Below are 72089 nucleotides of genomic sequence, written 5' to 3'. Positions count from 1 at the left end.
AACGGCTAGAGACCACGTGTCCAATGCAAAAGCAACAAGCTGTATTCGGGCAGAGCTCTGGACCAATATGTACCTCACACAGGAGCAAGAGGGATTGGTCCCGAACCACAAAAGTACAGAGGATATATAGGGTTTTTGAGAAGGAGCGGGTAAAGAATGGCGGGGCTATACATGATTGGTCCCCGTGCTTATTCAAACTTAAGAGTTCTTGAGCAGGCAGAAGAGATATCTGGGATCCCACAGATGCTCTTTGTGGCTTTTCTCAGAACTCTGGATGCAGGGTGGAGGAGGTCGTTTTTTTCTCGGAACTCCCCCTAGAGGACAGCTATCTAATCTCATGGCTTCAGAGTTCCTGGAACAAACCTCCCGGTGCATGAGTTATGTCAGAATTAATTTGTACAGGCTAAAAGCTAGGTTCAGGCCTTGAGTAGGTGGGCAACAGGGCCGAGTTTTTTTAACAATATTTCAAACCTTACCCCTTTTGAGATCTTATATGGGACCTCAGCTGACCTCGGCTCCTCTGACTGTATTAGATGATGTTATTGAGCCATCATATCGTAGTAATAATGATTTGTATGCCAGGCTAAAAGACCTACAGGTGATAGAGAAAGAAGTCTGGTCACAGCTGGCAGCAGCCTATCCCTCGGGGACCCCTGAGACATTTCACCAGTTCCTGGTCAGAGACTCGGCTACATACAAAGACACAGAGCCCAGACACTGGAGCCTTGCTGGAGAGGACAGTACCTGGTGCTGCTGACCACCCTGACAGCCATCAGTGTCAGCCCCTCACCAGCTGCGCACTAGCTGTTGGGACTGGGAGGGGAGGCTGGGACGCAGAGGGACCCAGATTTTTAAAAGCCCCCTAGACTTGCACCTCAGATAAGTGGATACATCAGAGACATGACTAGGAGGCTACTGTAATGCTCACTTGAGGAGTGTGCTTTAGGGACAAAAATTTATGTTTCCCCTGGGTTCCATCGAGATAAGTCCCACAATTGTAAGTGTGGGGTAGGCTTGATTTCTATTGCAAATGATGTAACAACCCCTTATGAAGACATTACGTAAGTTAGTACTCCTACCACTTCTTGGGCCTGTGCCACAAGGATCACAATCTGTATAAGTTTAGAAGTTCTAAAAGGCAATCATGACTTTTGTGTGTTGGTTCAGATAGTGCCCAGATTGTTATACCATAGTTATGAGGATGTACTGAACTATTGAGATCCTGATGCTAGAGACTTAGTAAGGCACAAAAGAGTATTGTTTTTATACTGATCATTCAGGAGTAATTAGGGATTCTATGACTAAGCTCCAAGAGAGACTAGCTACCAGACAAAGAAAAAGGGAGTCACACCAAAGATGGTTTAAAAGCTGGTTTCTCGGTCTCCATGGCTTACCACCCTAATCTCTACCCTCATGGTACCATTACTTACTCTTTTACTGCTTTTGACATTTGGACCCTGCATATTATATAAACCAGTGACCTTTATTAGAGAAAGAGTGAGTGCTGTAAAGGTTTTGATGTTACGCCAGCAATATCATGTTTTACAAGGTCAAGAAAATCAATATTATGAAGATACTGAAACCTAGTTCTATGACTAGAACTAGGTACTAGAAGAAGTAGGGAGATGAAAGACCCCCCTAACAAACAGAGTAGAGAAAAATATGTAGGTGAGCCAATTTAGTGACTCTGTTCAAGGAACTGGCTGACCACAAAAGTTAGATTAAAATCTTTAGAACAATCTTGAGAAACAGGGAGTTTCACCTTGAGATTTTTCACTGGTATTCTCGACATTTTCCAATGACGCCTTCACTACTCCCTTGGGTTGTGGTTTCTTCCTTTAAATAGCCCTTCTCCCAGCTACTCGGTGTTGAACTCCTCTACCCCTGTGTGGGATATGAGTCTTGGCCCCAGCATGCTGGTTCCTGTCAATAAACCTTGTATGATTGCAGCAAGGACAGTCTCTGGTGAGTTCTTGGGGGGGATGCATCATCCTGAGACTTGAGTGAGGGTCTCCCCTTTTTGTGGGTCTTTCAAAACCACCAACCACTGGGTAAATATGGAAGGAACCCTGACTCTAGACACACATATATATTAGAGGATGATATTGTCCTGCATCAATAGGAAGAAAAGCCCTTGTACTTTAAAGGCTCATTTTCTCCAATGTAGGGGAATGCTGGAGTGCTGAGGTGGGAGTGGATGGGTTACCACTCTCATAGAAGCAGGGGAAGGGGATAGGGAGTATGGGAAAGGGGGAAAAAACTACATGTTTCTACATTTGAAATGTAGAAACATGAAATATGGAAGAAAAATAAAAGTTAAAAAAAAACCCTTAATTTCCTTGGGTAATTATCTATCAGTTGTCAAACGTTCTCTGTTAGGAGTGAGTCCTAACTCTGCTGGAATTTTGTCTCACGTTGGCTTACAGAAGTCTTGTGCACATTGTTAAACTGCCATGAACTTATATGTACAACTATGCTCATATCAAAACAACAACAACAACAACAACAACAAAATCAATCAATCAATCAATCCAACAAAAACAACAAAAAAATTCCTTAAAACTAACATCACTTCAATTCTTTGTACCTTGGTGGTAGCCCTGCAGCATCTACAAGGTATAACATATGAATGGTTTACCAATGGTATTCTGTGGCGAGGCCCACGGATACACCTTCTCATTTGGCAAGAGCCTGTGGTAAATTTGGTTATCTCTATACATATTACCTAGATAGTGTGAGCTACAAGTTTACTGTCTACAGTCACAGCAAAATTTAGTTCACTTTTTGCTCATGGGCATGATCAGGACCATGCAGGTTGAAAAGCACTGTGGATGATTTTAGGTTAAACTCTCTTCTCCTCTTCTTGCCTCTATGAGTCCTCCAGATGTACCATTAAGCCTGGGTATTTTGGGACATGTAATTTACATGTCCTGAGAGAAACAGCTACAGTCACATTGGGTAAGCATGTGGCAGTTGTGAAGGTGATGGGCCCAGCTTGCATAACTGTTCTGAGGAAGCTATCTCTGATGAACAGAGACTTATAAAATAGGGGAGTTATCTATGATCAATACAGAATTGAAAATGATTCTTAGAAAGATATTAGGAATTGATAGGTACATATCAGGAAAGGTGGCTTGGTACAATGAACACATCTCTGTCTGCAACTAAAAACATGCTATGTCTCGGGGTACTGTCTGGTGATTGGACTTGTTAGACTCGAAGTGCACCTTAACTACTGGGATACTGCCCAAGTGAGACACAAGAACACAGTTTGATGCAAATGCAAGAGGTTTATTTTCAGGAGCTTCAGGGTTGACCTTCAATCAGACCCCAATGGTGAGTGACTAGAAGGAGACACCGAATGGCTATAACAAGCAGTATTTTATACTTTTTAGGGGTATATTAGCAAGGTTACATTAGCAAGGTTATAGTTTAATCTTATTTAACTTATTTAAACTTATTAGCTAAGACCTTTGAATCAGAAGATTATGTCATGTATTCGAACTCTACCTGGGTCCAGAGGGTCAGGTGATTATCTTGGTCACTATATTCTGCAGTTTATCAAGAATGTTCCTGTTTCTCCCAAGGACTGTGGATAGGGAATGGAACATAGCCTAGAGTCAACCTAAAGTGATAAGGTACAACTTAACTTGCCCTAGTCTTGACTTGAAGTGGATGGGTGTAAGGCTGGCCAAAGTCTCTAGTGTCCTTCAGACTTAAACCCTCAAATATTTAATTCTGCTTCTTACCTTACATAACCACGTGACTGTGTTCGCTACCAGCTGGGTATGTACTGATGACTACAGGACATGCCTGATTAGACATTTATTTTAGGCTTTCTGAACTTGTACATTGTAAACAAAATAGATTAGGGGATTATTGACTCAAAAGGTGGGGGGAAGAGGGAAAAGAATTTATTGGGGGCTTTTTGCAATGTATTGCTGATTTTACAATCTCTTTTAATGAGATAATATATGATATCACTTTTGGAGGAAGCAGAATTGTAATTGGATAAATACAGACAGCATGAGCTATTCAGGGCTGCTTGTTTATGATTCATGGGATTGTATAGATGGTTTAACTGATGCTCATCTAAATTTGGTACCTGGTATTTATCGAGAAAATGGTCCATTTCCTCTAGATTTTCCAATTTTGTTGAATATAGGCTTTTGTAGTAGGATCTTATTTTTTTTTTAATTTCCTAAGATTTTGTTGTTTTGTCTCGCTTTTCATTTCTGATTTTGTAAATTTGGATACTCTCTCTGTGCCTCTGGCTAGTCTGGCTAAGGGTTTATCTATCTTGTTGATATTCTCAAAGAACCAGCTTTTAGTTCTGTTGATTCTTTGTATAGTCCTCTTTGTTTCAACTTGGTTGATTTCAGCCCCAAGTTTGACTATTTCTTGCCTTCTACTTCTCTTGGGTGCATTTTCTTCTTTTTGTTCTAGTGCTTTTAGGTGTGCTGTCAAGCTACTAATGTATGTATGCTCTTTCCTGTTTCTTTTTGGAGGCAGTCAGAGCTGTGAGTTTTCCTCTTAGCACGGCTTTAATTGTGTCCCATAAGTTTGGGTATGTTGTGCCTTCGTTTTCACTAAATTTTAAAACCACTTTAATATCTTTCTTTATTTCTTTCTTGACCAAGTTGTCATTGAGTAGAGCATTGTTCAAATTCCATGTATATGTGGGCTTTCTGTCCTTATTTTTGTTATTGAAGACCAGCTTTAGTTCTTGGTGATCTGATAGGATGCATGGGATTACTTCAATCTCCATGCACTTGTTGAGGCTTGTTTTGTGACTTATTCTATGCTCAATTTTGGAGAAGATACCATGAGGTGCTGAGAAGAAGGTATATTCTTTTGTTTTAGGATGAAATGTTCTATAAATATCTATTACGTCCATTTGGTTCATAACTTCTCTTATTTTCTCTATGTCTTTGTTTAATTTTGGTTTCCATGATCTGTCCGTTAATTAGAGTGGGTTGTTGAAATCTCCTACTATTATTGTGTGAGACACAATGTGTGCTTTGAGCTTTAGTAGGTTTCTTTTATGAATTTAGGTGCCTTTCATTTGGAGCATAGATATTAAAGATTGAGAGTTCATCTTGGTAGATTTTACCTTTGATGAATATAAAATGACCTTTTTTAAATCTTTTTTGGTAACTTTTGGTTAAAAGTCTATTTTATTCAATATTAGAATGGCTAGTCCAGCTTGTTTCTTCAGACCCTTTGCTTGGACATTTGTTTTCCAGTCCTTTACTCTAAGGTAGCATCTGTCTTTGTCTCTGAGGTGTGTTTCCTATATGCAACAAAATGCAGGCTCCTCTTTATGTATCCAGACTGTTAGTCTATGTTTTTTTTATTGGGGAATTAAGTCCATTGATGTTTAGAGACATTAGGAGTAGTGACTGTTGTTTCCTATTATTTTTGTTGTTAGAGGTGGAATTATGTTTGTGTGTTTCTCTTCTTTTGGTGTCATTACAAGGAGATTAATTTCTTGCTTTTTCTAGTGATGGAGTTTTCCATTTATTATTTTTTGTATGGCTGGATTTGTAGAAAGATATTGTGTTAATTTTGTTTTGTCATGGAATATCTTGGTATATTCATTTATGTTAGTTGAGAGTTTTGCTGGCTCTAGAAGCCTAGATAGGCATTTGTGTTCTCTTAGGGTATGACATCTACCAAGCATCTTTTGGCTTTCAAAGTCTCTGGTGAGATGGCTGGTATAATTCTGATAGGTCTGATTTTATATGTTACTTGACATTTTCCCTTACTGCTTTTAATATTCTTTCTTTGTTTTGTGTGTTTGGTGTTTGGACTATTATGTAGCAGGAATAATTTCTTTTCTGGTCCAATATATTTGGAGTTCTGAATGGTACTTGTATATTTATAGGGATCTCTTTCTTTAGGTTAGGGAAGTTTTCTTCTATAATTTTGTTGAAGATATTTACTGGCTTTTTAAGTTTGGAGTTTTCACTCTCTTCTATGCATATTATCCTTAGGTTTGATCTTTTCATTGTGTGTCCTGGATTTCCTGGACGTTTTGGGTTAGGACCTTTTTGCATTTTACCTGTCTTTGATGGTTGTGTTGATGATTTCTATGGTATCTTCTTCCCCTGAGATTCTCTTCGATATCTTGTATTCTGTTGGTGATGCTTGCATCTATGACTCCTGATCTATTTTTCTATCTCCAGGATTCTCTCCCTTTGTGCTTTCTTTACTGTTTCTATTTTTGTTTTTAAATCCTGGATGCTTTTGTTCAATTCCTTCTCTTGGTTTTTTTTGGTGGGGGAGGGGTTCCTGTAATTCTTTAAGAGATTTTTGTGTTTTCTCTTTAAGTGCTTCTTCTTGTTTTCTTGTGTTGTCCTGTATTTCTTTAAGGGAGTTATTTATGTCCTTCTTTAAGTCCTCTATTATCATAATGAGATGTGATATCAAATGCAAATCTTGCTTTTCCGATGTGTTTGGATATCCACTATTTGCTTTGGTGGGAGAACTGGGCTTTGATGATTCCAAGTAGTCTTGGTTTCTGTTGCTTAGATTCCTGAGCTTGCCTCTTACCATTAAGGTGTCTCTGGTGTTAACCTGTTTTGCTGTCTCTGATAGTGGCGTGACCCTCCTTTATACCTGTGTGTCTGCTCTCTTATTGACCAGTTCTCTTTCAGCTGGTTCTGGGAGCAGAAAACCACTCCTGGGTTTGTGTGACACAAAGCCTTCAAGCAGGTTGCTTGGTGCAGAAGAGTTCATTTTACCTCTGCTCACAGGTGTGTAGGTGCTCCTGGAGACTGTCTTTCAGTTCTTGGCTCAAGCAGAAACCGAAAGGTCCTGCCCCTGACTGCTCCTATATCCCTGTGCCCTGAGGGCACAGAGAACACTAGGCTCATTCCTCTTGTGACAATAATGTGAGCAGAAGTGTCAGTCTGCCCTGAGGTCTCAGGATTGTCTGCACTTCTGAAGGTCCAGCTTACTCGCCCATGGCATTTGGGTGTGGGAGCTGTGCTACTGGTTTAGTTCAGTACTGGGCACAGGCAGAGACCCTTGCATAAGAATTTCATGAAGTCATTGTTTTTAATGGCTGAGTAGCACTCTGTTGTTTAAATGTTACATATTTCTCGGATCTTTTCTTATTTTGCAGGACATTTGTGTTCTTTCCAGCTACTGCCTACTGTAAATAAGCTGCTGCGAATATAGTGGAGCGTGTGTCCTTATTATATGTTGGAGGAAATTTTGGGTATATACCAAAGACTTCTGTAGTTGGGTCCTCAGGAAGCAATATGTTCAAATTTCTGAGGAACTGAAATTTCCAGAATGATTTCCAGAGTAGTTGTACCAGCTTGAAATCCTACCAACAATGGAAGAGTGTTCCTTTTTCTCCACAGTTTTGCTAGCATCTGCTGTCACCTGAGTTTTTGAACTTAGCCTTTTTCACTAGTATGAGGTGGATTCTCAAGGTTATTTGGATTTGCACTTCCCTGATGACTAACGATAATGAACACTTCTTTAGGAGCTGATGTTCCTCAGTTAAGAATTCTGTTTTTTTTCCACTGTACCCATTTTTTTTAACAGGATTATTTGGTTCTCTGGAGTCTACCTTCTTGAGTTCTTTGTATATATTAGATATTAGCCCTTTATCTATAATATAGGATTGGTCAGGGCATTTTCCCAATCTGTTGGTTGTGGTTTAGTCCTACTGCAGTGTCCTTTGCCTTACAGAAGCTTTGTAATTTTATGAAGTTCCATTTGTAGCTACTTGATCTTAGAGAATAAACCATTGGTGTTCTGTTCAGGAAAATTTCCCCTGGCCTATAGGTTAGAGTCTCTTCTCCTCTGTCTATTCTATTAGTTTCAGTGTATCTTTTGTAGAGATCCTTGACACTTTTTTACTTGAGCTTTGTAAAAGGAGATAAGAATAGATCAATTTGCATTGTTCTAAATGCTGACCACCAGTTGAACCAGTACCATTTGTTGAAAATGCTGTTTTTATTCACTGGATGGTTTTAACAGAAACTGAGAAAATTAAAAAAAAATGTAGATCTTACTACAAAAACCTACATTCAACAAAACTGGAAAATTTGGATGAAATGAACAATTCTCTAGACAGGTACTGAGAACCAAAGTTAAATGAGGATCAAATAAATCTTCTAAATAGTCCCATCACTGCTAAAGTAATACTAACTGTAATTCAAAGTCTCTCAACCAAAAAAAAAAAAAAATTCAGGGCCAGATGTGTTTAGTGCAGAATTCTATTAGACTTTCAACGAAGACTTAATATCAATACTCTTCAGACTATTCCACAAAATACAAACAGAAGGAACACTACCCAATTCATTTTTAGAAACCACAATTATAACTTAACCACACAAAGACCCAACAATGAAAGAGAACTGCAGGTCAAACTACCTTATGAATATTGATGCAAAAATACTCAATAAAATTCTTACAAACCTAATCCAATAGCACATCAAAATGATCACAAACAATAATCAAGTAGGCTTCATCCCAGGGGATGCAGGTAAGGTTCAATGTATGATAATCCGTCAACATCATCCACTATATAAAATATCTCAAAGAAAAAAACCAAATGATCATCTCAATAGATACTAAGAAATCATTTGACAAGATTCAACACCTGTTCTTGGTAAAACTCTTTGAAAAAAACAGGAATTCAATCCCATAGCAAAACATAGTAAAAGCCATCTTCAGCAAATCAGTAGTCAAAATCAAACTAAATGGAGAGAAACTTGAAGCAATCCCACTAAAATCAGAGACTAGTCAAAGCTGTCCCCTCTCTACCAATGTATTCAATATAGTATTTTAAGTCCAAGTCACAGTAATTAAACAAAAAAAAGAGGTCAAAAGAATACAAATTTGAAAGGATGAAGTCAAAATTTCACTATTTGAAGATATGATAGTACACTTAAGTGACTCCAAAAGTTCTACAAAAGAACTCCTACAGCTGATAAACCACTTCAGCAATATGGCTATATACAAAATCAACTCAATCAAATCAGTAGATTTCCTATATTCAAAAGACAAACAGGTTGAGAAAGAAATTAGTGAAACAAGACCCTCACAATAGTCATAAATATTATTAAGTACCTTAGTGTGATTCTAACCAAGCAAGTGAAAGATCTGTATGACAAGAACTTCAAGTCTTTGAAGAAAGAAATTGAAGAAGATCTCAGAAGATGGAAAGACCTCTCATGCTCATGGATTGTCAGGATTAATATAGTAAAAATGGCCATTTTGCCAAAGGCAATCTACAGATTCAGTGCAATCCCCATCAAAATTCCAACTTAATTCTTCACAGAGTTAGAAAGAGCAATTTGCAAATTCATTTGGCATAACAAAAAACTCAAGATAGCCAAAACTATTCTCAAGAACAAAAGAACATTCACAGGAATCACCATCTCTCACCTCAAGTTGTATTACAGAGCAACGTGAGATAAAAACTATCTGGTATTGGTACAGAGACAGGCACATAGATCAATGAAATAGAAATGAAGACCCAGAAATGAACCCACAGACTTATGCTATGGCTCCTTATCTTTGACAAAGGTGCTAATCCAACAAATAATTTTATAGCTCTCTTTCTGACTTTGGTCAGAAAACTCATGAACTATCCCAGTAGATTTTATCCAGTTTTTACTAGCCACGAGAGCTCTCTCAACCAGAGAAAGTTTTTAGGACCGTAAGAAAAAAATGTATAGAACAGAGCAGAACAGAGAAAGACATAGTATCTCAGCAGGATCTAAGCTGTTAGCTTAGAATCAAGATTTGACATCAGGCAGTTTCTTTTCAGAGCTACCAAACACCCCTTCTGTCAGGAAGCTGGTCTGTGTCAGTAGTGGGTGTAGGTAGTGAAATCAATGTTAAATAATAGTTCAACAACTATTTTTAATTTCTGGTGTTCTATAACACATTAAGATGATAGCCACTCATGATACTTATATATTTCATGAAGGTTTTGAATTAAGGAACTATGAAGACTCTGAAACAAAAAATAAGGTATAAAACACTAATTATCATGACTCCATCCACTGATGCTATATATATATATATATATATATATATATATATATATATATATGTATGAAAATATCACACTAGGCTCTATTAAAATGCAGAATTTATATTTAACAAGTAAGAAAGAAATTCAAGAAAACATTTTCCTCATATTTACTTAGATAATTAATTTTAATTGTAATTCATTAGACAGTTATACAAAATTTTAGTTAACAGTTAAATTGAGAACTGCATCAGGTGGTTGCGTGTGTCTGAACTCTAGCAGTTCTTTATACATGTGCCTTCCATACCAGCTGTAATTGTGTGAAAACAATGTGAATCAGGCCTTTTTTGCAGTTATAATAAGATGGTATAAGGATAAAACATCTCGAAAACTAGTAGATTTTTGTAGAAGAAACATTGAAGACTAATATTTTCAATTTAATATTCATTCTAATTATAAGCGAGATCCTTTTTTTTGCATTCAGATGTTCATGTTTATAATATCTTATGCTCAATTTTCTTTTAACATTTTTGGGAGTCAATGAACTTTTCTTTTCTTTTTAATTAGATATATTTCTTTATTTACATTTCAAATGCTATTCCCTTTCCTAGTTTTCTGTCCATAAGACCCCATCCCTTTCCCCTTCCCTATATGGGTGTCCCCCCTCCCCATCTACTCCCACTTACCAACACCCCTCTGATATTCCCCTGCATGGGAGGGGGTGTCCAACCTTGGCAGGACCAAGGACTTCCCCTTCCATTAGTGCCCAAACAAGGCTATTCACTGCTACATGTGCAGTTGGAGCCCTGGGTCAGTCCATGAATAGTCTTTGGGTAGTGGAAGCTCTGGTTGGTTGGCATTGTTTTTTATGGGGTTGTAAGTTCCTTCAGCTCTTTCAATCCTTCCTCTAATTCCCCCAAAGGGCGTCCTGTTCTCAGTTCAGTGGTTTGCTGCTAGCATTCACCTCTGGATTTGACATGCTCCAATGTGTCTCTCAGGAGAGATCTTTACCCGGTCCCTTTCACCATACACTTTTTAGCTTCATCAATCTTATCTAGTTTTGGTGGCTGTATATACATGGCCTATATATGGGACAGGCTCTGAATAGCCGTTCCTTCGGTGAGATTCTTTGAGTTTCAAAAAATTATTCTGCTAATATATAACAAGAATTTTTTTAAAATATAGAATTTATTTCATTCTATTTTAAAAGCCCTATTTTATGATGAAAATATCACATTTAAGGTTTACATTTTAAAATTCATCATTGTGTTCAATCTTCTTTAACCCTCATGACAAATCAACAAAACAGGAAGTATCATCACTTATGATGAGAGTGAGTAACTAAGCTTAATTTTTCATATAATCTTCTAAAAGAAGAGTTAGAGTGGTTTGACCATTACTAGGATCTCTAACTACTGTTTAGAAAGTTGAGAAAATAACATCGTGTGTAGTTATGAAAGCTAAGAAAATAACATTGTGTGTAGTTATGAGAATTAAAGCCAGTACTCCATTCATCACAGAAAAGTGTTTTACAGCAGAGCCAGAGTATCATCCTAGACCATAGACTGATTATATTACACACCCACCTTAAACATAAAATAAGAGGAATTAACAATCATTACATCAACTCTTTAAATTTCTTGCATTTTTAGACTCTTTGAAAAATATTTTAAATGAATTAGCTTCTGATTTAAAATTATAAATTACTTCAGAACCTGTCTGCGACTGTACTGAGGGTAGATTCCTTGAAAGGCATATCAGTGGTGCTGGGCTTTGTCACAGATTAAAAAAAAAAAAAGATAAAACAAAATATCCTCTTAGTGTCTGGAACTCTATACCGAAACAATATTAGGTAATGCTTTTATTTTTCTATTTTTAGATTTTTTTTTTACTTGAAAACAATTTATATAGATAAACACCTTATTTTGAGTTAATATAAGTTAATCACAGATGCGATTTTTAATATGTCATTAGGCACAATGGACTACAAATTCCTAAAATACAAAGATAATTTATGGATGTTTCTGTTAATCATTGAAGTTTCACAATCACTCTAAAATTAGCCATCAGGTGGATATATTCTCAAATAATTCTAAATATAACATTTTACTTTATTGTTTTCAGTTTTCAATTAACAACGAATAACTTTGAAATTCAGCAGATTTTCTGACTCCCCTACCCCTACCACCACACACAGACTCTTACTCTATTTTCAAGTACTGATTTTTCTCCTTGCCTCTTTCTGATCTTTCATTGTACAGGTCCTATTTTCAGTTATTTTTGCCAGGACATGAGCATGTTTGTGTGTGTCTGGATGTATACTGATGTTTTATAACACTTTAAACAAACATGGACTTATATTTTCATTATTTATTATTTGCTTCCACCCCATGACAGGTATATCAAGTTTTGGCAACATGAAATAAATGAATGTAAAAACATCTTACACTGCTTTTTTAATTTGCTATTATGTCATTTTTTGTGGAAAACATTATTGGAATTAGAAACATATTTATATTGGTTAATGAGAAAGAAGAGTCAGATAAAAAAATCTGGCTTAATTCAGCTTGACTTGATGAAATTTAATACAACACATAAGCAATATTAAAAGTTCATTGCTAACAGAACTATGGTGCACAAAGTAATTTTCTATAAGTTTTGGTTATAGAGATTTTATTGGCAATTCTAGCCCAAATTCTTTATTGAAACAGAAGGAAAGGGGAATGTGTGCCACTTCCAGAGTAGTGGATTCTTTTCAACTTGATAAGAAGAAAAGGATGGTCGTTTATGAAGCCTGAGATGATTTCACTTCCTTTTCATCAAGTTTAGAATACCACAAGAATAGTATCTTGTTTGATGAAATTCTTTAAGGAGGAATGAGAGAAAGAATGGGGAATGCCCCCTTGACATCCTGGTTAGTCATTAACCCTGGTGACTGATTAGGAGGAACCCGAAGTCTTAATAGAAATGAACATGAAGAGAAGAAATAAATGGATACCTGTTTTATGGGAGTTTTACCAGATTTGATAAATATCATTCTTCTTATCAAATGGATATGTTTGTATGTGGTTATGGTATAATTTACAGGAAACATTGCCAAATTTAAACATTGAGGGGGAAAAAAGACCCAGTATAAAATTTGAGAAAAGGTACCAAGATATTACCAGAAAACAAATGGCTAAACCAAGCAACCAGAACCACCACTAACACTGCCACTACCTCCACCACCACCACCACCACCACCACCACCACCACCACCACCACCACCACCAACAACAACAACAACAACAACATCAACAACAGAACAGAAAAAACCTAATAGCTAAATTTTGTGAAAGAGTATGGCAACTTGTAAAAATTAGGGACTTACCAGCTTCGAAGGAATAATTTAATAGAAAGAATATTGTTTTATAAGTTTTATGAATTGACCTACACTATGTCTAGTAACGACACAAAAAACTATGCCTAGGAATTTTATAGGCATTGATCAGGAGTATATTTTAGTATATTTAATTATATCTTTTAATTGAGTAGATACTTAATGAGTTCTATTGTTTTGAATAAATACTCTTCCTATACAGCTAAATAAACCATGGATGAAAATCACAATTTGAATTTGAATACTTTTCTATTTTTCTAGCAATTGTTAATAATGCCTCCACGTATATTTTTGTGTTTTCTGGTTATCATGTACTAATCTTTTCAAATTGTCCCTTTCTTTTGTAGTGGCAGTGGTGCAGTATCTGTCAGATTATACTTAATTGATTTCAAGTTATTTGTTCATTCTCTATATAATTATTTCAATCCATATTTCTTAATTTATAATTGGGAAATTAAAGAGGAATTTAATTTTTGTCAATTTTTTTCCTTTTCAATCAGGAGTATTCGCAACTCAGAAAGCTTCATTTTTAATGTATATAGCTACAATATTCAGGTATGATCATATTTGGTATCTAGACTTATTCAGTAACAATTTTAAGGTGCCATAACTTTTTCATGGCATTTTTAACTTCTGCATTCCTTAATGTATATATAATTGGGTTAAGAAAGGGTGTTCCAATGGTATAAAATACTGCTACCATCTTGTCCATAGGAAAAGTAGTTGGTGGCCGTGCATATATAAATATGCAGGGCCCAAAAAATAAGATAACTACTATTATATGAGATGTGCAGGTAGAAAGTGCCTTTTTTCTCCCTTCTGCACTGTGGTTTCGTAGTGAGTGTAAGATCACAAAATATGAGATAATCAAAATTATAAAACTGCTCGAGCAAATTGCACCACTGTTAGACACTAACAACAGATTTATCATGTATGTGTCCATGCAGGCAAGTTTCAACAAGGGCTGTAAGTCACAGCAATAATGGTCAATCAGATTTGGCCCACAAAAGGGCAGTCTCAAAGCCAAAACAATCTGAGCAGTGGAATGTATAAAAGATCCTATCCAGGCAAGAATGATCAAGATAACACAGACCTGCCGGCTCATGATGACTGGGTAACGCAAAGGTTTACAGATGGCCACATAGCGGTCAACAGCCATGAGAATGAGGACAAAGATCTCCATGCACCCAAATAAATGGAGGGCAAAGACTTGTGTCATGCATTCATTGTAGGAAATGATGTTCTTTTTAGAGAGGGCATCGACAATGAGTCTTGGGGCTGTGGATGTTGAAAAGCAGGAATCAGCAAAGGACAAATAAAACAAGAAGAAGTACATGGGACTCCCAAGTGTCCGGCTGAACTTGATTGTCACAATAATAAGTGTATTCCCTACTACAGTCCCCATATAGAAAATTAAGAAGATTATGAACACCATTTTCTGTTTCAGGGGATCCTGTGTCAATCCTAGTAGTATAAACTCAGTGACAGTGCTATTCTGCTGCATTGTGTCAGTCCACGAGAGGAACTCACATGACAGAAAGAATCTGAAAAAGAGAAACAAAAGTATGGAATGAATGCTAAATTTGGAAGTTTAAGAAGATTGTCCCAGTAACTTATCACTTAGCATTCTTTTGGTTTAATTTATTCTGAAAATATCAGTTTAATGCTTACTAAATAGACTGAGCATTCAAATGATAAAAGAACCAATGATTTTGTGAAGTAATCATTACTTTTAGTAATGAAATTTGAGTAGGTAATTTTCTGAAAAAAGAATGTGCCTTGTTAGTATTATGAACGATCTGTTTATGTTTGATATGTTGACAACATTTAAAAATGTTTTCCATGTTTCCATGTTTTCATTGAGTTTGAATCACATACTGCACAAGAAGACACATGCTATATATTTTGAACACATGTAATGAGGATGAAAACTTAATACCTGCTAGTATTTAAGGTATTTTTTATCAGAAACACAGATGTGAACATTGAAGAAAAAAGAGAAAATATCTGAAATAAGTGAGAACTTATTTATTTTTCAGGCTTAAAGAGACATTGCTATTTCATTCCATTACTGAAATTTTGGTGACATTATAATATGCATTTTATGGAGTATTTTATACACTGGTAGCATAGTCAACACTAAATTTATCAAATAATAAATGTATTTTTAAAAATAAATATATACATATAAACTGATTTTAAAGAGAATTTTTGGGAATATATCTATGAACTATGAAATTAATTCTATTCAGTTATTTGTTCAGATTCTGGCTAAGAGTGCTTAATATAACAATGCTGTGTTTTAAACAAGATTTGTTACAAATCTGTGAGAAAGTCAAGGTCAAATTTTCTTGTGATGTGAGAACAAATATCATATCTGTGATGTGTAAATGAGGCTACAATTTCTGTCCTGTGACACAGAGAGCAGAGAATCACTTACCCTCTGCATAGTAACTCACAGGAACGACAATCTGTACAGCCTTTAACAGCAACAAAGGTCAGAAAGAACTTGCAAGTCATAAAGTAGTCTGCCTTAAAGTATACCTAGGAAGACTTACCTTAGGACATTGCTGGTCACATTGGTATGTCACTGGGGCAACAAAGATCTTTATGTGTGTATAGGAAGCAGTATGACATTTTTTAAGATGGAAGAAATTCCTAGAAATATGGTTAAATGACTCAGCTATGAAGATGGTTCTGAAACTGAGTATGCTTTAAATACTTCATACACAGTTACCCCGTGGACATTAACTGAAGGCTCATTTGCTTTGTTGGATATATTCCAACAGGACTCTTTGTGGAGTCTTTTTGAAAAAAAAAAAAAAAAAAAAAAAACCACTTCAGGGTTGAATTAAGTAAAACAAATATCACTGTGTATTTCTATTTCCATCATTGTTGCTAGTTCTAGAAGGGTATACATATCTTCACATATAAATAGTTTATATAATTATTGAAGCATTTATTCATATGAACTAAAGGCATATTGATGCATAAGCTATATGCAGTGGTACGTACTTATAATTCTAGCACTCGTGATGGTATGGCATGAAGAGACAAGCTTCCTGCCAATCTTGGCTGAACAGGAGACCTTTGAAAATAATAACATATACATAATGATATACATGCTGACAAGAAGACAATCCATAAGATTAATCAAAGCCATACGAACACAAATTGATTATGCATGGTATTTTATACTTAGCTGCCATTGAGAAAATTATATTTTTCTTTCCATTTTTGTTCTTTTTTAAAATTATCTTTGATCAATTTTTACAGTCCAGTCATTATCCACCTCCCAGTCTGCCCTCCGACATTTCCTCATCCCATTCCTTCTCCCCTGTCTCCAAGACGATATTCCCACCCTCCCACCCTCCACTAGACCTCCCTACTTCCTGGGCCCTCAAGCCTCTCAAGGGTTAGTTGCATCTTCTCTAAATGAGGCTTCTCTAAATGAAGCGCATCCTCTGCTGTGTATGTGTCGGAGGCCTCATGTCAGCTAGTGTATGCTATCTGGTTGGTGGCTCAGTGTCTGAGAGATCTCAGGGGTCTAGGTTAGCTGAGACTGCTGGTATTCTTATGGGGTTGCCCTCCTCATTTTCTTCTAGCTTTTCTCTAATTCAACCACAGGGGTCTCGGCTTCTGTCCATTAGTTGGGTGTAAGTATCTGAATCAGACTCATTCAGCTGCTTGTTAAGCCTCCTGGAGGGCAGCCATGCTAGGCTCCTGTCTGTAAGCATACCATAGCATCTGTAATGGTGTCAAGTCTTAGAGCCTCCCTTTGAGCTAGATCCAAATTTGGGTCTGTAGTTGGACCTTCTTTCCCTCAGTCTCTTCTCCGTTTGCGATGCAAACAAATTTTCAAAAAGAAAACTAAGGCAAATATATTGAAAAAATTTTCAACTTATCTTCTTATATTATGGTAAAATGATGCTATCTACTTAAAATTAGATATTAATTGAGGAAACATACTAGCAAAACCCTAAAAGTCATCTTTTATCCATAGTTTTAATTATTCTTCAATTCTCCAGTAAAGTGACTCAGGACATGTTATAAAAATGATTGAACATGAAAATATCTCCAGTCATAAAGGTGTTAACATCTTTTCAACATACTTATTTTAATCTCCTTGGATATAATAATAATTTATTGAAGTTTCCAGATGAGAGGGCAATTCTGTTTCTCAGTTTTAGAAGAAGATCTGGGATACTTATCATGAAGATTTTACTGGCTATATGGTTTCACGTTTCTTTCTTTCTTTTTCTTTCCTTCTCTCTCTCTCTCTTTCTTTCTTTCTTTCTTTCTTTCTTTCTTTCTTTCTTTAATAAGATAGCATTTTATTAGTTAGAAACCATTATAAAAACAGCAATGATATGGGGTAGTTCAATGGAAGATGCACGTATCAATAAATTCTGGGAAAGTTTAGGACCTTGGTTGGGGACCCATGGTTAGGACATGTTGGACTAATAACAACAATAATTAAAAGGCTCACATTGCAGACCAATATCATTTGAGGGTCTGGTAGAAATCAATAATGGCTTTATGATATTAGTTAGCCTGACTCATATTAGACTGACCAGAAAGAGGGAGGAAGACACTGACCTGGGGGAGGGAGGACAGGATAAAATTTACTTTCTAAAACTGATGACAAGTCTCTGGGAAATGAAAATCTTCCCAACCCTCTGTGTTTCCCTGCCATGCTTTTTGTATAAAAAAGTATTTTCCATGTGTTGTAAAGATTTTGGGGGATGAAGTGAAGATTCTTAGACAAGGGAAGCAAAACCAAGAGTCTTTCCCAGAGAAATAACAAAATAAGTCTTTGTCACCTACTGCTGTTAGTTATAACAAATGTAATTGACAAGTTATTCAATCACATCATTTGCTCAGAATCTTTACCATCACCTGCCATCTTTAGACTTTTTGACAAGATCTTTTTAATTTGCTTATTTTTTTAGAAGCATACTCATGAGTAGTGAAATTATAAATTTCTATCCCTCCTTTGTAAATAGGCAAAAATAAAATGATAAATTACACAGCAAGTCTCAACAAATGAGTCATAATTAGTAATTTTTGAAAAGGCAATATACTAAATATGATATGATAATTTTGGAAACTGAATAAGATGCTAATATTTTCACAAACTCCTGAAAATATAAATTAAAATGTATATCACTTGAAATAAAAATTATTTGAAAGTTAATATATATGTACTATTTGCTTGACAGTTTAACCAAATTCATCAAATGTTCAAGATTTTTTATTATTTTTATTAAATTTTGAGACTCCTTAGTTAATAAAAGATAGTTCTGCAGAGAAGTTCATCATTCATGTCATTTATAATGTATTCATTATTATAAAATCCATATGACATAAAAGTTATCATTTTACCCACTTAAAGCACACAATTCATTATTATGTTGCATCATGCTGTTTGTGAATATTAACCTCACCCATACAAGAATTATTTTCTTTTCAAAGACTTAAATGAAAACAAATAATTTACTACTTCTCCATTCAGACTTAAACAGTTATTAATTCTACTTTTTGCCTCTATGGATATGACTATTCTAGGTATCTGTCATAACCAAAATATTTTGAGTAGGAAAGAGTTTATTTCATCTTATATTTCCATGGAAAAGTCCATCATGGAGGGAAGTCACAGCAGGAACCCAGGTAGGGCAGGAAGCTATGGCATGAAATGAGTTTGAAATTGAGTCAGTACTGGCACCGGAATGCTACTTCTAGCCTGCTGAGTTTACGTTCTTATGCATCCCAGGACCAGATGAGCAAAGGCGGAATCTCTCACAACGGGCTGGCACACACACATCAGTCAGTAATCAAGACAATGTTGTATAACGAGTTTGATGGGACATTTGCTGAGTAGAAATTCCTTTTCTCAAAGAGCTCTATTTTGTGTCAAGTTGACCATGGAAGAAAGGAAGAAAGAAAGGAAGAAAGAAAGAAAGAAAGAAAGAAAGAAAGAAAGAAAGAAAGGAAGAAAGGAAGAAACAAAGAAACAAAGAAACAAAGGAAAAGAAAGAAAGAGTGAGAAGTAGGGGATAGTTTCTATTCAATGTGGAACAAGGGTAAAAGAGGACATTTAAATCATATTTGTTATCAGATCTCCAGCAGAATATGCATCAGATGAAGGTTTTATGCCTAGCTAATTGAAACAAATAATGTACACTTATAAAAACCTATATAAATGGACTGATGTAGGTAAATTCTCCCATCTGTCAAAAGGACATTTAGTAAAAGAATACATACCAACCATAAACAATGTACTATTGGTAGCCAAGTAAAGCTTGGAATAGGTCTTCCCAGTGAAAAATATATCAATTTATTGTTCAATGCCAAATGGAAAATGGCAATCCTGAAATAAGACATACGAGTAGCATCACGTTGATTCACTGAGTTATATTTATAATATGCACAAATACATGTGTGTATACAATGATAATTGCTGAAAAACAAACTGCCATGACTTTGAAGGAAAGCAGGGTGAGTTTAGAGGAAGAAAGGAAAAGAAAATTTTAATCTCAAAAATAAAATAAAGCAAAATAAAGTATGCATGCAAGTTCCTAATAGATAAATGTGTGAGAAACTTTTTCTTGGAGAAACACAACATACTCATCTAGATAGGGAACCCACAGCAGTCAAAAGTTACAGGTACCACCAAAGTCCAATGTGGCCAACCAATGAGTCTTGGCAGGGAGTGTGTACAAGAATGTGGGTGAGGAGTTAGTTACAAGAACAAAAATGACTCAAAGACAGGTCCATCACCTATTCCAGTATGGTGAAAGGTTTCAGAAGCTGAAAACCTGGTGCCTACTGCACCTCCAAGCAGATCAACAGGTTAAAAATTTCCTTTCTGGGTGACTCAGTGTTCTCTACTTCTTCTTGGTCGGGGTGTGTTTTGCTTCTTCTAGCCAGTCTTTGTAGTTTGCCTTATTGAGAGTGATTCTCAGCAATCTATATTGTTTACTCTTGGAAGGAAGGAGGCCTTCTAAATTTGGTCAGTTTCAGGAACTTCCAGAAGTTCTTGTGAGTTATTTACTGTATGTCAGAAGGAGCGACTTTGTAGAATCATATATCTCAGAGGAAACCTATACAACATACTGTTTTCAGCATCACCAGTCATTAGAGAAGTGCAAATGAAAATTCCAAAGGGTAATATTTCATCCCAATTACAAATGTTAGTATAAAAATACTAAAAATTACAAAAGTTGTTAAGGATATAGTAAAAGTTTAACTCTTGTAACATATTAAGGGATGTAGGTTAACATAGACATTGTAAAGAAACATTTGGAGATTTAAAAAATTAGAAATTACATACTGAGTGCATCTACACATGAAAAAAATTATACCAAAGACACTATAATTATTTTGTTTAATTAACAATAAGCAAGGTTTGTAACCAAGTGAAGTTACCATCCAAAGCTATTTTTTATGTAGAAAACAGTCGACAATGAAGTGATATACATCTATAACAGAAGGGTTTTAAAGCATTACAATGAGATCAAATATTAAGGGAGTGTTATGTTGATTGGAATAAGCTGCGGATAAGGCAGATACCACATGATCTCAGTCATACTAGAAATGTAAGACAGTAGAAATCAAAGAATTAGTAGATACAGTGTTTCTAAACGTCAGGGAGTGGTGGGTATGTCAGAGGACAAAGTAAGATAAAAGGATTGACTCCCAATCTATTGCACAGTATTATGACTACAGATAATATAGCAATATATTTTAAAATTTAAAAATATTTAATACATTTTCAACTACTATTATCTTCTATGCACTTATTCTTCATGTATATGCCTATTTATCATCTTTTTATCTATAATAATTTTAAGTTTTAAATTATAGCCATGTACAATTTTAATTATTCATAAAAAGATAGAAAGGTGTTTGAGTAAAGCAAGATAATACAGAAAATTCATATAAACCTTATTTAACACATTTATAAATGTAGAAGTTTAAAAATACATTCATAGTTCAATAATAATTCAGATATTTTCCATTAGACATGCAATTGAATGAACATTACAAATTATATTAAGTTTTTACAGATGCATTATGAGTATTCTGAAATCCATCGTCACACAAGAAGTTGATAAATGTTGTTTCTTTTGCTTTCCCAGGAGGAGTATTTATCACTAATGATGTAAAACACAGGAGTCTGGGGAAAGTCATTTTCTAATATGTTCCCTTATTTTCAATTAAGAAACAAAAACTAGATAATGTGAAGTAATTCATTTTTAATTTGTCTCCTTAGATTTTGTGGAAAAATGATGGGTCACAATTACAAGTTGTACTATTTTGGTATACAGATTAAACATCTTTAAGTTTTCATCTATTTTTAATTTTAGTGTTTATATGTATAAATCTTATTGTTTTGTATGTCTACACATGATAAGTTTACATGCCCGTAGAGTCCACAAGAAGCATTATAACCTTCGGATCTGTAGTTACTGATTATAGCCACCTGGCACATGGAACTATGGAAGATGTTTTTAATTTAAACAATAATAATATATTGCCAATACCCATAGGTTATGGTCTTCTTGGGATACAAAGAAAAACTGTGCTTATTCTAACTCTAAAATTTCTCAATATATATAATCCAACACATAAACATTTCTTTTATAAAGGGAAGGAACACGATGATAAAAATTGAGACAAATAACTTGTTTTACAGAGAAAATTAGAAAAAGACAAATCCCAAGTTCTGGCTTACATTGCTCAATGAGTTGAGGATAATACAACAGGAAAAGATGAGTATTTGTAGGCATTAATGTAAGTGTTTACATGTTCTGCTGAACACCTTCTATTCTCACTGGTGGCCTCAGCTCAGAAGGATTTACCTACATTTGCGGAGGAAAGTATTATGGACTTCTGTCAGGGCATGCTACTGTAAGACAATGCTAATTCTCCTTATGGACTATTCCTACCACTGTGATTAGCTTCTAGACCTAGAAGTGGACTAATGTGTACTTTAAAGTGTGACCTGTAAGCAGGTTTCCAATTTTCAAAGGGCGGCATATTTAGTTTAACTGGAAACATGTATGATAATGATGAAATAGCTACAAAATATGTCAGATCGACTGTATTGATGCACACACAGTGGGTTGATATGCATCATTTAGTGCTACGCTCCAGGCATTGATGCATGGTTCTGTTGAAATGTGAGGCAACCAACATGACTAATCATGTATACAGTAAGTGAGAAATATATAAGCAATTTTACACAGAAAATAAATGTATAAACCAATGACAACAATATAATGTATCTGATCAGGTTGCATGGGAAAAGTTGGGGAAAGGAAAAAAATAAAGGGAGAAAATGATGCACTTATATTTTACTTTTTAAAAATTTAAAACACAGAACTTCTGGTTCCTATCTGTGCTGGGACTAGAGCCACAGATTTGAACCCAATCCCACATAGCCCACACCCATTGCAGCTTGACTCCCCAATATTCTGACACATCCAGCTGCACAGGTAAGACCATAAACTCTGCCCCAAAAACCAGCATACTAAGAACCCTGAGACCTGGGGAAGCAGATTTCTTGCGCAGCCAAAGACCAGTAGGCCTTCTGGTTTCCATCCAGCGCTTGACCCAATCTCACACAGGCCATACCCCAGTTGCCGTTTGAATCCCAAGGTATTCTAGCATATCCTGGATCACCGGATCATAGGATCACAGGTTCATGGGAAGGACAGGATCCAGTTAGACAGAGGGAGGCAAGATAGCACCAGAGATAACCAAATGGTGATGGACAAGAACAATAACACAAGCAACAAAAACCAATTTGACTTTACAACAACAGAACTCAATTCTCCAACCACAGACACACCTGGATACCCCAACGCACCTATAAGGCAAGACTCAGATCTAAACTCTCATTTCATGAAAATGTAGAGGACTTTAAGAATGACATAAATAAATCCCTTAAAGAAATGTAGAATACAATCAAACAGGTGAAAGAATTGAACAAATCCATCCAGGATCTAAAAATGGAAATAGAATTATTGAACAAAACTCTAAGGGAGAGTCATGGAAATGGAAAACCTAGGAAAGCAAACAAGAGTCATAGATGCAAGAACCATCACCAACAGAATATAAGAGATAGAAGAGAGAATCTCATTGGCAGAAGACAGAATAGAGGACATTGACGCAACACTCAAGGAAAATACAAAAGAAAAAAGCTTCTATCTCAAAACATTCAAGGAATCAAGAACACAATGAAAAGACTGAACCTCCGAATAAAAGGTATAGAACAGAGTGAAGATTCCAAATATAAAAGGCCAGCAATAAGTCCAAGTGGATCAAGGACCTCCACATCAAACCAGATACATTCAAACTAATAGAAGAAATAGTGAAGAAGCATCTCGAACACATGGGCACTGGAGAAAATTTCCTGAACAAAACACCAATGGTTTATGCTCTAAGATCAAGAATCGAAAATGGGATCTCATAAAACTACAAAGCTTCTGTAAAGCAGAGGAATGCCAAATGGCTAAGAAACACCTAAAGAAATGTTCAACATTTTAGTCATAAGGGAAATGCAAATCAAAACAACCCTGAGATTTCACCTCACACCAATGAGAATGGCTAAGTTCAAAAACTTGGGTGACAGCAAATGCTGGTGAGGATGTGGAGAAAGAGGTGCAATCCATTGTTGGTGGGATTGCAGACTGGTACAACCATTCTGGAAATCAGTCTGGAGTTTCCTCAGAAAATTGGGCATTGAACTACCTGAGGACCCAGCTATATCTCTCTTGGGCATATACGCAAACGATGACCCAACATATGACAAAGACACGTGCTCTACTATGTTCATAGCAGCCTTATTTATAGTAGCCAGAAGCTGGAAAGACCCCAGATGCCCTTTAACAGAGGAATGAATACAGAAAATTTGGTACATCTACACAATGGAATATTACTCAGCTATCAAAAACAATGTCTTTATGAAATTTGTAGGCAAATGGATGGAACTGGAAAATATCATCCTGAGTGAGGTAACCCAATCATAGAAAAACATACATGCTATTCACGCATTGATAAGTGGATATTAGCCCAAATGCTTGAATTACCCTAGATGCACAGAACACATGAAACACAAGAAGGATGACCAAAATGTGAATGCTTCACTCCTTCTTTAAAAGGGGAACAAGAATACACTTGGGAGGGAATAGGGAGGCAAAGTTTAGAACAGAGGCAGAAGGAATACCCATTCAGAGCCTGATCCACATGTGGCCCATACATATACAGCCACCAAACTAGATAAGATGGATGAAGCAAAGAAGTGCAGGCTGACAGGAACCGGATGTAGATCTCTCCTGAGAGACACAGCCAGAATACAGCAAATATATAGGCGAATGCCATCATTAAACCACTGGACTGAAAATGGGACTGCCGTTGAAGGAATCTTAGAAAGGACTGAAAGAACTTGAAGGGTCTTGAAACCCCATATGAACAACAATGCGAACCAACCAGAACTTCCAGGGACTAAGCCACTACCCAAAGACTATACATGGACTGACCCTGGGCTCCAACCTCATAGGTAGCAATGAATAGCCTAGTAAGAGCACTAGTGGAAGGGGAAGTCTTTGTTCCTGCCAAGACTGAACCCCCAGTGAACGTGACTGTTGGGGGTAAGGCCGTAATGGGGGGAGGATGGGGAGGAGAACACCCATAGGGAAAGGGAGGGGGAGGGGCTAGGGGGATGTTGGCCTGGAAACTAGAAAAGGTAATAATGATTGAAATGTAAATAAGAAATACCCAAGTTAATAAAGATGAAAAATATGTTATAAAAAAAATGTACTAAAATAAAAAAAAAGGCCACCAAACATCTTCAACAAAATTATAGAAGAACACTTTCCTAACCTAAAGGAAGAAATGCTCATAAACACAAAAGAAATGTACAGAAATAAAAAAAAAAAAAGATGTGTCCAGAACGAAATTCCCTTCGTCACATAATAATTAAAACATTAAATGCAAGAAAAAACAAAGAATATTGAGAGCAGTAAGGGAAAAAGGTCGTTACATATAAAGGAAGACCTATCAGAATTACACCAGACTTCTCAACAGAGATGCTAAAAGACAGAAAATCCTGGACCATGTCATACAGAACCTAAGAGAACAAGACTTCCAACCCAGGCTACTATACCCTGCAAAACTCGCAATTAACATAGATGGAGAAACCAAAGTATTCCAAGAAAAAAAATAAACAACTTTAAACACTATCTTTCCACAAACTCTTCCCTACAGAGGGCAATAGAAGGAAAAGTCCAATACTAGGAGGGAAACTATACATACAAAGAAAAGACAAGAAATTAATCTTTTTACAAGAACATCAAAAGAAAAGAAATATACAAACATAATTCTACCTCTAAACACAAAAATATCAGGAAGCAAAAATCTTTGGTTTCTAAGAGCTCTGAACATCAATAGACTCAATTCTCTAATTAAAAACAAAACAAAACAAAACAAACAAAACATAGATCCTGAGTTCAATTCCCAGCAACTACATAGTTGTTCAAAATCATCTGCAATGAAATCTCATTCCCTCTTCTGGTTTGTCTGAAGACAGTAATGATGCACTCACACATGAAATAAATAAATATTTTTATAAATAAAAAAATAGACTAGCAGACTGCATACATAAACAAGATCCAGCAGTTTATCCATACAGGAAACACACCTCAGGATTAAAGACAGATATTACCTCAAAGTAAAAGGATGGGAAAATATTTTCCAAGCAAATGGTTCTAGTTCACAAGTTGGAGTAGTCATTCTAATATCCAACAAAGTAGACATTCTAACAAAATCTATCAAAAAAGATGAAGAAGGACACTACATACTTATCAAAGAAAAAACCCACCAAGATGAACTCTGAAATTTGAACATCTATACCCAAATGCAAGGACACACACATTTGTAGAAGCAATGTTACTAAAGCTCAAAGTACACACTTAAACTCCCACAATAATAATAGGAGATTCCAACACACCATTCTCTCCAATGGACAGAGATTATGGAAACCAAAACTAAACTGAGACACAGTGCAACTAAAAGAAGTTGTGAACCAAATGGATTTAACTAATAGCTACAGAACATTTCAATCTTAAACAAAAAAATATACCTTTTCTCAGCATCTCATGGTAGTTTCTGTAAATTTGATCATATACTCAGACACAAAACAAGCCTCAACATATTCAGGAACATTGAATTAATACCATGTTTTCTATTACACCACAACAAACTAATGCTGGTCATCAATAACAACAAAAACAGCAAAAAGCCCATATACACATGAAATCTGAACAATTATCTACTAAATAATAAGTTGGTCAAGGATGAAAGAAAGAAATTAAAGAATTTTTGGAGTTCAATAAAAATGAAGGCACAACACATCCAAACTTATGGGACACAATGAGAGAAAGAAGTACTAAGAGGAAATCTCTTGCCAAAAGCAATCTATATATACAGTGTAATCCCCATCAAACTCCGAACTAAATTCTTCATAAAATTAGTAAGAAAAATTTGCAAATTCATTGTAATAACAACAACAACAAAAAACTCAGGATAATGAAAACTATCCTCAACAATAAAAGAATTCCTTGGGGAGTCACCATACCGGACATTAAGCTGTATTATAGAGCAATAGTGATAAATACTGTATGGTACTGTCTCAGAGACAGGGGTTTGATCAATGAGGTACAACTGAAGACCTAGAAAAGAACCTACACACCTATGATCACTTGATCTTTGACAAGGAAGCTAAAACCATCCAGTGGGAAAAGGTAGCATTTTCAACAAATGGTGCTGGTTCAACTGGAGGACAAAATGTAGAAGAATGCAAATTAATCCATTCTTATTGCCCTGTACATTGTTCATTTCCAAGTAGATCAAGGATATCCACATAAAGCTGGACAAACTTGACCTATTAGAAGAAAAAGTGCATAAAAACCTGGAACACATGGACACTGGGGAAAATTTCCTGAACAGAACACCAATGGCTTATGCTATAAGATCAAGAATTAACAAAAGGAAGCTCATAAAATTGCAAAGCTTTGGTAAGGCAAAGGACGATGTCAATAGGACAAAATGCAATCAATAAATTGGGAAAAGATCTTAACCAATCCTACATCCAATAGAGAGCTAATATCCAATATATAAAAATATCTCAAGAAGCTGGACTCTAGAGAATCAAATAAACCTATTAAAAATAGGGCACAGAGCTAAAAAATTATCAGCTGGGGAATATGGAATGACTGAAAATGTACCTAAAGAAATGTTCAATATCCTTAGTTATCAGGGAAATGCAAATCAAAACAACCCTGAGGTCCTACCTCACAGCAGTCAGAATAGCTAAAATCAAAGACTCAGGAAGAGAACTACAGACCAAATTCCCTTATGAATATTGATGCAAAAAATGCAATAAAATTCTTGAAAACTGGATCCAAGAACACATGAAAATGATCATCCTCCATGATCAAGTAATCTTCATCCCAGGAATGCACAGATTGTTCAATATACAGAAAGTCATCAATGTAATTCACTATTTAAACAAACTCAACGGGGGGCATGATCTCATTAGATGCTGAGAAAACATAGACAAAATTCAATACCTCTTCATGGTTAACTCTTAGAAAGGTCAGGAATTCAAGGTCCATACCTAAACATAGTAAAAGGAATATAGCGCAAACTGGTAGCCAACATCAAAGTAAGTGGAGAGAAACCCACTAAAATGAGAGATTAGTCATGGCACCAGTTCTCTTCCTGCCTATTAAATAAAGTACTTGAAGTCCTAGTCAGAGCAATCAGAAAACAAAAGTAGGTCAAAGGGATACAAATGGGAATGGAAAAAGTCAAAATATCACTATTTGTGGATGATATGATAAGCAACCCCAAAATTTCTACCAGAGAACTCCTACAGCTGATAAACAACTTCAATGGAGTGGCTGATCACAAAATTAACTGAAACAAATCAGTAGCCTTCCTGTGCACAAAGGATAAAAGGGTTGAGAAAGAAGTTAGGGAAATGACACCCTTTCCAATATTCACAAATCATACAAAGTATCTTGGTGTGACTCTAACCAAGTAAGTGAAAGATGTCTATAACAGCAACTCCAAACCCCTGAAGAAAAATATCGAAGGAGACGTCAGAAGGTAGAAAGATCTCTCGTGCTCATGGATTGTCCGGATTAATATAGTAAAAATGGGCATCTTACCAAAAGCAATCTACCAATTCAATTCAATCCCCATCAAATTCCAACTCAATTCTTCATAGGGTTAGAAAGAGCAATTTGCAAATTCATTTGGAATAACAATAAACCTAGGATAATGAAAGTATTCTTAACAATAAAGGAACTTCTTGTGGAAAACAACATCCCTGACCTCAAGCCATATTAGAGTGTAATAGTGATAAAAATGGTATGGAATTGAAGACCCAGATATGAACCTACATGCCTTTGATCACCTGATCTTTTGCAAAAATTTAACACCATCCAGTTGAAAAAAAGACAGCACTTTCAACAACAGTGCTGGTTCAACTGGCTAACTGTTTGTAGAAGATTACAAATTGATCCATACTTATCTCTTTGACAAAGCTTGAGTTCAGGTTGATCAAGGACATCTACATAAAACTAGATATGCAGAATCTAACAGATGAGTAAGTGGGGAAGAGCCTTGAATACTTGGGCACAGGGTTAAACTTCCTCAACAGAAAATGAATGAATTATGCTTTAAGAGCAACAATCAACAAATGCAGCCTCTTGATATTGGAAAGCTTCTTCAAAGCAAAGGACACTGTCAATAAGACACATAAGCAACCCAAAGTTGGGGAAAAGTTATTTTCCCATCCTACATCTGATAGAGTGCTAATATCCAGAATATACAAATAACTCAAGAAGTTCAACTCCAGAGAACCAAATGATCCTATTTCAAAAATGGAGTACAGTGCTAAATAGAGAATTCTCAACTGAGGCTTCTCGAATGGCTGAGAAACACTTAAAGAAATTATCAATATCCTTAGTCAGCAGCAAAATACAAACCTTGAGATTCTACCTTATGCCAGTCAAAATGGCTGAGATCAAAACTCAGGTGACAGCAGATGCTTGCAAGGATGTGGAGAAAGAGCAACACTCCTCCATTGTTAGAGATTGCATTCTGGTACAACTACTTTGGAAATAATTCTGGCAGTTCCTGAGAAAATTGGACATGGTACTACCTGAAGACACAGCTATAACATTCCGGGGCACATACTCAAAGATGCTCTAACATATAATAAGGACACATGATTCACTGTGTTCTTAGTATCCTGATTTATAACAGCCAAAAGTTGGAAACAACCCAGGTGTTCCTCAACAGAATAGATACAGGAAAATGTGATACATATATTCAAAGGAGTACTACATAGTCATAAAAAACAGTGACTTCATAAAATTCCCAGGTCAATGGATAGAACTAGACACTATCATCTTGAGTGAGGTAATCCAGAAGCAAAAGAATACACATGGAATGCACTCAGTAATAAGTGGATATAAGCTCAAAAGCCAACAAGGCCCATATACAGCCCATATAACATATGGAGCATAGAAGGAAGGAAGACCAGTATGTGGATGCTTCAGTCCAGTATTGAGGGGGGAACAGGATGCTTGTGAGAGGTGGAGAGAAAGGGCCACTGGGACTGAGAAAAGAGGGGGAATAAATAATTGTGGCAGCATCAGGATCTGGAAATGTGAAAAAGGTACAGAGGGTCAGGAAATTGAACAAAAATATGTAGCAGTGTGTTGAGGAACTGGGTATAGCTACCACAGGGTCCCAGACACCAGGAAAAAGTGGGCTCCCAGGACTCAATTGGGATGACTTTACCTGAAATGCACAGAAAAGGCATAGATAGATCCTTTAGAGACCTCCACCAGCAGATAGGCATGGCCCTCAGTTGAGGGATGGTGACACCCACCCACCTCAGGGTTTTAACCCAGAAATATTCCTGTCCAAAGAACAGGGACAAAAACTGGAACAAAGACTGAAGGAAGGGTCAACCAGGGACAGCCCCACCTGGGGATCTATCATGTCTGCAGACACCAAACCCAACACTTTTGTTGTGGTCAAGAGATGTTCGCTGACAGGAACCTTGTGTGGTGGTTCCTGATGAAGACTGGCCATCAGTTGACCAATGTGAATTTGGACGGTGGGTGTCAACTTTCAGACCTAGCCCAGAGATTCAGATAGGGCAGCTGGAGGAAGAACTGGAGGAGCAGAGGGGGACTGTAATCCCCTTGGAAGAATAACGTAGGCTTGTCTGACCACCCAGTTCTTCCAGAGTCTAGCCCACCAAACAAGGAGTGTACCTAGAAGGATCTACGACTACAGATACGTAATTAGCAGAGGATGGCCTTGCCTAACAGCAATGGGAGGGGAAGACTTTAGCCCCGGGGAGGTATAATGCTCCAGCATAGGGGGATGCTGGAGAGGTGGGGCAGGAGAATGTAGGTAGGTGGGGGAGCACTCTCATACAGGCAAAGGGGAGGAGGGGGGTGGATGTGGGATGGGGGGGCTTGTGGAAGGGTAATCAGAAAGTGGGATACTATTTGAGATATAAATGGAATGATGAATAAAAATAAAAAAAGAAAGAAAATTACAACATAATTATAGGTGAGCAAGTCGTCTCAGGGTGCAATATCTGGCTAGCCTGATAATTGGCGTTTGATGTTTGGAACTACACAAATGTGGAAAGAGAGATGACACTACTGAGTGGTCTTTGAGTTTCTACAAAAGTAGCAAAGTATGTATGTACAATGATGTCTTAACATCATAGTAGTAACAACAAAGGAAACAACAATAGTAAAAACAGTCAATATATCCAAAAGATTTGAAAATAAAAATAAGGCAGAATGGCTTTATGAATATGGAAATTGGGATCATAGCATGATCTATCATGTAAATCCTACACATAGGAGAGACTAGGACATAATTTTATTCAAAACTGTTAACAAGTTTATGAATGAGTAGATCAATGCCCTTAACTGTTCTTTAATCATTACTCCCTTCAGTTTACTTCTACAGTAGAAAAAACATGTTGTAAGTGGAAAAATATCTATGAATGGAAAAATATGAGAGTATGAAATTTCAAAGGGTCAATGGTCAGGACTTACCTTCCAAAGACATTATTTGTATGGTTACGTAATAAAGGACATGAAAGGAGAAAACTTTAAATTTAGCTCATGAGATCAGGGCTTTTCTAGAAGAGGTCAAATATAATTATAAATGTAAGTCAGAGGGAGATAGCAGAATCTCTCTGTCTCTCTCTATCTCTGACTCTCTATCTCTGACTCTGTCTCTGTCTCTGTCTCTATCTCTGTCTCTGTCTCTGTCTCTCTCTCTCTCTGTGGGTGTGCATGTGTGTTTGTGTGTGTAATATGTATATGTATTGACAATAAAGCAACCTAAGTTAGATTTTTCCTATGTGAGGTCTAATTTCTGCTTCGCTTAGTGTAACACATGAGTAGTAATTATTTGTTTTTTTTTTGTTGTATATGTAAGACTTTCATATTAAGATCATCCAAACTGTCCATTCCATTCTTTCTCCAGTCTATCAGAAGACATATGATTATTGCTTTATTTGTCATCTGAATGAACTTTTGTACTAAACAATTTCCAAATGGCATTTTTCATCTGAGCATTTCTTAAGGTATAGATTAATGGGTTTAACATGGGAGTTATCATAGTATAAAACATAGCAACTGCTTTATCAATGGGTAATGTAGCTGCAGGTCTCATGTAAACAAATATGCAGGGCACAAAAAATAAAACCACCACTGTAATGTGAGAAACACAGGTAGAGAGAGCTTTGCGCCTTCCTTCTGCACTGTGGGTTCTTAGGGAGTGAAGGATGACCAGGTAGGAGACAAGCAGTAGAAGGAAGTTTACAGACAGATGAAGCCACTGTTGGCAGCAACAAAAAGAGTCCTAGAATGTGGGTATCAACACAGGCAGAGCAACAGGGGGGTTCAGATCATACATAAAGGGTCTATGACATTGGGGCCACAGAAAGGTAATCCAATAATGAAAAGGATTTGTATACCTCCATGAAGAAAGCCTCCAACCCACGACACACCCACAAGGATGTTACAGAGTTGTCGGTTCATGATGGTTGCATAGTGCAAGGGTTTACAGATGGCTACATAGCGGTCATAAGCCATCACAGTAAGCAAGATAACCTCAGCTCCTCCAAAGAAATGTTCTGCAAAAACTTGAGTCATGCACCCATTGAATTTAATAGATTTCTTTTCATGGAGTGAATCAGCAATCAGTTTAGGTGTATTAACAGAGGAGTAGCAGGCATCAATAAAGGAGAGATAGGCGAGGAAGTAGTACATCGGGGATCCCAACAGTTGGCTGTTTGTAATGGTGATTAGAATAAGCAAATTTCCCACCACAGAGAAGACATAGATAACCAAAAACACAACAAATACGATTTTCTGCATGTGTGGATTCTGTGTGAGCCCCAGGAGAACAAACTCGCTTACGTTGTTCCTAATTTCCATCTAGTTTATGAGACAGTCAATCATATTTCCTAGAAAAAAACTAATAGAACTTCATGTTTATATAATTTCTGTATTCTAATAATTAATAACTTAGCTTCAGTTAATTAATGAAATATATCGTTTGATTTTAAAACTGCAGAAAGAACTATGGATACTTATGATTATTTAAGACTATAGAGTAGTCTTTTTAGTTAAGCTAGAAATAAAGATTATCAACATAATCTGTGTTGTATTCATATTAAATAGACAACCAGAAAATTTTAATCATGATCTGAGTAGAAGGGTAGAGCAGATTTAAGTAGTAAAATTCCTTATACACTAACACCATACACTGAGCCATGGCTTTTTTAAATAACCTGGCATTCATTGAGAAGAAGAAGGTAGATAATTAGTCCCAATATTAGAATATTAATAGTAGCATAAAATTACTTATAAAAATGCCAATAATTTAAACTAAGTAAAAGTTTCATGTTTTAGATAATTATATAGACAACAAAAAGCTATAAAGTGGAATAGCAACATATATGAAGGGTTTAGTAGAATTACTGCTGAGGCTATAGTGAAGGAATACAGGTACAAGAATCCATAATACTTAATAAGAACATGTGATAAGTCTTAAATAGTTTTTGACAATTCTGTGCTCCTGCACTGGTTGTTGCTAAATACTTTACACAGGAGACTGATTTTCTTTCTTTATGTAACCTTTGTTGTTGCTATTTTTCTGTCCATTCAGAGAAAGGGAATATGATGTATTTATGTAAACTAAACATCAAATAAAACCAGTAAATTGTGCCTGTTCCTAAGAACTTTTAAAAAATGAATAGTGGTTCAGTTCTTCATATACACAAAACAGGTGGTTGTCATAATATCTCTCCAAATTGTTATAAGTTCTACTATGTATTCTGATAGTAGAGCAATTAATTTTTCTACCTCAGGTAAGCAAAAAAATTGGCAGTATTATATTACTTTGTTTCTTTCAGTTTTTTTTATCTCCCAAATGTTAAAGTGTTGTGCAATTCAAAACATCCAACTGTATAACTCATACTATCATGTAACAGAGGTGTTGGTTCACAAACTGCTTTAGATATGACTTAATGATTTATTTACTTGAATACCATTTATGAAATAACTTCTTTTGAGCCAAATTCATGGGCAGACGGGATCATAGTCCATCTTTTCTCCTCCTCATGTATTATTATTTAGTAGAGGCTATAAAACACTGGCAAACACTCTGGAAATGTGCTTCAATTTCCAATTACATCAGTTCAAGAATTGTAGTCACCAAATGAGAATTCTCATACTTTTTCTTGTCACTCACCTTGGGTTCATTTTCTGGAAATTTGCACACTTGCTTCAACATCTGTGTATAAAATGAGAACAAGAATGGTATTGTATAATTTAGTATGTGAACTGGTTAAGATAGGGAAGCAGGTTTGGGAGCAACTACAAGACTATAAATTATTTTTTAAACATGAATACAGTTACAAGATTAGCATAACTGATAACATGGCAGCAGTATACAAAAACATTTAATTTTCCAATAAGTTTAAGAAAAATTCCATTTAATACTTTGAAAGAAGCCAGAGAAAAAAATTTTAATATAGAATTTCTCTGTGTAGTTCTGGCTGTCCTGAAACTCACTTTGTAGACCAGGCTGGCGGTGAACTCAGAGATCTGAATGTCTCTGCCTCCCAAGTGCTGGGATTAAAGGCATGAGCTATCACCATATGGCTAGAAGCCACAGAGATTTGTGAGATCGATAGGACGTTAACACCAGAATGAATTATCTGTGTTTATGCTTTGAATAAATAGCTTATATATTTACTCATTTAATATTTGTATTTAGTTTTTTTTTGTGTGCTCAAACTAAACATTGCGCTCAATACTATGAATAGCCTTAGTTGTTAAAAGGTGTATCTCAGTGTGAAACAGAAATAGGTACATCTAATCCACATAATCATCTATAAGTCTTTTATCATTAATAAGTACAATAAGTAAATGCAAATTACTTACCAAATGTCTTAAAGTGTTAGGGTGAGGATGATATATTCTGTGACTTTATTTACAAACTCTGAAAATAAAAAATCAAACTCCTATGTAAAACATTACAGTATTTACCACATATCAGCATTAATAAAAGATTTAACTCAGCAGTTCCAGCTTTAAGTGAGCACTGTGAGTGTTCAGAATAAAGCTACCCAGGAAAGAAAGACTTTCAATATGAAATATGCAACACATTTCTAGATATCAAATCATCACATCTTTCGTAGTGTCTCCATAGAAACATCTTTCCTTTCCTCCATAAACCTAAAAATATTTTATAGACAGTAGTATGATGTTTGAATCTGGAATGCATTCTTTTAATGAACTATGGAGACATGATCTTTGATTTCCGATTCTGGTCATTCACCTGAAAGGCAGGGGCTGGCAAATTTGCAGATACGTTTACAAAGGATCCACTCCATTCAAGGTGAATCTTGCTGAGGGTATATTACATACAAAGAGACATTTGTATCCTTCATTGAAAGGGTATTTAAAGAAGTTCCCATGAATTTCAATAATCTTGTTATTTTGCTTTCTCTCTCAGGAATTAATTAACTTCTTTGATGGGAAGGTCCTGTCTTAGAATCCAGTGTGACTCACTTAACTCTTCAATGGGGAGTAGTATCCTGCAAGCACAGAAAGAAAGCAGGTAGTAGATCCCTTTCTCTAATAGTTTGGTTAAGAATACTCAGTGCCATGTAAACAACAGTGTCTTCAATCTAACATGGACACCATGAATGCAGCTTCCCTTGTGATACATATGACAGGGGAAATAATTGTATTCATACCAATGTGATCCTATTCCTGAAAACTTGCTTAATACCTAAACCAAGAAGTCTCAAAACTGACAGCTGTTTTAAAGTAATAACTTCAAAAACTTTTTCTCACATACTTCTGAGTGCCTTGGATTTTTGTAGAATCTTTACAATTCTGCATGTTATACTCATCACCATATTATACTTCTACTTATCACATATTTTTCTTATCACTAGGATACTTCAAATGACCCTATCTCAAAACAAAACAAAACAAAACAAAACAAAGTAGAGCAAAACAACTCAACCACAAAAAAGGAATTCACATTTATTCCTTTGTATTGTTGGTCATTATTCACCATTTAGTTATTTCTTAGGATGATTAGTTTTAAATTATTGCACTTATTAAATTTTAAGACTTGATTTTATGTAGCTTAGGCTGCCCTTGTACTCACTATGAAGCAGAACATTATATAAACTCTTGATCTTTCTACCTCTTATTCCCGAGTTCTTACTCCCCTGTTTTGAATTTTTTTTTCATTTCTTCAAATAAGCCTTTGACAATTTAATAGAGATATAATCCATGCTTTCTTCTCTGGTGCCTTTAGTTGTGAGCCTTGACTCTGTAGGTGGAAACTTCTCTCTAGTTCCATTATGATTACACTTACCCACACCTACCCTTATCTATTCCCCAACACATTCTGAATCCAACCTTCCTATTAATATCTCTCACATGTTCTTTCTTCCTTTCCCTCTTCCACTTTTCTTGTGACTGAGTTTAACTATGACCATCCCAGTGACTAGAAATAAGGGGTTAGCATTATGCACTGGAGTTTGGTAGTGTAACTAGTCAGTTTGCATATGAAGCTAATAACTCTCTCTCTCAGCATTAATTAATAGTTTACAGATCAGTAGGCATGTTGGGGATCAATGACACTCTCTCCATTCCATGAATAATGTTGCATGGCCTGTCTTGTATGATCCTGGTGCAGATAACCACAGATATTCTAAACTTATGATCTCAATAGGTGTGACTTCGCCAAATAGCACTTCATAGCTTTTCTCTCAATCCTATGGCTCTTATGATTTTTTAGGCTTCCTCATCAAGAATTCTTTCATCTAAGTTGTAGTGGGGGTGAACTGTATAGGGCCGAGCTTTCAACCATCAGTTATTTCAAGCACCTTCAGTAGCCATTTGACTAAATTCAGTGAATAGAGAGACTTCTCTTGTCATTTCACTGCTGCAAATGCATATAAACATGGATATTTAAATTTACTTTGATTCTACTTGAAACTAGCAACAATGGTGATTTTTTTCTGGGACCCCATAACTTCACTATCTTTCTTCTTTTGACCAAACTTACAGGATTAGGCATAAATGTGTCCATTGGAGTAGGCTTCAAACCTCATTACAAAGCAGCTGTTTATTTCCATCATAGTCATTCCACAATTTTAGAAGCAGTCACACCCTACAAGGTTCACAACGGGGTGAAAACAAATTTCTCTGAGCTACCAGCCTACATAACACTTTCCAGACCCTTACAAAGGACAGAACACCCAGTTCTATTCTAGCCTGATTTCTCTCTGCCCTATAACCAAGGAGTTTGGTATCTTCAGCACTAAGGCCCTAACAGATGTTTTTGATGGGCCCGCAAGAACAATGGAAATAAGCTATCTTGTTTGGGGTCTTCTCTCTAGATAAATAATTTATAGGAAAATATCTCGCACATGGAACTGTAATTTTTATTTGACAACTCATGACTGGTGTCATTATCATTATCCACCCTTATACTTCCATTCAAACTTATTTTTTAAACAATGTTTTAATTAGCTTACAGAGAAGTAGGTTCCCATCTATCTTCTACTTGCATTACAATTTAAGTTAACACCCACTCCACTTCTACCTATCACCTATTTCTTGTACATATTCACTATTCAAGTCTTATTACTGAAGGATTTTTCTAATTCTACTTTCACTTTGTGTCAGTTCTATGATCTTGCCTTGTTCAAGTCTTTTCCCCTACCCAATGGCTGTTTTTTAGCTTCTTGGCCTCTCTCTCTGTTCCAAATTAAACACAAAATTAATTCAAAGCTATAATCTTTATTTTGAGAAAAATATATGTGACATTTTCTTTTCAGACTTAGAATGTATATATATATTACTGTAAATTTCATATTTGCATCTATCCCTTGTTTATATGTATCTCATTTTCTTTATCAGTCATCAATTGATAGGCATCTGAGCTAATTCCCTCTCTCTCCATCTAATGAAGGGAAGATAAGTGGGCATGAGTATGTCTGAATCTCTACTCTAGAGTTGTATCTCTACTGCAGAGTATAAAGTCCTTTGAGTATATGTCCAGGAGTTTGTGTCTGACACATTTTGAACATCTGATTTTAGCTTTGTGAGGAGTGTCCACACCAATTATCATAATGGCTTCATGAATTTACATCTCCCCTGTAGGAGGACAAAGTGCATAAAGCTTATATTCTTGATAAAGGCCATTCTTACTAGAATAAGATGAAATCTCAAAATAGAATTAATTTGGCATTTCTCTGATGGCTATGGGTTTCTCCCATTTGTTGAAATGTATATTGGTTAATTGCAATTATTTTTAAGAGCTTTTCATTAATTTTTAGATTATGTTTGGAGTATTTTCAGTTTGGAGATTATAACTTAATTATATTATCTCTCTCTTCCCATTCCCCCTTCAAAACCTCCATATCTCCATCCCCACTTTCCTTCAAAATTGTGGCTTTTATAAAAAAAGTTAACTTTATTTCATTCATTCTATTTTTGCATTTATCATTTATTTATTTTTTGAAGCTCCACACATTCTGTTTTATTTACTTTTTCGAATATCAATTATATTATTATTTTTCTTTTTTTCTCCATCTTTATTAAATTGGGTATTTCTTATTTACATTACAATTTTTATTCCCTTTCCCGGTTTCCAGGCCAACATCTTCCTAACCCTTCCCTCCCCGCTTCTATATGGGTGCTCCTCTTCCCATCCTCCCCACATTAACACCCTCCCCCCCAACAATCACGTTCACTGGGGTTTCAGTCTTGACAGGAACAAGGGCTTCCTTCCACTGGCGCTCTTACTAGGCTATTCATTGCTACCTATGAGGTTGGAGCCCAGGGTCAGTCCCTGGAAGCTCTGGTTAGTTGGTGTTGTTCATATGGAGTCTCAAACCCCTTCCAGTTTTTTGAGTCCTTTCTCTCAATCCTTCAATGGGTTCCTGTTCTCAGTTCAGTGGTTTGCTGCTGGCATTCGCCTATGTTTTGCTGTATTCTGGCTGTGTCGCTCAGGAGAGATCTACATCCAGTTCTTGTTAGCCTGCACTTGTTTGCTTCATTCATCTTATCTGTATATGTATGGGCCATATTTGGTACAGACTTTGAATGGGCATTCCTTCAGTCTCTGTTCTAAACTTTGCCTCCCTAGCCCCTCCTAAGGGTATTCTTGTTCCCTTTTAAAGAAGGAGTGAAACATCCACATTTTCCTCATTCTTCTTGAGTTTCATGTGTTCTGTGCATTTAGGGTAATTCAAGCATTTGGGCTAATATCCACTTATCAATGAGTGCATACCATGTGTGTTTTTCTGTGATTGTGTTACCTCACTTAGGATATTTTCCAGTTCCATCCATTTGCCTATGAATTTCATAAAGTCATTGTTTTTGATAGCTGAGTAGTATTCCATTGTGTAGATGTACCACATTTTCTGTATCCATTCCTCAGTTGAAGGGCAACTGGATTCTTTCCAGCTTCTGGCTATTATAAATAAGGCTGCTATGAACATAGTTGAGCATGTGTCTTTGTTATATTGTTGGGGCATCTTTTGGGTATATGCCCATGAGAGGTATAGCTGGGTCCTCAGGTAGTGCAATGTCCAATTTTCTGAGGAACCTTCAGATTGATTTCCAGAATGGTTGTACTAGTCTGCAATGCAACCAACTATGGAGGAGTGTTCCTTTTTCTCCACATCCTCGCCAGCATCTGCTGTCGCAGGAGTTTTTGATCTCAGCCATTCTTACTGGTGTGAGGTGGAATCTCAGGGTCGTTTTGATTTGCATTTCCCTTATGACTAAAGATGTTGAACATTTCTTTAGGTGCTTCTCAGCCATTTGGCCTTCCTCAGCTGTGAATTCTTTGTTTAGCTCTAAAACCCATTTTTTAATAGGGTTATTTGTCTCCCTGCAGTCTAAGTTCATGAGTTCTTTGTATATTTTGGATATGAGCCCTCTATGAGTTGTAGGAATGTTAAAGATCTCCCAATCTGTTGGTTGCCACTTTGTCCTAACAACTGTGTCCTATGCCTTAGAGAAGCTTTGTAGTTTTATGAGATCCCATTTGTTGATTCTTGATCTTAGAGCTAAGCCATTGGTATTTTGTTCAGGAAATTTCTCCAGTGCCCATGTGTTCAAGATTCTTCCCCACTTTTTCTTCTATTACTTTGAGTGTATCTGGTTTGATGTGGAGGTCCTTGATCCACTTGGACTTAAGCTTTGTACAGGGTGATAAGCATGGATTGATCTGCATTCTTCTACATGCTGACCTCCAGTTGAACCTGTACCATTTATTGAAAATGCTATCTTTTTTCCATTGAATGGTTTTGACTCCTTTGTAAAAAATCAATTGGCCATAGGTGTGTAGGTTTATTTCTGAGTTATTTCATTGATTCTTAAATATAACCTAGTCAACCTATTGTCACTCAGTTAATATAACCTAAATAATGCTAGCTTACATGTTCTCAAGGCTGAACATTTGGTATAACTTAACATGTATGTGTATATATGTTATGTACATTTATATATACATATAAATGTATATATATTGTATATTTTGGATATGAGCCCTCTATGAGTTGTAGGAATGTTAAAGATGTACATTTATATATATACAAATATATATTCTATAGGTTTATTCTTATTTTCTTTGTAGTATGCTTGATGACTAAAGATTCTTAAGTCAGTTTCTTATCAATATATTATTGAGCTTTAGAATTAAAAATACTCCATGAAGTCAGTTTGATACAAAACAACGAGGTTTTATTCCTTTATTCATTTATATTAGATGATTGTGTTGGTTTTGTTTTCTCTTCTTTTTCCCAAGTTACTTATGATTTGATTTTCTCTGGATCTCAGTATTTCTTACTCAGACACACAATCTACATCTAATCTTAAATGATATTCTGAACTCTATTTTCATTTTTATTGCATCTATCATTAATTACTTCTAGTTACAAATATGGTTGTAGGTCAAGGTCCATTGATGATGTCTTAAGAAATTATATATTTCATTATTTCTGTGGATAAAATGACCCGCTGGTAACATCTCAGGGATCACTTTGATGTGGACACTGGTGGAGAAATGGGTGTACCTTACCGAACCTATGCTACAGTCATGAAGTATGTGATTAGGTTTTCCATTCTCTTACTGGGACTAATCTTTTTAGTATTCTCTTATTAGTTATGGTTCTCTAGAGTAACTGTTCTTAGTAGGCTCTAATGCTAGTCATGCAATAGACTTGCTACTGAGTGTGAGAATAAGCAAGCAGCAATAGTGAGTAAGTTCTTTCTTTTTCCTTCTGTAGGCTGTCACAGAGGTATGACCCAGATTAAGGGTCATAAGATTCTCACCTAAAAGATCCAAACTGATTGTGGTTCTATATCAAGCAATGAAAAACACCAAACAATCTAAAACACATTACAATACTGCATGTTTAACTAATATTAGCAATTTTAGTATTCTTTATTAAGTGATAAACTAATGTCTAGAATTTGGAATAAAGTGTGAGAGTAAAGGTATTTTTTAGTCAAATTACATGAGGATGAATATATTAAGCCAAATTAATACCAGTTTCTTATTTAGAAACAGAATGTTTTTATTGTCTTGTATGTGGAAATAAATTAAAGAGTATATTTGAAAAGGTATAAAGTGAAGATATGGGGAATAATTTCTACATTTTGAAATATTAGACAAAATGGAGTAATCAAGGCACATAAAAAGAAGAAAAGGTGGAAGCAAGAATAATATTAAAACTACTAATATTTCAAAATATACATAAACATGTGGATAATGACTGCCTTTAAGTATGTGAAAATGTCATATTAAGGAAAATATTTTCCAGATTTTTAATAAATAGTATGATGTGTGACAGAATCTTACTTTGCAGTTTTGACTGGAGTAGAACTCAGGAGGTAGACCAAGTTGTCTGTAAACTCACAGGTGATTACAGACAAGTGTCATGACAGGCCTCTATTTCCAGTTCTTTTCAATTACACATTTTATTTACACACTTTACATCCCAGTCACAGCCACCCTCTTTCCTCTCCCTCTAGTCCCATCCTTGAAAACTCTTCCCCTTATTACCCATCCTCTTCTCAGAGAATGGGACCCCTCGTCTCCCTGCCATGGGGCATCAAGTCACAGCAGGACAAAGCATATCCTCTCTCACTGAGGAGTGACCAGGCAGTACAGCTAGGGGAGGAGGATCCAATGGCTAGTGAAAGAGTCATAAACATCCCTACTCTACTTGTTAAGGAACCAGAATGAAGAAAAGGCAGCACATCTGCTACAAATGTGTAATGGGCCTATGTCTAGGCCCCTGCATGTTCTTAGGTTGGTGATTCAGTCTCTGTGAGTTCCCATAGGCCCAGGTTGGTTGGTTCTGTTCATATTCTTATGTCCTTGACTCCTCTAACTCACTCAGTCTTATCCTCTACTCTTCCAAAAGACGAGTGCTCTGCCTGTTATTTGGCTGTCAATCTCTGCATCTGTTTCCATCAGCTGCTGGACGGAGCCTCTCAGGAGACAGTTATATGAGGCTCCTGTTTGCAAGTATAGCAGAGTACCATTAATAGTGTCAAGAGTTGGCTTTCTTCCATGGTGTATGTCTCAAGTTGGCCCACTCACTTGTTGTCTGTTCCATCAATCTCTACTATCTTTATCCCTGCATATCTTATAGGTAGGACAAATTTTGGGTGAAAAGTTTTGTGGGTAGGTCGATGTTCTTCTTGTACTGGAAGTCCTACCGGTATGGCTACAGAAGGTGGCTACTTCAGTCTTCATATCACTCAGTTATATAGCTCTCAGCTAGGGTCATTCCCATAGATTCCCAGGAGCCTTTCCCATCCCTAGTTTCTAGCTAATCCCAAAGATGCCCCACAATAATTTCCTTGCTCGCAGCCATCTCCTACCCTAATCTCCCTACATCTGATACCTATATGAGTTCTCCTTCTCACTTCCCCTTCCATCCAGTTTCCTCCCCCCACCCAGCTCCAATGTTTATTTTATTTCCTGTCCCACCTTACTCTTTTGGGCCCTCCTTATTACTTATACTTTTGGGTTTGTGGATTTAAGTGTGGTTTTCAAGTACTTTATGGCTAATGCCCACTTCTAAGTGAATGCATCCCATGAGTGCACTTCTGGATCTGGATTACCTCACTCAGGATGATGTGAGTTGATTCTGATAAGAAGAAAAGTAATTCCACATACTAAAGGAAAGGACAATACATTAGAGTCTGTGGAACTTTGTATTTTAAACAGTACACTAATACTAGTGAGTATCTATTAATACAAAGTATTATGCATGTCTTCTAAGTTTCCAGTGGTTATAATAAAACACTGATGAAGTATTTTCAAATCTATGATAACAATATTTTAGAGTAATATTTATTAGGATAATAGTAATATGTTATTCTCAACACAGTAATATAATGAAATGAGAAATAATCCAACATTTATAATATATCTCATATAAGTTCAGCAACTTAAATCTTTAATGAAAATTTCTGGGAAAAAAAATCTCAGGATTTCAACAACATCAACAGAAACAACAGAGCATTTATGGCATAGTCCTTATAAATGAATAAAAGAAAGCCTTAATATGTAACCACAAGATAGTGTTAGTTGACATTTACACCCATAACTACAGCCTAGAATTCTTTGGAAAAGTGCCCTTGAGACTGTTCCCCTTGGGTATCCTTGCCTGTTTGCTTACAGTATTTCAGGCAGTGAATCTTTAAAAGCTGCATTGGGCTAAAGATTCATGGAAGAGGTAGATGCTTCCCACATCTACTCTTGTTTCATCTAAAGGTCACAGAAAATAAAAGAGAACCCACATTAAAGGACATGTGGCAGTTTGGAAAATCTCAGAGCCTAACAGAAGTAAGTATTATGAGTAGTACATGTGTGCATGTGCACGCACACAAATATGTATGTATATATATTATAATAATATAATATATTATATCAAAACTATAAGTATAATAAAATCTTTGGGGTACTAATTTTACTCTTCATAGAATTTGATATTAGTAGACCCCACAAATAAATTCAATTTCTAATGTATCTTTGTCAAAGCTATTTAAAAATAATAAGGTATTTTAAAATTGTATGACAATCATACGGAAAATTAAGTTGACAGTCAAGGTTTAAGTCCATTTTATTTAACCATGATCTTCAGAGCTATGCAATACTGCTGAAATATAAATCCCATATTTGTTCATGTTCAATCCTACACTGTTGGATGTCTATTTAAAAAATAGGCAGGAATAAAATGGCATAGGGTTCATAAACTTTTGATGAAGATAAAAAAGGAAATATGAGAGCTATTTAATACCATGTTCAGAGCATTATTACTGCTAAATGTAAGGCATGCAATTCTTTAATTGAATTTCACAAGTTATGAATATTAGGTTTTGCTGCTTTATAAATTTCTCTAAGGTACACATATTTAAAGTAGCAGAAAATCAGAAAAGTTTTCCTATTAACACTAATCATACATCTCATAGTCTTAGCCTTTTGTTTAAGTCTCAGGAGTTAAATTTCAATGCTTCCCTTTCTTTTTATTTTCTTCCCATCAAGATGCAGTTGGGATAACATTGCAAAAAATATGTATCAGACTTCCTATAAAAAATGAAATTTGCAGACATTTAAAAACATGGTTAATAAAAGATATGTTAGTAACTAAGGAAAAATGATGTGTTTACTCTAAATGTGAGTATGTAAATTTCTCTCTCTCTCTCTCTCTCTCTCTCTCTCTGCATGTGTGTGTGTTTCTGAGAGAGAGAGAGAGAGACAGAGACAGAGACAGAGACAGAGACAGAGAGACAGAGACAGAGACAGAGACAGAGAGACAGAGAGAGACAGAGAGACAGAGTGAAAGAGAGTGAAAGAGAGACAGACAGACAGACAGAGAGGGTAGCAGAGAAGAGGAGAAAGAGAAAGAGGAGAGATTAACCGGGAGAGAAAGGTAGAGGGGCAGGGGAAGAAAGGAGAAAAGTGGAAGCAGAAAAGGAGGCAGAGAGGGGGGAGCAGTGGGAGAGAGGCAAAAATGGGGAGAAGGGGAGAGGAAGAGAAGGAGAGGGAGTGATTGATTTTAGTATTATAGGAATAGAATGATAAGAAACTGCGAACAGCATACACGTGACATGACAACTATCCACCCGTGCATCCATGGACCCTTGTACGCAGAAGGAGACAGAAGTATTGAGATATACTGGTAGCAGGATCGAGGGAGGAGCAGAGGAGGAGGATAGAAAAGGCTTATATATGAAATGGTACTAATGGGTCACCAACATTTTCATCTACTTCATGCTTGTGACTCCATGGTTAGAGCTTCACTTGCTACTAAAACTTTTCAGCTACGATGGATTTTATTCACAAAACCCCCTTCCTCTTTTCCCTCCTTTATTCCATCCTTGGTCATTCCTCTCACCTTCCCTCCATTATTCCTTCCCATCCTCATTTCTCTTCCTTTCTTCATATGTAATTTCAGAAGAACTAAGTTTCAGCTGTACATGGGGATTCACCTAAAATTCATGGAAAATCATAAAAATGTCACAGAGTTCATTTTTACGGGTCTTTGGGAGAATAGACAAATAGAGCTACTCTTCTTTCTCTTGTTCCTGCTTTGCTACCTGGCTGTCTTAATGGGGAACTCTGTCATCCTAATCACCATCACCTGCAGCCATTTAATCGAACAACCAATGTACTACTTTCTCTGCCACCTTTCCCTCATGGACCTCTGCTTCACCTCCACTGTGATTCCCAGGCTCATCAGGGACTTGGCCGCAACAAGAAAAAACATTTCCTATAGTGAGTGCATGACCCAGCTCTTCACTGCCCACTTGCTGGCAGGTGTGGAAATCTTCATCCTGGTATCCATGGCCTTGGACCGCTATGTTGCCATTGTCAAGCCCCTGCACTACATGGTTATCATGAGCAGGAAGAGATGTGATATGTTGATTGTCACGGCCTGGGTAGTGGGGTTCTGGCACTCCATTGCTTTACTACTCATGATGCTCAGCCTTCCATTCTGTGGTCCCAACCACATCAATCACTATTTCTGTGATGTCAAGCCTCTTTTGAAGCTGGTCTGTAAAGATATTCATGTTGTTAATATTTTATCAATTGTTAACTCTGGGGTGGTGGTTGTTGCCATTTTTATTGTACTACTTGCTTCTTACATACTCATATTGTATTCTCTGAGAACAAGATCATCTGCAGGGCTACTCAAAGCACTTTCAACCTGTAGTTCACACATAATGGAGGTAGTTGTATTTTTTGGACCCTGTATTTATACCTATGCTTTACCTGCTGGAAGTGAGAACAATGATAAGGAAATTTCTGTGTTTTACACTGTGATTGCCCCTATCCTAAATCCCCTCATCTACACATTGAGAAACAGTGAGATGAAAAGTGCCATGCACAAGGTGTGGTCTTGGCTGTCAAATTCAGAATTGAAGTAAGTGAAACAATATTGTGATTCTGCTTCCATGTTCTTTCGTCAGCAACTATTCAACAGGTCACAGAAAGTACAAACAATTTGGGGGAAAGTTATGAGTCAAAGGAACAACTTAATGACCTCTCTAATCTACATAGCACAAGTTCACCCAGGCGTGATCAGGTGGATGTAAGGGTGGCAAGAATTGCCTTGGTGTGGGAGAATACATGCTTAGGGTGGGGAAACACTAGGATCCTTTTCCAGTCACCCGAGACATACACAGACACACACACACACACACACACACACACACACACACACACACACACACACAGACACAGAGAGAGAGAGAGAGAGAGAGAGAGAGAGAGAGGAGAGGGAGAAGGAGAGGAGAGAGATATTCACACTAAAATGAAGTACATCTTTAACCACCAGTCCTCTGTCTTAAGAAATTACATAAAATCCAGTTACTAGTAGGAATTTAATTCAATTTTATCACTTGTTGATTTTACATTTCTTATTGTTTCATTTTTGTATATTCATTATCATAATACTGAGATATTTAAGATCATCTTCCTATGCCTATGTAAATGATTATAGGCTTTTCTGGTAAATTTAGAAGGACATATTGCCTTTGTAAATCTTTCTGCCTATACTTTAGTAGTTTGCAACAGTCATATGAATATATTTTGGAACATGTAAAGAGAAATATTTCACAACTAGAACATCATTCTGTTAACACACGGAAGTCTTAAGAGGGAATGCTTAACAACATATTTTCATGATATAAGCTTCTTTTGCTTATCGCCTATCTTCCCATGATACCTTTGTATGGATGTAAAACAAAGATTTCCCAGATCCAGTGCATTTTTCCTTAGTCTCATTTGCCTAGCTTGCTCTGGTTACTGTAGTTGAGAGTCCATGCCTTATATATAATGCCATCCTAGCTCTTAATTTCTCAGAGAAGACTCTTTAGACATATCAACAAGCCAAAAACCATACAACCAACCAACCAACAAAGAGACAAGCAATCAAAACAACAACAACAACAACAACAACAACAAAAAACAAATTCCTTCAATTTCCAATGCTTCTATGTCTCAAGGTACTTACTATTTTTCCAGTAATCTTGCATTTGAGGACAATTCTTTTTAAAAATTATGCTTGTTCAATTACATTGAGCCAAGTTGTGAGTATAATAGGCATATGTCACATAAAATAAATGCATAGTTTTGATATCTTATTTTTCTTAGAAATGACTCGTAAAAATGAGCCTCCATTGGTTTGTGTTAGGTGGTAGCTTAGTGTTTTGTGTGACTTCTAATATACAAGTTAGGTTATCTCTGATTCTTCTACCTAGTCTTGGGACCTATTTTCCCCTACTGAGTTGTCTTACCCAGTTTTGACTTGAGGGTTATTCTCTATTCTTTGTGTACCTTGTTATGCCCATGTTCTGTGGATATTCCTGTAGTCTGTTATTTTTCTAAAGGAAAATGGAGAAGTGGAAGGAGGGGAAACTGCAGTTGGGATGTATTGAAAATAAGGGGATTCATCCCATATGCAGCCACCAATCTCAGTCACTATTGCTGATGCCAAGAAGTGCTTGCTAACAGGAGCCATATATGGGTGTGTCTCCTGAAAAGCTCTGTCAGAGACCTAATGATACAGATGAGGATGTTTGCAACTACCAATTTGGCAGAGCAAGCAGACACAAATGGAGGAGTTAGAGAAAAGACCGAAAGAGCTGAAGGGGTTTGTGACACCAGAGGAAGAACAACAATATCAATGAAACAGACTCCACCCAAACTCCCAGGCACTAAAATCACCAACCAATGAGTACACATAGAGGGACCCATTACTCCAGCCGCATATGTAGCAGAGGACAGCATTGTCCAGCATCAACTGGAGCCCTTGGCCATGTGAAGGTTCATTTCCCCAATGTAAAAAAGGAATGCCAGGGAGTTGAGGAGGTGGGTGGGTGGGGTGGAGCATCCTCATAGAAACAGGGGAGGGTGGGGGTATTGGAAAAGGGGAAAGGGGATAATATTTGATATGTAAATAGATAAATTATCCAAAAAAATAAAGTTAAAAAAAATAAAGAGCTAAATAAACACCAAATAATACTCAAATGCATTTAGGTTTTACATGTTTATGTTCATTAATATTTACTTAGGATTTTTAAGTGTATTCAACATGCAGTATATCACTAAGTTACAAAGTCATGGTATTTTTTTGTCATTTATATTATCATGTTTACTGTCCTTCAAATTGTAGATTACCTCTTGTCAATTTAAGACATATATTAAGAGAAAAAATTTAGAAAAAATAAAACAATCAACAAATATCTCTAGTTACATCAAAGAGATTGGAAGCCAGCCTTTGCATATTTTCTTGTTAACCTTGTTTATTTTCTGCACTAGAGAGATATTTCTGCTCTACTTAACAGTTTTTCTCACGTGTTTTCTCACGTGTTAATGTTGTTCTGTTTACTCTCTAAGCTCAGTATTGTAATTCTCTTTATATATTTACCTCTATTCAAACATTTGCCTTTCCTTGGTCAGAATTCTTGGATTTATTCTGAGCATCAATCCCTCACTGAAGGATTCCTCTCTTAAAATCATGTAGACATTTGTAAGGGAGAGTATCCTAAAGATCCTCATTCATCTGAATGACTCCTTCGAGCATATAAGTGTTTAAATGTCTAGAATAATAGAGAAAAATATTTTGCCCCTTCCAAAAGAAAACAAGCTCTGCCATTATTTATACTTTTTGCTTGACAGAGTGTAGCTGGCAACTTTCTTTCTAACAGTGGAATTTTAAATGGTAAAGCAAAGTCTGTAGATATGTGCTTATGTATGTATGTGGTAGTTTGATGAATCTGCAGATGCTTTCCTACTTGGGATATTTGAGGAATTATAGAATGAGTCAAAAGAATAGTCTATATCATGAGAACACTGTTATTTAGGAAAACAAACTACAAGAACAAACATTATGTTACTGTTAATTTTCTTTTCTCAGATATGCAATTTGAGGCAGAAATATGATATGATACTATTAGATTGAAATTAATATTAAACTGTAATTATTTTTCTAGTTTTCTTGGTTCTTTAAAAAATCCATTTCTGATAATTTCATTTTTCAGTGTTGATTTTTTTATGATAGCGATGCTTCCAACAATCCACAGCATTATTATTTCATCTCTTTTCTTGAAACGAATATGGGCCAATCATTCTCTATGTTAACATAGCAACATCCATTTATGAAAGCTGATGCTTATTTCCTGACTTCAATTCTTTTAGCCAGTACTCTGATATTTTCCTCGTATAGTTTTTGAATTTTGTCTTAACCTCTTCCAAGAGGTTCCTTGAGCCTCATAAAGGTTTATATATATTTGAATCCTTTCTGAACACTCGGCTTCTATAACATGAAACATCTACTTCATACTTTTGATTAGATCTGATTCCCTTTTTAACTGCCACCTATTATTTAAGGATGTTTTCCTGTATGAACAAGGTTGATGATAACAGTAATCAATTAACATAAACACAAAAGTTTAGAAGATATTTGACTGCAGATCAATCCATGCTTATCACCCTGTACAAAGCTTAAGTCCAAGTGGATCAAGGACCTCCACATCAAACCAGATACACTCAAACTAATAGAAGAAAAAGTGGGGAAGCATCTCGAACACATGGGCACTGGAGAAAATTTCCTGAACAAAATACCAATGGCTTATCTCTAAAATCAAGAATCAACAAATGGGATCTCATAAAACTGCAAAGCTTCTGTAAGGCAAAGGACACTGTGGTTAGGACAAAATGTCAACCAACAGATTGGGAAAAGATCTTTACCAATCCTACAACTGATAGAGGGCTTATATCCAAAATATACAAAGAACTCAAGAAGTTAGACTGAATGGAGACAAATAACTCTATTAAAAAATGGGGTTCAGAGCTAAACAAAGAATTCACAGCTGAGGAATGCCGAATGTCTGAGAAACACCTAAAGAAATGTTCAACATCTTTAGTCATAAGGGAAATGCAAATCAAAACAACCCTGAGATTTCGCCTCACACCAGTGAGAATGGCTAAGGTCAAAAACTCAGTGACAGCAAATGCTGCTTAGGATGTGGAGAAAGAGGAACACTCCTCCATTGTTGGTTGGATTGCAGACTGGTACAACCATTCTGGAAATCAGTCTGGAGGTTCCTCAGAAAATTGCACATTGCACTACCTGAGGACCCAGCTATACCTCTCTTGGGCATATACACAAAAGATGCCCCAACATATAACAAAGACATGCTCCAATATAATCATAGCAGCCTTATTTATAATAGCCAGAAGCTGGAAAGAACCCAGATGCCTTTAACAGAGGAATGGATACAGAAAATGTGTTACATCTACACAATGGAATATTACTCAGCTATCAAAAACAATGACTTTTTGAAATTCATAGGCAAATGAATGTAACTGGAAAATATCATCCTGAGTGAGGTAACACAATCACAGAAAAACACACATGGTATGCACTCATTGATAAGTGGATATTAGCCAGAATGCTCAAATTACCCTAGATGCACAGAACACATGAAACTCAAGAAGGATGACCAAAATGTGAATGCTTCACTCCTTCTTTAAAAGGGGAACAAGAATACCCTTGGGAGGGAATAGGGAGGCAAAGTTTAGGACAGAGGCAGAAGGAACACCCGTTCAGTGCCTGCCCCACATGTGACCCATACATATCCAGCCACCAAACTAGATAAGATGGATGAAGCAAAGACAGAACCTAACAGGGAGATCAAAATACCCAACAAGAAGTAAATATATCCTTCCTAGACCATAACCATTGGACAGGCATGAAACTGTGTTTGAGGGATGGGGCCACCCATCCACCTCAAAAATATTAATACAGAATTTCTCCTGGCAAAAGGAAATGCTGGAGCAAAGAGTGGAGCAGAGACTGAAGAGAATGCCATTCAGACATTGTCCCACCTTGGTATCCATCCCATCTGCTGACACTAAACTGAGACACTATTGCTGATGCCAACAATCTATTGCTGACACAAGCATGGTAAAGCTGTCCTCTTAGTGACTCTGCCAGAGCCTGACCACTACAGATGAGAATGCATTGAGCCAAACTTTGGACTGAGTATAGGGTCTCCAATGGGCAAGTTAGGAAAGACTTTAGGAGCTGAAGGGGTTTGCAACCATATAGGAAGAACAACAATATCCACCAATCAGAGCCCCCAAAGCTCCCAGGAACTAAACCATCAACCAAAGAGTACGCAGGGAGCACCCATGACTTTAGGTGGGCATGTAGCAGAGGACTGCCTTAGCTGGCCTCACCCAAGGGGAGTCCCTTGGTCCTGTGGAGGTTTGATGTCCCAAGATAGGGGAATGCTAGGCCACTAAGAAAGGAGTGCATGGGCAGGTGGGAAACTACCCTCATATTGGCAGGGGAAGGAAGAGAGGATGCTGCGAAGGGGATGGAAGGGGGTAATATTTGTAATGGAAATAAATAAAATAACCAATTAAAATGAAAAAAGAAAAAAGAAATAAAAATAAAAAAAGTCTTCCTATAGTAAAGACAAACTAGGTTTATTCCTGGTTATTATTCAGCCTGTTTCTCAAGGAATAGGCTATACCTCAACTCTAAACTTAATTACAGATGTTATTGTAATGCCTATTTCATTAATAGATAGTCATGGATTTAGTTCAAAAGCTTATATAATCACTTGCTTTTATTACCAACTGCTATTATGACTACTTTTTATTACAGTCTTGAAACACTGTCTTTATTTCACAAGAGGTTATTACCAACTTGTTAAGTTATATTTTTGTAAATCTATCTATTTGCCTGCCAAATTCCACACTTGGAAATACCCTCTATCTTTGAAGTATAAAACCATTATCTCTTTACATTCAACACCATTTTCAAACACTCCTTTTAGGTGGATATAGCCCATGTAAAAGAATAAATAATGGCCATTTCGTCAAAAGAAATCTACAGATTTAATGCAATCTTCATCAAAATTCATACGAATCCTTCAGAGAGTTAGAGAAATTTGCAAATCACCATCCTACACAGCTTTTTATCAATATTGCTCTGTAATACTGCTTGAACTCAGTGATGGTGATTCCCCCAGAAGTTCTTTTATTGTTGAGTATAGTTTTCACTATTCTGGTTTTTTTTTTTAAATCACAAATGAATTCGCAAATGAACCACTACCCAAAGACTATATATACATGGACTGACCCACGACTCCAGCTGCATAGGTAGCAGAGGATGGCTACCTCACCCACCAAATGTAAGGGAATGTCAGGGCTCAGGAAGAGGGGGTGAATGGGGAGGGTAGTGCCCTTATAGAAAAAGGGGAGGGGGATGGGTTAGGGGGTCTTATGTCTGGAAAACCGGGAAAGAAAATAACCTTTGAAATGTAAATAAAAATAAACAATAAAAGAAAAAAACAAATAAATAAGTTTGCTTTAATTAATTTGGCTATGTATTTTTTGGGTTGTGGTCTTTCTCCTCACATCTCAGGAATTATTTTCTTCTTTACTGTAAATACGTATAGTTGTATCTAGCTCAGTGAGCAGTAGGCACAAACCACCATCTCTCCCATGTCTATTTCTCTCACTATAATTTCTACCTAATTTTATTCAGAAGGTAATCAACAAGCATGCAGAAACATGGGTAGGTTCTATTTACATTTTAATGTAAAATAACTTTATTACTATCACCCAGAACTTGATATCACTATATATATATGCATATATATGCATATATAGATATGCTTATTTTGTTGTCATAGCTATAGGCAGCATACTTTAGGTTGTTACAATTACTTTTGTCTTAATGTCTGGTGATCTATTGGTCACCTATACATGGCAATATTCTATTTTTTCCTCAGCAGAAAGCAGTATAAACTTTGCAGTTTCAGTTTCTCTTACATAAAATATTATTTTATATATCATGAACTAGTTATATGGGCAAAAAGATAAGTATATATAAATGTGCTTAGTTGGAAATTATTATACAAATGCTTTATAAACTTTGGTTGTAGATGTAAATTTTAATCCAGCAACATGAGCATGTCTGCTTTGGCAAAGGATCATATCCAAAGACCTTCTAGGTCTATGTGTTCTAGCTTGAATGGAGCCGTGTTCTGGGTTACAGTATGATTTACCTAGAGTACAAAAGTAAGTGGATTTGAAAGTTATTGAGGTTGGACACCTACTTAGCAAAGACTTTGGGGTCATTTCTATGTGTCTTTGTTAACAGTTTTATTTGGAAGAAAAAGAAACAAACATATTATCATGCCCCTGATTTTGAAATATCATGGTTAATCAAGAGAAATCACTTTTACAAATGGATCATTCAGTTGTTCTTATCCTTTCACAAGGATTCCATGGGCCAGTTGAGTCTAAATACCTCCAGAATAGAGAGAAAATCCTATTTTACATCTCCAAGAGAAAGCTTGATTTCACAGGGACAAAATAAATATGATGCACATGAAAGCATTATTAAAACTGGAAAGACCAACTGCCTTCTGAATGTGATAGGCATCTGTATACTCCAGAAGCTCCTCTGACTAACGTAGTTGTTTACAGACTATCACTGCTAACTTGGCCTCCTTTCTGCCTTGCACCTCAGTCACATTTTTTTCTTTTCAGTTTCTTTTTCCAGACATTCTCAAACTGTCACTGTTAGACTTGACACCCTAGTCATTCTTTCTGATGACACTTTTTTGCCCATTTGACTGCTTACATAACTCATTAGTGAGTCCATCTACTTTTTTGATTTATAACTTAGAAAGACTAATTTTCTCCAGTTATTCATCCTACAAGAGTTGGGGGGATGTCTCTAGATAGTCTACTCTCATTTCTTTTCCTCTCCAAAGTTCTGACTCAATTTATCTCATGTTTCTGAAACTTTTTATACTTTTATCTGTAATACTAAATAACCTTGAAAAAGGAAGGGATTGTCTCTTCTCAGTGACATGAGATACTATATTTTCCACATTCTGTATTTTATTTCACAGCTATGGAAGGCCAATTCTTAATGGAAGCAGAGATTTATGATCAAATTAATTTCTCAAAATTGTATGTTATTTCTTCTTTCTTTCTTGCTAGTGTCAGCTTCATTATTCATTCCTACATTTCTGTTTTTTCCTCCTCTGGCAACTTTGCTATAAATGACCTCACCTCTGTAACCTAACTCATGTCTTGTTAGTGAAATCAAGGATGATTCATTTTATATTGTTATAGTTTAATCAGACTGTGCAAATGAGATGTATTATAGCCCCTGAAATGTTTTTGATAAGCCAAAGAGGAGAAACTTTGAAAGCTGCCCACAATATCAATGACTTATACCATTATGAGCTATTATATTCCCTCTAGAGGGCAGAAATACTTTTTTTCAGCATCCTGTGGGAAAGCTGCTACCAAAAGATACTGGGTAGATGAGGCATATATAGCTAGTTCTCTAACAGGTAAGAAATATTATTTCTACATTTGTGAGCTCAGAGATACACTATTGAAGATTTGGTAAATATGTATATTTTACTACTTTTCTATATGTTGTTTGGACATATGATTAGAATATTATACTAGCCACTGGAATAAAGGCATTAATATTAATAACTCAGCATACTTTTTAAAATTTACTCTTATGATACACATAAAATACTATCCTTGGTAAAAAGCAATTTTCTAAAATCAGTGAGTTTCTTATAAGAAATTAGTATGTGGTTTCAAAATATACTTGTACCACTTTGGGTAAAATGTTTTTTATTTAATAACACTTGGTAAAACTGATGACAATTTATATAGAAACAATAAAATTGATTAGGCTTTTTCTTTAAAAAGTTCATGATAGTATGCTGTGGAAGATAATTCTATTGTAGAATTTATTTTTAATAATGAAGTTATCAATAAAATTTTTAGCGTATAAAATATATGCTAATAAAATGAAATTAGTATGTAAAAGGCCATCAATATTGTATGGGAAAGGAAGAGTGAATTTGATATACTATTATTTGTTATCATTTAATGTGGTGTTAAACTATGAAAACATCCCCCATATATTTTCATGTAAAGTGGTCAAATGAAGTTATGTCAAGCAAAAACTATCCATGTCACCCAAAACTTAAAAAAAAAATGCCTAACTCAAATTTAGAGTAAAGGGTATTAGGGAATAATGACTGTGACAAACTTCTTAGAATTAGCAGCTTTGTGATGAACAAGTATAATATTTGTGGATTAGTGTATATTAGAGTATAGGATGATTATTTTCTACAAAATTGAATGACATAGTTAAAATTTTTCACCATCAGTGGACATGCACCTAGAATGTACTTTAAGAACTTAACTACTTTCCAGATAAAGTTCAAACCAACTGATACACGTTCAAGTAGATGTTACTGGTGATTCTTAAAATATATGTAATGAAGTTGAAGGAAAATAAAACCTATAGGGGTGTTGTTGATATCTCACTAATTTGCTACTTCCCTACAGAGTGTAGGCATCATCTTATCAATCTTAAGCCCTTAAAAAAATGACTACATAGCAATTTTTCACAATTGAGGAAACAAGTTAAGTAAATAGACCTTATAGGTATTGAATAGTGTGATTTTCTGTTTCTCTGTCCAGGTTATTTCCCAATTTTTTTTGTGGTGGATATGGTATGAATCATGAAATTAAGTCATACAATTTGAGAAGCTTGAAGAGGATTTATTATGTAATGCTTTTATTTAAGATTTTACAGGCTAAACGAATTTGTAAGCTATGAATAGAAGTCAAGTTTAGTGTATGAGTTGCTGAAAGACACAAATCTCATATCATTACGTCCAGCACCAGTGATTCTTTATATTATCATCCCAGAGAAGAAGATTCTTTCTACTTGGGGCTCTTCATATCAATGTAGACCCCCATGGAAGGAGTCACCGGACACTCATTTTCACCATTCTCTATTCACTGCCTTTTCAAGTTTCCTAATATTCAGATCTCCTCCTTCACCTGCAATACCTACATAGCATGTGCTCACTATTATCTTTGACCAACATAGCTAACTGTAAGTTTGCCCATTTTGTTCGAAAAGTTGAATTAAATATAGTTTTCAGTACATATTGCATTTTGGTGCTATTTGTCTTAAGGGCATTGAGGTATATTATAATGTCTGATGAAAACCTGATGGGTTGTATTGATTACTACTTTTAGAGAGGCATGGGACAGCAATGGCTCACCTATGAAGAAAAAAGAAGTCTTAAAAAATAAAAAAAAAACAAACCCAAAACAATACAAATGACCAAAACTGCAAAGCAAATTAAACAAAAATCTCAAAACACAGTCAAAGGAGAATATAGCTTATTTAACATTCTCTCTACAAGAGTCAAGAATCAAGGATTCAAATCTCAGTTTGTATGTCAACATCTCATCTTATATGATGCTGTGCAGAGCATGGGTACTTTCATTTTGAATCATTTAGGAAACTCATTAAGATATTTTGATACATTTCAGTTTTACTTTTGCTTCAGTTGGGATTTTGTCTTAGCTTTCTAAACTATGAATTTATTTGCCATCTGCTGCCCATGATATATAAAAATCCACAACAGGTTAATTATGGTAAATATCTTTATAATCAGAATGACATTAACAGTAATAGATAAGAATCATTTCATTCAAAATGAAATACAGAAATTTCACTTGAAACAATAAAAAATCTTTTACATCTCAACAGACACTGAATTTATATTAGAGAGCAATAGAGACTGGTGATGGTAGATTTTCAACTGTCTATACAGAAATTTTCTTGACTGAAGCTTGAAGATAAATGTTGCATGAAAGGAGAAATGATCAAGAAGTAAGATAACATTTATTAAACAGGTCATTAAATAAATATTTCAATTATTTTCAATTTAATTCTATAATTTGTCATTTATCTTAAATAAGTTGCATTTATTTTATGAAAGTATAAAGGAAATAAAATCATTATAAACATTCACATTGATGTATGTACATTGATGGTAAAAAGTTACCAGAAGTTATATAATCTAAGAAATGGTTAAAGTTATATAGTTTTTGGTAACAAATTATCCTAGATATGAAGATATTTAGCATACAAATATGTACTTATAGATAATATGAAATACCTTACTATTTGAATGTAATTTCAGAGAGTATGAATAGCCTAAGATATAATATTGAGATATTTAGTAGTTACTATCAAGGAATATTCTTTTCTGTTTATATATAACATTCATAAAATATCATGAAGATTGTTTGAAAACACTACCAGATTTTTTGCAGGTTACTGGCATTTCTTGTTCTTTCAAGGAACAATACCTAGAAATAAGTATAGTTTCAATTATAAGTATAGGTAATAACTATGTAACATGAATGAAAAATAGGAATTTAAAAAATTGTGAGGGTTAGGTAACCTCACTTCATCACTGCCAAGGATAAACAGATTATTATCAATAGATAAGAAAATATTACATAAGTTATTGCCACCAGGAATTTTTTACTATGAAACAGTAAGGTGAATAATAAAGTATACATTTATTTTACATTAATTGAACTGCAAAACTAATCTGAACCATACTAAATTCAGAGAGTTTGAGACAGAGAGTTCAGTGGAGAAGTTGTCAATATCATAGGTTTCTTGAAACTAAAAAAGACATTGAAATTGCATACAAAGTGTGGTAACAACAGTTTAATAATCATTATGCGGAATATTTTTATGATGAAGAAATGTCTTTGCTTAAAATAGTCCATCACACCAAGCAGTAAAACTAGCTCCTTTATCTTTTGCAGATGACACATTTCATATGGTTTCCTTCTCATTCATGAACCATGCAGCTGAATATCAATGTGACTGAGATCATTCTTCTTGGCTTGACACAGGATCCCAGTAGGAAGAACATAGTGTTTGCTATTTTCCTGTTCTTTTATATGGGGATATTACTAGGTAATTTGCTTATCATTGTTACTATCAAGACAAGCCAGGCTCTTGGGAGTCCCATGTACTTCTTCTTGTTCTACTTATCCTTGTCTGACACTTGCTTCTCAACAACTGTAGCTCCTAGAACAATTGTGGATTCCCTGCTGAAGGAGGCTTCTATCTCTTTCACTGAGTGCATAATCCAAGTCTTTACATTTCATTTCTTTGGCTGTCTGGGGATCTTTATCCTCATCCTCATGGCTGTAGACCGCTATGTGGCCATCTGTAAGCCCCTACACTATATGACCATCATGAGCCACCGGGTCTGTGGGGTGTTGGTGGCCTTAGCCTGGGTGGGATCCTGTGTGCATTCTTCAGTGCAGATATTTCTGGCCTTGAGTTTGCCCTTCTGTGGTCCCAATGTGATTGATCACAATTTTTGTGATTTGCAGCCACTATTGAAACTTGCCTGTTCAGATACATACATGATCAACCTGCTTCTGGTATCCAACAGTGGAGCCATTTGTACAGTGAGTTTCCTCATGCTGATGGTCTCCTATGTCATTATTCTTCATTCCCTAAGAAACCACAGTGCTGAGGGGAGGAGGAAAGCCCTATCCACCTGCATATCCCACATTATTGTGGTTATCATTTTCTTTGGACCATGCATCTTTATATACACACGTCCTGCAACAACATTTCCTTTGGACAAAATGGTATCTATATTTTACTCAATTGGAACACCTTTTCTCAATCCTCTGATTTACACACTGAGAAATGCAGAGGTGAAAAATGCAATGAAGAAATTATGGAGAAGGAAAGTGGTCTCAGATGATAGAAAGTAAATGAGATTTCTAATATTTTTCATATTTAGCATTAAATTAGATATCAATAAAATATTATTTTTATTATTAGTTTAATATATCAGTTTCTTAGTGAATGGGGACTTTAAGTTTGTATAATAAAGAGACCTTGTAAAAACACTTTTGTTGAGTTGATTTTATGTAGAAGTGTGAAGCATGGATTAGAAATATGTACAATGTCCCTTGGTCTTTATTCCTTTTAGATACTGTGTCTCTGGTTCTCCAACCTTTCTGTCTCAACACTATTTGTGACTGTGATTGTATTTTCTGTCCTTCTTCCTCTTGACTTCTCAAGTTTTCTCCTGATAACTGGCTATCTATATAATTACATCTTCTATTGAAAGCCTGAACAGGTTTACCACTTCCAATTAGTTATTCTTTATTTAATTGATTTATTTTTGTGATTTTAATATAAGTTTGACATTCTCCCTTTGCTTTCTTCTGTAAAACCCTCCTATTTATATATTTCTTCTGTCTAATTAGACCTATAAGGAGGTCTAATGAATGACCTCATTTTTTTTACTAAATGTTATTCCATTAAAGTATCTACATATTTTAATGTATATATTAGTGTATATATATACATATTTCAATTAGTTACTTTATAAAGACCTTTTATATGTCTTTATATTTCATATGATGACATTTTATATCATCAACTTGTGTTCATTTTTGAATTCAGCAGATTGTGACAGATTACAATAATTTTAGCAAGTACTAGTTAAGGGGAAAATGCATGTACTTGAAGAAATCTCTCTTATATTTGGAGATTGACTCAGAACTTTTCCCTTGTTTTTATTAAAATAGAATACTAGAACACTAACAGGATTCAGAATGAAAAATTCATTTGAGAATCTCTGATAATCTGTTCTCAATATTGTGGTTGAATTCACAATGACCTTTATTCTCTTCTTCTGACCTGATCTCTTGTAATTTAACTACTAATATTTATCTTAGAATAAATAGAACAATCACTTCAATATAGGTTGCTTGGATATATTGGAAGATTAAACAAAATGATGCAAATCAGTATCTCTGGTTTTGAAACAGAAATGTTTTATTTCAGATATAAAATATTTTGGTGAAATTTGAAATAAATTTTGAAGAAAATAATAATAATAAAGAAGAAGCAGACTATTATTAACATTCCAATAATGAAGAATAATGCTAAGAAGATGAAAAATGTATAATATAATATTTTATTTTATATTTTCTTCATAAAAAAAAATTAAACATTTTTTACCTTGAGACTTTTTATTACTTCATAAATTATAAAATTGGGCAGAAAAATTTATATCAATTTTGCTGCATGAGAAACCACACAATTTTTTCATTTCCTTTTTCTTGCTACTTGAATTTTTTTTTTGAGTACCTGAGATTTAACATAGGTCACCACTCATGCTGGTACAGGATCTACCATTGAGACAAAATTCAACCTTAAGTGTTCTTTTGCTCAGAATAATAATCGTATTTGTGTTTGTGCATGTTTTAGAAATCTGTATGATCTACAATGAACTATAATGATAAGTCTATTAGATATCTTTTATTTTTACATTCTTTGAGTTTCATTCTCAGTCAACCTTGACCATGTTTTCCTCATGCAATACCTACAGATTGACTCTGTTATTGCAGGATTTTCATTTTTAAGACCTTGTTGACAGGATCATATTTGGTCCAGCCTCTCTTATAAAACAAGAAAAATAATACGTGTTGAATGTAGATCCATATTTGTTATTTATTTCCCTTTATTATCTGAGTGTTAAGATTATCTGTGTACTATGTATGTGCCTGGTATGCACACAGAAATTGGATGAGAAAATTGGACCCCTGGAATTGGAGTTGCAGATGGTTTTGTACTACAGTGTGTATGCTGAGAATTATATCTGGGTATTCTGGAAAAAACAGCATAAGCTTTTAACTACCGAGTCATCTATCTGGCCACGATGTACCTTGTTTGGCATATTACTTTGGGGCAAATGCCAAACATAGCTCCCCTATGTTTGCTGTCACACATCTTCCATGAACTGTGACTCTACACAAAATCATTTCCAGTATTTTGCAATAAAAATTCAAGAAAGACTGAATATGCAACTTCAGTAAGTATATTGGTTGAGGTAAACACTTTAATGAGGCAGAAGAAGAAACCTCAGTAGTTAAATGGAAATACTGATGAGGGAAAATGATGACTGCAACCTGATAAACTATTTCATAGTGCTTGGACTGTCAAAAATAGTTTCTTCTTCTTAGAAAGAGAAATTACGTTTTCACATCATTACAATGCATTTCCCTCTGAAAAGTGCCTGCCATTCAGTAGTGTAGTAGTGTTTACTTTCTATATAGGCATATTACTATCCCACTAACTGCTTCCAACAGCAATGCATTCTTGTGTAGGAAAGTACAGACTTACCTTACATAGGCATAATCCATAGCATGAAATAGTAGGAGATAGCTAGTAGGTACAGGAAGTGGTTTTATAGATCTTCAGTATCAGTGTGAATTATTAAGGTTTCCAGAGAGGTGGTTAGATTACAAGGGTACAGAACAGAAATTGACACAATACACCCAGACACAACTATAGATTGGATATGACTGTGTTTTTCTTGCTTGCCCTTAGAAAACAATAGGATGAATATCCTCATTCCTCTACCTTAACCTGTGGTTTTATTTATAAATAGCTATACTAATGCTAAAGTAGTCCGTAGTGTGAAATAAGGCATAGAGATAGGCCTACTCAAAGGAATGTCATGTGCAAATGACGACTGATTGAAGTGGTGTTTTTACAAATGAAAGAATATCCACAGGAGCCAATAAAGTCTCAGAATCTAGAAGGTACATGCCACAGATTCTCTTCAGAGTCTACAGCACGAACTTATCCTACTGCTAGTGTGATCTCAGATTATAGCCTTTGAAACTGAGAAAATAAATTCTTGTCCTCTAAGCCACATAGTACTTAAGGACACCTATGGAAATTCATCGGAATAATTTGTAGGAAGCCATTTTTGCCTGCTTCTGTGAAGCTCACGTTCTGCTGGTCTGCTGTCAGACTTCCAGGCCTGTCTTACTCGCAGAAAAATAAGAGGAGCTACACTCGAAGCTCAAGCTGAGGGATCGAATATTCTATTAATCTCCGTGGAAGGAAGAGGGAGGCCTCTGGTGGGTACAGATTTCCTATGTACTTCAGCAATTGTCTCTGGTAGCTTGTGATTTGTTTCCAAAATACTGAAAAGTGCATAAAGATTTTGAGAAATGCATTTGTACCTGGCGTAATATAGACCTGCAGCCCTCTTGATTTCTAACTTTTGTCTATGAGTCTCCCTTTTATCTCTCCTATAACCACCCTCATTCCTCCCTCAGAGGACTGTTTGACTTCGCACCAACAGCACCTGGACAGTAATTCTTTTGAGATTCTTAGGAGATGGCATTTACCGTAATATAAAGGAGGATAACATATTTTTTCCATTATGCACAAAAAGTAATAACAATTTTTTAAAGGACAGCAGCATAGATTTATTATATGCCAGTTTCACATAGTCTTAATGGTGAAACATTTTAAACAGAGACCAAGTTTTTGTATTTTGTGTTGCCCTTTCCCCAGTCTAGTCAGATTTCTTGCTGGTACCTCTTTTGAAACAGTAAATACCATGACAATAAATAAATAATGGAAACAACTGGTTTTTGTAAGCTATTCTCTGACTTTTGCACACACATACTTAATAAATGAGTTTAATAAAAAAATACATTAAGAAAAAAATTTTTGTAAAATCCAACCACAAATTCATATCACCATGGGTGTTTAAAATTATAACTTTTATTTTTCCCAACACAAAATTTAAATAATTTCCTAAAAAAACGTGGAATAGTTCAATAAAATGTTTGTTAAAAATACAGCAAACTAATGGGTACTAGAAGTGGGAGAAATAGTCTGCTACAAGAAAATTATTATCAAGTAGTTATCTCATAACAAACCATCAGCCTGAATATATAAATAAAACTAACTGCATGAAAACTAAGCAGGTTACATTTATGTATTTAAAAAAAATATGTATGTCATATACATGTACATTTACATCTATATTATATACACATATGTATAAATTACACATTATATAACAAATTATACAATATATACATATGCATAGGTATAGGTATATGAATACATATAAACAGACACATATACATACATATGTACATATATGTACACATATAAAAGCAGTATATTTGAATAAGAGTTAATAAAAAACATGAATTGGAAATAGAAGAAGAATGGATTTATGGGAGTGTTTAGTGACAGAAAAGCGAACGTGAGGAATGGTATCATTATAATCTCAAACAATGAGAAGTAATTAAAGAGAAAAATAAAAAAGACAATTGTCTTAAACAAAATGAAGTAAAAGATATCACATGAAAGAAAGTCATATGATCTGAAAAAAATAGATGTTTAAAACCAGATAACATGGGTTGGGGATTTAGCTCAGTGGTAGGCGCTTGCCGAGGAAGCGCAAGGCCCTGGGTTCGGTCCCCAACTCAAAAAAAAGAACAAAAAAAAAAAAAAAAAAAAAAACCAGATAACATAATTTGGAACATAGAAAGTCATTGTAGGAGGTGCATTTTAAAGGAAATTGAACTGGATGAATTTAAGTTTAAGCACAATCATATTATGAAACAGACAAATTTGTTTATTATTAATAGATAAACTGTTAATAGATTAATTTTTAATAGCCCTTATAATTATGACAACTATCAAGATATAATGATTGTGTAAACATTTAATTTCTGTGTAAACAGTGGTAAATATTTTAGATTGCTTTTCCCCTTTAGCAGAAATCTTGTAGTAGGCTGTGTCATATATCTAAACAATTTAAAATATTTTTAAAGTACACATGACAAGCTAAAGAGGAGTAGTTAAAGTAAATATGAGTTTATATTTGACATATTTCTCCCAGAATGTCCTTGGGGAGTTTCCGGTTGGATTTCATCCAAGTCTCTCCAGTGCCCTATATTATCTCGTACTGGACTGAAGCTTCTCCAGAAACGGAGCCCTGCGTGACTGGACTTGAAACTTCATTGTCACAGAGAAGGAAGGAAGACAAGGACAAGGGCCTGAGATGCAGCTTTCATTTTTCACGTGAATCTGATGGGCCTCTTGTTTTCATTTTCAGTATTCACAGAGTAAGTGCTAAAGACACCATTTATTTTAACTACAATTCCACAAGTACACAGAGCATACTGCTTACTAGATTTCAATTTCACCCCTTGAAATACCTACTTTTTATTTTGTGTTAAAAATGTATTTTTAAAGTTGATTGTCACAAATAGATAAGAATTAGTCTACATCGAAAGGTAGACTTTGCTATTTTACCTTCTTTATGTCATCCTTTCTTTTATAATTAAAAATATTTGACACTAAGTAAAAATCATAGGATAATCTAATAGTATTTTATTGTTTTCCAGCAGAACTGTAATTCTCATAAACTATGTATTCTGGAAATAGAGCAGTTTCATAACTGACTGCCCTTGATAAACTTAATTCATGACATTTGTATCCCAACTTCTTATTTTTATAGTTTGGGAGAAAATTTTAAAGTATGTTGTTCAACAAAAATCTGTCACGGGAATACATCATTGAGGTTTTAATTGCAAATTTAACTATGAAAAAGGCTGGAATCAAATGTGAAGGATTCAGTTTTAAATACTTAAGATAGAAAAGTGATATAAAAATCAAATATTTGTAAATAGTACAATGCAAATCAAAGACCAGTAAGAAAATATACATTATATATCTAACAAATTTCTAAATAACCAAAATTATCCTGTTGTTAAAGAAGTAAAGTGTCAGTTTCTGTAAGTGTTTGGTCTGATTTTTTCCACATGATTCGCAGGTTTTTCTTTGGTTTTGTAGTCATTGCTTTTTTTTCCCCAGTTGTTGGATCAAAGTTTCCTTAGTAAATTTGTCACCTGATTTCCACCCCTCCATCCATGACATCAGGTTATACTAAGTCCTTCTGTTCTTATTAGTGCCAGCCTTTTACTAAAAAGTAGCTGTCAAAGTAGCTTATAACTTCTATAGAAATCCACATTTTGGGACACATTAAAATTGCTGAAGAAAAAGTCCTGAGGGATTCCCTTGCTTTGCCTCAGAACTGTTCACAATTTTTCTCCTTTAATAAAATAAGACATTTAAAGAAGATGAAGTTACAAACACACAGACACATACAAACACACGAACACACACACACGCACACACACACATTAATTTAGTTCTTACAACCTATTTTGACACATGCCTACATAGGACTTGCCTATTTAGATATTTTTGAAATGAATCCTCTGTGGTAGAAAATATTATTTTGCATGAGAAAAATCAAAGCTCAGCATTATTTATGATATGCAGTGATTATGAGAAAGCTCATTCCATGAATAGAAGCATCACAATCATAGTGCTGGCTCACTTTTCTTCTGGACAGATTTAGTGATTGAGTCTTAGAACTTAACTGACAGAGGTTATTCCTGAAGAGAATAATTTATGTAAGAAAAAAATCCAAGACTGTGAAAGTGTGTTTGAGTATCCCCTCTCCCATTTTTGCACTCTTTTTTGAAATCTCAACATCAATTTTACATGTATGGGATCATAGATTTTATTCTAATACTATTAAGAACTTAAAAATACAATGGAATTTAGTTTTCTTCAGACTGAGAGCAAATCCAGAATTTGGGATACTTCTCTAAATATGGGTGCTGATTGTGTTTCTTGTTTAATTTTGGGGAATATTTCTTTGGTCATCCATAGTGGGACAGTAGTACATCTGCTTATATTCATATAACGTGATAATTTGTGAACTAGAATGCATAGGCAATTCCTTCTGCAACTTTATTTACATCAGTAAAGGAGAAAAACATGTGTTAAATAATAAAAAAACATAGCCTTCATGTTTTTGCAAAATTTCAATAAAGAGCACAATTTGTTCTTTATTGACATAAATCCCCCATAATATATAATGTACTGTTCTGAAGCCATATTAAAATAATTGGGTTGAGTTTTTAATGAAAGAACCAAGGGAAAATCTCACAGGTAATGAAATCAAGACATAGTTTGATTATAATATCCTTTGATGATCACATCTGTTACATCTCAAATGTAATCATGGCATTCCACACCTTTTAAAATGTATTTGTACACACTCAGGTATTTGCACACACTCATACTTTTAGATATGGGTCATTTATTTAATATCTTCTGATTTATGCTTATCTTATATGATTTTTCTTACTGTCATTAAGATCCACTGAAGTGTTTGCTTTGCATTGTGAAAACATATGATACTCTATTTCTGCTTTGTTACAACTATGTATTTAGACCTTTTCCCATTTTCAAATGTCCACAAGGTTGAGGTGAATGTTCTCACATTTTAATTTGTCTTTAAAAATTAGTTTATATAGGCACAATGTCAACAACTGAGAATGATGTGACATTCTTGTTTAGTTTGCATTACCCTGATTTTAGATTTATAACTTTTCCTCATGTGACACTTGAAGAGACTTGAAAAAAATAAGAGACTGTATTAATTTGAGATCAATGATTAGAACATCAACCAATCCACAAGATTCTATCTACAATCTGTTTATGTGTTAACTGTAATTTTCCTCAAAATTTCCCCCATACAGGGGGCACTGACCTCTCACTGTTTTAATTCTTTGAATTATAGTATGATTTTCATTCATGAATAAGGTCGATTAATTGATTTACTTTTGTAAAGCTGTTTTGAATTGAGTATCTATGTGACACATTTTAGACCAGTTACTAGAGTTGCAGAAAATAAATATGAAAAAATGAATTTTTATATATTTTCTTTTCACTGGAATATTTCAATTTTTTTCATCATGCACAGGCAGAGAATCTGGTAAAGTGGAAAGATGTGGTTTAATTTAAACACACATGTTGTTGAAACAGGTCAATCCACTGGATGTATTACATGTCCCTGAAGGAGCTAACTTCCATAGTGATGCCAGAATATGAGCAATTGATGATAACAATGGGGCCCCTAGAAGTGACTGCAAAATGAACTGGGAAATAAGGTGATTTTGAAGAAGTCATAGACTCTTTGGATCTTGGACAAGAAACCAAAACGTTGGTAGTTGCGCTTTATCACATTTATTGTTCTTTTTAATTATGATAGGTTTCAATGACACCTCTGAGAATACTGTGAAGATGCTCAATGATGTTTAATCCACTGAAGTACAGTGCAAGCACACAGAATTTTAGTGTTTTAATCATTATGAATGGTTGAAAATTAGAATAACCATTTCATAAAAAAAAAAAAAGCTTCATGATGTCAACTTGTGAATTCGTATCTCAATTTGGAACTTAGATTCTGTGTTTAACTTTTAAAGTATCTATCTTATTTCTAATAAGTATAAAATAGAATTTCCCCAATGACTAAATGTAATTTATTTTTATTACAATCAATTTATTAGTTTCTCTCTGTGTACCCGTTCCCATCAATGAACTTACAATATTTTCAACTATTGCTTGCATCTTACTTGTACACTTATTGGTTAAAAAATGACTTTGAAGTAAGTAGGACTTGAAACACCAAGTTTCCAGACACAGTCTGTTCTCCATGTAACTAATTAGGCATGCAGAAGCAATGGGATTTGGAAACCTTACAGAATTTATCTTTCTGGGACTTTTCCATAATGAGAATGTCAAAGCAATGTGTGCTGTGTTGTTCTTGCTTTGCTATCTTGCAATTCTCTGTGGAAACTTGGTTGTTCTTATTACTATCAGGGGCAGTCACCTTAGTGAGCAACCAATGTATTATTTTCTCAGCTACCTGTCTTTCATGGATGTGTGCTTCACTTCCACAGTGGCCCCTAAATTGATTATAGACTTATTTTTACAATGTAACACGATCTCCTACAATGGTTGCATAGCCCAGTTGTTTTATGCCCACTTCTTTGGTGCCACTGAGGTATTTATCTTGGTTGCCATGGCCTATGATCGTTATGTAGCCATTTGCAAACCCCTTTACTACATGATCACCATGAACAGAGAGGTATGCTACATCCTTGTAATAGCCTCAGCTACTGGTGCTTTTATGCACTCACTTGTACATGTATTTATTATTATCAGACTTCCTTTTTGTGGCACCAATGAAATAGACCACTATTTCTGTGACATATTCCCCCTTCTGAAACTGGCCTGCACTGACACAAGACTCCTGGTTATTGTAATCATTACCACTACAGGAGTGCTGTCTATTTTGACCTTTGTTGCCTTGGTCATTTCTTACATCATCATTTTGTCCATCTTGAGGACCAGGTCATCGGAAGGCCGTCGCAAAGCTCTTTCTACCTGTGGCTCACATATCACCGTAGTGTTCATGTTCTTCTTGCCACTCATCTTTACCTATGTCCCAATGGGTGATTCTGTTGGGGATGACAAGGTGTTTGCTCTGTTTTACACCATGATTGCACCATTGTTCAACCCTCTCATCTACACACTGAGGAATACAGACATGAAGAATGCCATGAGGAAGGTTTGGTGCCAAGACAACCTGTTTGAAAGAAAGTGAAGCCTCTGCTTGTGAGCCTTTTTTCCCACTCTTACCCTATATAAAAAAATGAATGTGAACAACACAGCAAGATAACAAGGCAGTGCATAGTCAACAAAATTTGCAAGCCCCAAGAAGATAAGATGCAACTCCATGAGGACTGTGTATAGGGATGAATCAATTAATCAAATCTTTTCCATTTTAGATTATTGGAATATTTTTTGTCCATCATCACAGACAATATTGCTATGGAAAAAGTTATAACTGTATAACTTGACAATTTTACTCTATTTTAGGAAATGGGTATTTTGTCAGAAATAGTTGTCATAGACAGAGAAGTCCTAATCACATCATTTCTGGTGCCTTTACTATAGGTAGCAAAATGAATGTGTAAAAGAACAACACTGTATTTGACATATCCATTTGTGCTTTTCTGTACTCATCTTGGGTTTCAGAATCTTGTTGTTGAGACTTTATAGATGTAGCTTCTGATATTACTAGGAGAGAAATCCTCATAGCAAACTCCTCGATCCTCTGGTTCTGTCTTTCCTCCTGTCTTCTACAGTTTTGTTTAAACCTTAGCTCGTGAGTAATCTGTATGTATATCTATTGTGACTGGGCTCCACAACTGCATTTTCATTGGTTGTTGCTTTCTACATATGGCATATGGGACTATGTTACCAGCAGGGTATAAATAATGGCAATTACGAAATTTACCTGCAATTACGAGTGAGCTCAGACCCTGGGAATCTTGGAGGTCTGAGAGTAACAGGAGTCAAGCTGTATCCTCGCTCTCTCTGTACCTGCTCTAGAGCAGGTAATCATGACATTCTACTGATCATAGGCATTCGGCCACATAGTGTATTAACTGTCGTTCGTTTCCACACTAATGAGGTATCTAAATAGCCCTGAACCTCAAACCAATGCATTTCCCTTCCTGGGTATTCCATCCCCCAAGAAGTATATACTTTCTGGGTCACCCCTAAGAACCCAAATTTACCTTCAGTGAAGCCAGATCAATTAGCAAGGATCATCTCAGAGAGCTGATTTGTTTTTTTTGTTTGTTTTGTTTTGTTTTTTGTTTTTTAATGAACATTAAGAGGAAAGCCTTGCCTTAAAGAGCAGTGTGTAACACTCCTGAAGCCCTTCTCTCCTCTAGCCCCTCTGGGTCACTTCACCCTCACTTTGTCTTTGTCTTCCCCTCATGGATGCCAAAAGGAAAAATGTAGGCTCAGACTCCTATCTACCCAGTTTCTGACTCTCTCCCTGTAGAGTACTTTTAGCTCCTGGGCACCACAGGCAGACAGGACACTGGAAACCATTGTGGACTCCCAGTTACAGACTTACTCTGCTGCTTCCTAGAAGAAAGGCAGACACAGTATATCATGTGCCTGCTACAAAGAGAAGTTTCCTTGCTGAGGCATGAGGACTACACTTTATTTGTGTGTATAAGGACAAAAGATTATATGGTTGTTAGAGTTTGTGCTGTTTAGTAAATTAGTAATTGTAGATTCTCCTTCAATAAACTTGACTTCTTTCAGATTGAGTAGTTAGCTAGGTTTCCAGTACTAAGGATTATTTCCCTCTTCTTAAGTAGGTCTTAATTTCAATAAAAGAGTTCTTAGTTAATATGGATAAATTTGTGCCCCTATTGTACCTTTAGGGTTATCAGGCCAGGACTGTTGTCAATGATAATTTGTGTACATTTGGAGTCTCAAAATTTTGATTCTGTGTTATTAGAACTTTTATATTATGAATGTTGACACCCCTATTTAATTGCTACTCAATGCAAATTACGGGAAATATGAATTTTTAACACTCATCCCCTCTTATAAAACATTAATTGAAATGACTCTGTACATACAAATCTGACCCTGGGTATTAACTGAGCTCTGGGATCGAGAGCTCTAAATTCATTAGGCTAGAACCACCAACAGAACTCCCTTATACTTTTGACCTGTAATATTTCTATTAGGCTCATAGGTTACAGACTAGATCCCCAGTACTTGTACTCATAAAATGTTCTGCTAAGTCTTTGACACTAAAATGATTAAACTTTGATCTAATCTTGCTTCACTGTACCATGTTTTAATATCATTCTGTCACCAGAATTGAGTGCCGGGCCTAGTCATATGCCCATGACCATTGACCTAGCTTCTAGAACCAACTCTACAGATACATATTTTAGGACAGAATGTATACACTGCACACCTTAGCTCCCTGTAGTGCCAGGTATGGAAATACTGTCAGATGTGGATATCTGGCATGCTCTTTTGCTTTAGTTAGATAAGGTCATAAATTAGTGAAGAGCTAAGTTTTCCTTAGTTTTGCCTTCAGAACCCACCAAATGTTGTTGGCTATTTATGTAGGTTAATAGTAATGAGAACTAGAAGCCATGCTTCCAGATATTAAAAGGCTCCAAACCTAAAAACCAGGGACAGAATTCACTGTGTGCTCAAGCAAGAAGAATATTGGTCTGGCTGTAAGTGTCAATACTTTAGATTTAACTATTGATAGCTGTATGGAACTCTGTCAGGAACCTTTGATATCTTAGCTTTAAGCGGGATCTTTTACCTTCTTTTTTATCAGTTTCCCAAATTTTCTGTTTGTGTAATTGAGGGACTGTCTCTGAAAGCCCAATATTTCATATTCTTTTAATGTTACTAGCTCAACTTCCTTCACATTTTCTCTAGTTTAATTATTTTTTTGGGGGGGTTATAACTACTTAATTTCTTCTTAACATTTTTCTTTAAAGCCTTCAAAATAGGACATACTCAGGATCACAGGTGAGGCCACAGCATCTGCCCCAACACCTGGAATAACTGGCAGCCACAAGATCCAGGGATACAGAAACACCTGCCCAGCCAGAGACAGGGGTTCCTTCTAGTTTGAACCTGTGCCCAGAGCAGACCCCAGGCTCTGGCTTCCCACCCACTCCAACAACACCCAGAGTAAGCTCCAATCCCAGGAGATATGACACACCAAGAATCACTGGAGCTCTGACACACCCTGGATAACAGGTGAAGTCTAAGCATCTGCCCCAGCACCCAGCATAACTGGACCCCCACAAGAACCAGGGAAACAGGAACCCTTGCCCAGCCAGAGGCACGAGTTCCTTCAGGCTTGCACCTGTGCCTAGACCAGACAAAGTGCTCTGGCTCCCCACCCACTTCTGCAACTTACAGAGAAAGTATGACTCCAAGGATTTCTGATACAACCAGATCCCAGGATGCCAGTGGCAGCTTGACTCCTCAGAGCT

The 72089-nt window shown here is 35.7% G+C and overlaps 4 protein-coding genes and 1 pseudogene across 4 annotated transcripts; 3 read left to right on the top strand and 2 right to left on the bottom strand.

Annotated features, from left to right (window-relative positions):
• Positions 1–13962: 13962 nt before the first annotated feature.
• On the bottom strand, positions 13963–14886 carry LOC116900421 (olfactory receptor 4C11). Its single transcript, XM_032902164.1, has one exon. It carries the CDS (start codon positions 14884–14886, stop codon positions 13963–13965), a length of 924 nt encoding a protein of 307 aa, XP_032758055.1.
• Positions 14887–32012: 17126 nt separating this feature from the next.
• LOC116900420 lies at positions 32013–32941 on the bottom strand (annotated as a pseudogene).
• Positions 32942–45571: 12630 nt separating this feature from the next.
• LOC116900419 (olfactory receptor 4P4-like) lies at positions 45572–46501 on the top strand. The gene has a single exon (XM_032902163.1). It carries the CDS (start codon positions 45572–45574, stop codon positions 46499–46501), a length of 930 nt encoding a protein of 309 aa, XP_032758054.1.
• Positions 46502–58328: 11827 nt separating this feature from the next.
• Positions 58329–59261, top strand: LOC116900418 (olfactory receptor 4C16-like). The gene has a single exon (XM_032902162.1). The coding sequence runs from the start codon at positions 58329–58331 to the stop codon at positions 59259–59261; it is 933 nt and encodes a 310-aa protein (XP_032758053.1).
• An 8663-nt stretch (positions 59262–67924) lies between these two features.
• Positions 67925–68851, top strand: LOC116900417 (olfactory receptor 4P4-like). The gene has a single exon (XM_032902161.1). The coding sequence runs from the start codon at positions 67925–67927 to the stop codon at positions 68849–68851; it is 927 nt and encodes a 308-aa protein (XP_032758052.1).
• The last annotated feature ends 3238 nt before the right edge of the window (positions 68852–72089 follow it).

Source organism: Rattus rattus, chromosome 5 (assembly GCF_011064425.1).
Source record: "Rattus rattus isolate New Zealand chromosome 5, Rrattus_CSIRO_v1, whole genome shotgun sequence".
In the NCBI taxonomy this organism is placed as follows: domain Eukaryota; kingdom Metazoa; phylum Chordata; class Mammalia; order Rodentia; family Muridae; genus Rattus; species Rattus rattus.
Note: the sequence above shows the minus strand (reverse complement) of the source record. Positions and strands in the feature narration are given on the sequence as shown.

What these genes read in the sequence shown, in the direction of transcription:
- LOC116900417 (XM_032902161.1), top strand. Translation starts at nt 67,925, where the DNA reads ATGGGATTTGGAAACCTTACAGAATTTATCTTTCTGGGACTTTTCCAT.
- LOC116900418 (XM_032902162.1), top strand. Translation starts at nt 58,329, where the DNA reads ATGCAGCTGAATATCAATGTGACTGAGATCATTCTTCTTGGCTTGACA.
- LOC116900421 (XM_032902164.1), bottom strand. Translation starts at nt 14,886, where the DNA reads ATGCAGCAGAATAGCACTGTCACTGAGTTTATACTACTAGGATTGACA.
- LOC116900419 (XM_032902163.1), top strand. Translation starts at nt 45,572, where the DNA reads ATGGAAAATCATAAAAATGTCACAGAGTTCATTTTTACGGGTCTTTGG.